Source organism: Myxocyprinus asiaticus, chromosome 18 (assembly GCF_019703515.2).
Source record: "Myxocyprinus asiaticus isolate MX2 ecotype Aquarium Trade chromosome 18, UBuf_Myxa_2, whole genome shotgun sequence".
NCBI lineage: Eukaryota > Metazoa > Chordata > Actinopteri > Cypriniformes > Catostomidae > Myxocyprinus > Myxocyprinus asiaticus.
Genome location: NC_059361.1, coordinates 41,014,657 through 41,086,745, shown reverse-complemented (window position 1 = coordinate 41,086,745; position 72,089 = coordinate 41,014,657). Strand labels below are relative to the sequence as shown.

Here is a 72,089-nt window from a genome sequence, read left to right as displayed (position 1 = left end):
CACCAACCTTTTTCCAGCTTCTTCACCTGTCAACATGGGCTCTGCTTCTGCCAAAATGTGACCAGTCTGTTCAAGGCAATCGGAATCGCCTGTAACCAGAATGAGTGGCGCCTCTTCATTGACAGCTCATCCAGGAGCCTCAAAGCCTTGCTGCTCCATAATGGTAACAAGTACCCATCTTTTCCCCTGGCTCACTTGGTGCACCTCAAAGAGGATTACAACAGCATCAAGACCTCGCTGGACTCCTTGAAGTATGATGAGTATGGCTGGGAGGTCATGGGAGACTTCAAAATGGTGGCATTCCTGATGGGTCTCCAAAGCAGGGAAACTTGATAAACCTGCCATCTTTGCCTTTGGGACAGCAGGGACACCAAGGCGCACTACCACAGTCAGGACTGGCCACAGCAGACGGTTCTCTGTGGGGAGGAACAACATCAAGTGGGAGCCACTGGTGGACCCCTGGAAGGTGCTGATGCCACCACTGCACATCAAATTGGGCCTTATGAAACAATTTGTCAGAGCTCTAGATAAGGAGTCGGCAGCCTTCAAGTACCCTCAAGACTTCTTCCCTAAACTGTCTGAGACATAGGTCAAAGCCGGTGTCTTCATCGGACCACAGATATAGAAGATCCTGGAGTGCAATGAATTCCCCAAGAAGCTCACTAGTAAGGAGAACGGCTTGGAACAGATTTGTCGCAGTGTTTCGGGGGTTCCTGGGCAATCACAAGGCCGAAAACTGTGGAGCTGGTTGAACTCTGAAGAACTACAGCACAATGGGCTGTAGGATGTCCCTCAAAGACCATATCCTTGATGCTCCTCTTGATAAATTCAAGGAGAACATGGGAGCTGTAGGGCTTTACTGGTTGTTTAGATTAGTGTCACTATCAGAAATAATTGATTAATTATTTGTTATTAATTTAATATTTTAATTAATTGAATCTAACTCATTAAAACCTCATATGGAGCTCCAGTAAATGTAGTGCGCTACGTTTGGGAGCGGGTTTGGTTATTAGCAATAATTAATCATCAAAGATAATTATCAAAAATCAATAGAATATTAAGAAGGATTCATATTGTTGGGGCACCGCCCTGGAATCGGGGACTAATAACCAGATAGTATAACAGTCTCAATATTTGTTTTCTTAGGAAAATCGACATCCGAAGAATATTAATTTTCAGGGGGAAAAAAACGATGAATGAAGGCTTGAATCAGAGCACTGACATCCCATCAGCATGACACAGGTGTATGCAAAACAAACCAAAACACTTTTCTTTGTAATAAAACAAAGTTTATTTATGCAGTAATATCAATTAATAATTAATACAATGCAGTCAATAAACTTCCAACTTCCAACTACAAACTAAACGGTGATATGATTCAATATGGAAACCAAAATAATCCTATAACACATGAGGGGGGGGTGTGTGTGTGTGCACAAAATGGCGGACGTGACTCTTGTGGAGAGTATGTCATGCAAGACTTCCGGCCAGAGAATGTGGGCGGAATGAAACCAGTCAATGGTAGCTTAGGGACAAAGCTGAGCTTTATCACGGAGCTATCTACTAGCCAAAAATGTGTCCTTTAACTCCGACCCGGTTCCTTGAGGCTCGGGTAATGACAGGAGGCTGTTTCCTTGCTCTGTCGGCGGGTGGTAAGGCTGCTGATTCTCGGTGGGCTGGTGGAGAAATCAGCGACGTCGACTTGATTGAAGCTGGAAGAGAAATCTCTTCTCTCTTCACTTCTGCAGGCAAACAGATGAAGATGCGGATTGCTCAGTGGTCTCCTTCGGATCCGTTGGAGTGTTCGGTGGAATACAGAGTAATCTCAACTCGTCCAGCGAGATGGAGATTGTATGGTACAGTTTCGAGTTGTGTCTACACATGGCGAGCAAAGTTGCTGGAAGCAAATCCCGGAAGCATTTCAGAGGTATTTCTACTCCTGATGATGTCATGGTTGAGGTGCGTTCTGTCGTGTGCCTCATCCAATAGGTGTTGAGAGTTCGATCCTTTAGTGAGCAAGGCTTCATGGGATTTGTAATCTGTTTTGGACTCCCTATGTTTGATTTTGGCGCGATTTTTTTTTTTTTTTTTTTTTTTTTTATCAGTAAAATTTATGACTTGGTATGTGGGCCTGAGTTAGGTTTTATGACTGTGTTAGGCCTGCCTTTTGTCTTCTATCTGACTACATGAGGCCCAACAGAGCGTACTCTGAGGAGCAAGTCGAGTGCTTCCATCAGGATATACTGGACTTTGAAAGCTGCTACCAAGGACAGTATAACGAGAACATGATGGGAGACTACATTTGGGGGCTGATTCGTGAAAGTGATTTACAGTATAATTGTAAATCTCGAAAAACTACTCCCTTCTAAATCTTTTGTAGTCATTTTTGTATTACTTTAGTATAAATGCATGTTAATTTGGATTCATATGGTTTTTTTTTTCTGACTTTGTGAACGAAAAGACATGTTGGGCCTCATGTATTCAGATAGAAGACAAAGGCAGGCCTAACACAGTCATAAAAACATAACTTAAACCCCCACCTTCTAAGTCGTAAATCTTACTGATAAAAATCGCGCCAAAATCAAACAAAGGGAGTCCAAAACAGACTACAGATCCATGAAGCCTTGCCCTCTAAAGGATCGAGCTCTCAACTCCTATTGGATGAGGCACACAACAGAACGTCCCTCAAACATGACATCATCAGGACTTCAAATAATTCTGAAATGCTTCCAAAGTGGCTTCCGGCTACTTCGTTCACCGAATACGGACGTAGCTTTTTGCTGCTCTCCGGTGTAACCTCGTGGCATAAGGAAGTAATGTCCGACTTGAAACTGTAGCCATACAATCTCCATCTCGCTGGACGAGTTGAGATTACTCTGTGTTCAACCGAACACTCTAACGGATCCGAAGGAGACCGCCGAGCAATTCGCATCTTGATCCATTGGCCTACAGAAGTGAAGAGATTAAAGATTTCTCTTCCATCTTCAATCAAGTCGACATTTCTGAGTTCTCCGCCAGCCCGCCGAGAATCAACAGCCGTACCGCCCTCTGAGAATCAACAGCCGTACCGGCCGCCGACAGCGCGAGGAAACGGCTCTCGTCATCACACGAGCCTCAAGAAACCGGGTCAGAGTTAAAGGACGGAGGAAAACACATTCTACCTGTGACCTCATGTGATTCAAGTAAGAGGTTACGTCTGGGCAGAGATAGAATATTATAGCGTGTTATTCTTGTGTTTCAAGGTTTTTGCTTGTACAGTTTACGGACCGCCATGTCTGCTCATTATTAATACTCAGGGTATTAATTATCACGAATTTGTTTTGCTGTATTGTGGTCCAACCAGACTGGACTGTTGTGCATTTTCGCCATCGCGGGTGAGACAGCAACTGAGTTCATCCATTAAAGAGTCAAATAACAAGGGACTTTTACGAGCCCCGCTCGTAAAACCGCGTCTCTGAGTGATGAACACGGCTGCTTTATCTCCAGCTATCGCGAAATCAGCTTTCGTGCTGTCACTTAATAATCTCTCTCTCTCTCTCACTAACCACACTGACACACACACACACACACACACACCCCTTATGTGTTATAGGATTATTTTATTTCCATATCTAATCATATCACTGTTTAGTTTGTAGTTGTAAGTCGGAAGTTTATTGACTGCATTGTATTAATTATTAATTGATATTACTGCATAAATAAACTTTGTTTATATTACAAAGAGAAGTGTTTTGGTTTGTTTTGCATACGCCTGTGTCATGCTGACGGGATGTCAGTGCTCGGATTCAAACCTTCATTCATTGTTTTTATTCGAAAATCGATATTCTTCGGATGTCGATTTTCCTAAGAAAACAATCTAATATTGAGACTGTTTTAATATTCGGTTATTAGTCCCTGATTTCAGGGTGGTGCCCCGTCAATGTTAATCCTTATTAATATTCTATTGATTTTTGATAATTGATAATTATCTTTGATTGAATTAGAATGATCAATAAGCTAGTGTTAATTTTAATGTTTCATCGATGTTAACAATTGATGTGTTGATTTTAAAGGATTAAAAAAAGCTAACATTGATTCTCATCAATGTTCTATTGATTTTAATAATGAATAATTATCTTTGATAATTATTAATTATTGCTAATAACCAAACTTGCTCCTAAACGTAGCACACTACATTTACTGGAGTCCCATATGAGGTTTTAATGAGTTAGATCCAATTAATTAATTTAAATATTGATTAATAACTACAGAAATAATTACCAATTATTTCTGATAGTAACACTGATCTAAACAACCAGTAAAGCCCTACAGACACACTCACCCGTTTTCTCATGAGAAATAGGTGAATTTCAAAATATCACTGTCCTGGTCGCAAAAGCAAAGTTTGTGGGGAATAATAGCCATTTTCTATACTTTTGAGGCATAAGCAATTGGGAAATAACACTTACTACCCAGGAACAAAAATTGTGTTACATCGTGTAATCTGTTGTGATAAGTACTAAGAGATTTTTAAATTTACCACTTCTGAAAATAGTATCAAAGTGAATAATAATAAAAATAATAAACTGTATATGGGTCAAATGATCCGAACATAAAAGGAGGGTTTAGTGAACCTAAAGTAACAGAATTTTTCTCTGGCTGATTAAAAAGGGTGAAAAATATTGATTCACATTGGAGAAGCCAAAGCCATACCTAGGGATCAAAATATAATTGAGATTTAAGACTGGACTCTTGACTCGGTAATCACTCAGAACACAATAGTAACTGTATAGCAAAGCACAATAAAGACACCCAGATCACATTAGCAAAATGCATAGTAGCACCCTGACAACTACCCACGACTGTATCATGCATCATAACGTTATTCACACTTTCTTCAGAAAATTTGAACATTATTTCTGTAATGCTACAAATTGCTGTGTTCTGTGTAGATTTTTTTTCAGGAAACGTAGATGTTTTTACATATTGATTTACTTTATTAATACATTGATTTTAGTCCATCAATAAAGCTGAAGGTAGTGAATGAGCAGAAGCTGACAAGGTTTTTATAGCTTTCTAGTAATGAGATAAATGACAGTACATTTTTAAAAGCAATATAAGTGCCACATGACAGGTGTTTTGTTTGTGGAAGGCTAACCCATAGCTCTGGAAGACAATTGTAGCTGTCAGAGCTATTTAAATGTTTAGTGTTTCATTATAAAATAATTTTTATGGTCCTTTTATATTCCCAGATTTAAAGATCAAATTCACAAAAAGAAAGCATGTTACACAATAAAGGCAATGTTTATATACTCTTTACTGCCTATTTTTTTTGGTGGTGCTTAAAGGAATATTTCACTCAAATGAAAATGCTCTCATCATTTACACATTTAAATGACTGACTTTCTTCTGCTGAACACAAATGAAGTTCCCTATCTGTTACTCACTCGATGTTGTGTCGATCTTGTGACACTAGGGGTTACTCTTGGGAGCCCCAAACACCTCTGATGTTTTAAGAAAAGGCCAATGAAAATTGGTGAGTGGAATTTGCATGCCATGCCCCCGGACATACGGGTATAAAACGAGCTGGTGTGCAACCACTCATTGAGATTTTTTTCTTCGAAGCCGAGCGGTGTTATTTTTTTTTCCACTGCCAATCCATTCGCCTCTGTAGAAAGCAAGCGATCTATGCGGCTGTTGGATTTCAGGGCGCATCACAGTGGTTTCTCCCCCTCTTGCACAGATAAGTGCGGAGAATGCCCCTGGGCACTTCAACAGTGTGCGTTGAGCGCTAAAATGGTATATCTCTCCCTGAAAGAGTGGGCACTGACAGGAAGCGTCTTTTTAAAGATGCCTTTCCGGTTATGTGCAGTTCCTGGTTGCAGTCGTTATCTCTCCGTTTCTGATGGTCACAATCGCTGTCTTACGTGTCTGGGCTCCAGACACGCTGAGGCAGCATTCGTGGATGGTTCATGTCCGCACTGCAAGAGCATGACCATGGCCACGTTGCAATCGCGACTTCCCTTTCTCAGAGGGAAAGCCACTCCAGCTGCTCCACGCCCTGGTCCTTCTGCCCGCGGGCACATGACCGCAACGGTTAGCGCTGTGGGCGATTTGGGGACTTTAGTCAGTCAGTTGGCCAAAGTGCTGTACAAAAGCAATAATTACAAAATTCATAGCAAAACACAAGGACAACATGACAGACACAATGACAATAAAAGAGAACCACTAAAGCTGCATATTTCCATAAGCTACAGAAAACAAATGAGTTTTAAGAGATTTAAAACCACCAAAAGTTGGGGAAGACCTTTATGTGGAGGTAAATTTATTCCAAAGTCGTGGGACTGCAATCGAGAAGGCACGGTCACCCTTCAGTTTTAGGCGTGACCTGGGAACATTCAGTTGCATAATATTTGATGACCGGAGAGGTATGATGGTAAGAGAGGAGATCTGCAATATAATGAGGAGCCAAACCATACAGACACTTATAGACAAACAATAGGATTTTAAATTTGGATTCTGTATTTCACAGGAAGCCAGTGGAATGAAGTCAACACTGGAGATATACTATCCCTCTTTTTAGTCCCAGTTAAAAGTCTAGCAGCAGCATTCTGGACTAACTGAAGGCGTGACAGTGAAGACTGAGAAATTCCCAGATAGTGCATTACAGTAATCAAGCCTGGATGAAATAAAGGCATGAACTACAGTCTCCATGTCTTTTAATGACAGAAATGCCTTTAGTTTGGCAATACTCCTGAGCTGAAAGAAACTGCTTTTGACTACAGAATTAATTTGTTTGTTAAAGTTTAGGTCAGAGTCAAAAATAACACCTAAATTTCTAACATGTGTCTGCAAATTTCTAGATAAATGTCCCAGATTACAGGATATTTTTTTATAGAGTTAGGAGGGCTGAAAACTATGACTTCTGTCTTAGATTAATTGAGCTGGAGAAAGTTGGCTGCCATCCAATTTTTTACATCATTCAAGCAGTCAAACAAAGATTGTAATGCAGAGGTATCATCAGAGTGCAAAGGCAAATAAAGCTGTGTGTCATTGCTTAACAATGATATGAAATGTTTTACTTTTGAAAAATGCTAGACAGAGGCAGCATATATAAAGAAAACAGAACAGGGCCCAGAATGGTACTCCACAGGAGATTGGTGCAGAAGATGAGGAGTAACTTTAATGGGAGTAACTCCGCCGGGTGAATCCCCACGGACCTCCCATTCCTCAGCACGCTCGTGCGCCCCGGTTGAGTTCTGGGATGAGTCATGCGGGTTCGACCTCTCGTTCAGCACTCGGGAGGAGGATGAGATCTCGATAGCAGCATCGGAGAGCAGGCTGCTTCAGTCTGATACGGAGGACTCTGCTGGGCTTCTGCCTTCGTGTGTGGTCGCCCAGTCTGAGGCTGACACAGAGCTGACAGCCATGCTTGGCCGGGCTGCCACAAGCATCAGGCTAGACTGGAACCCTCCACGCTGCCCTGAACCCTCGCGGCTTGATGATTGGTTCCTGGGGTTGGAGCGCAGCTCACGGCTGCACTCCGCCCCCATGCCTTTCTTCCCAGAGGTGTATGAAGAACTTGCGAAGTCGTGGCGGGCACCTTTCACTGCCCAGGCCGGGCTTTCAAGTTCTTCTGCTCTCACCACACTCGACGGCGGGGCGGCCAGGGGCTACACGGACGTTCCCCAGGTAGAGCAGGTGATTGCGGCGCACTTGTGCCCGCAGAGCGTCGCCACCTGGCGGAACCATCCTAGGCTCCCATCCAAGGCCTGTAAGACTACATTGTCTCTGACGGCGAAGGCTTACAGTGCCAAGGGGCAGGCCACCTTCACTCTGCATGTCATGGCCTTCCTGCAGGTCCTGACCTGGGAGTAATGCAGGAGCAGTGCTCGGCGACCGACCTCACCCTATAGGCGACAAAGGTAACAGCGCGGGCTCTCGGGAAGGCGATGTCCACGTTGGTGGTACAGGAGTGCCACCTTTGGCTCAACCTGGTTGAGATGAGGGATGCCGACAAGATTCACTTCCTTGATGCCCCCATTTCCCAGGCTGGTCCTTTCGGCAACACCGTCGAAGACTTTGCGCAGCAGTTTTCGACGGTAAAGCAGCAGATCGAGGCAATTCAGCACATCTTGCCCTGGCGTGGTTCAAGAGCACGCACTCCATCTTCCCGTCAATGCGGCAACCTTACTGCAGTGGCAACATCGGCTCCACCGCAGCCTGAGCCAATGGCTCGGCCCCAGCATAGAGCTCCCTGCAGGAAGTTGATACCCCCGTCTCTCAGTCCATGACCAAGAACCCTAGGAAGGCTTCTAAGTGCCCTTGAGACAGGCTACCCAGAGGTGAGGAGACTTGTGTCACATTTGGAGGTGGTAGACAGACCCCATCCATTCCCCGGTGGAGGGCCGGAGGGAGAATCCTTTGTTTCCTTTTTTGTTGAGTTGCCACACACCTGAGGGGCTGCGGTATCCACATTTTCAAAAAAAAAAAAAGAGCGCTTTCCTCACTCTCTGGGTCATACACTCGATGCCTTCAGCCATCATTGTTATGACAGCCGTGCACCGACCATTCGCCAGGGCATTGCAGGTGTGGGTTTCTCACCTCCACGCACCCGGCCGTGACACACACCCATGCACAGGTGATTGTGGCTGGCAACAAGGATGCTTAGCTTCCTCCCCATCACTGACCGGTCCTTTGTTGGGTATGTGGAGCAAGGTAAGTGCCTTTACATCTCTCCCTATACAGCGAGATCGGGACACGAGGCCCCCCGGCGTAGCACTTCCCACCCCGCTCTGCCACGAGACCCATTCTGCAGGTATGTCAACAGCGGTCATCACCTTGGTGCCCTTCACCCGGAGTCTCCAACCCGTCGCAATGGCTGGCCAGGACGATCCGACTGGGCTATGCGATTTCAGGTGCCCACCCAAGTTCACGGGTGTCCATTTCACCCTGGTAGGTGGCGAGGACACCGCTGCCCTACGTGCGGAAGTCGCGGCCCTTCTGAGAAGGACGTAATAGAGCCTGTCCCACCAGCCAAGATGAAGGGCAGCTTCTACAGCCCCTACTTTATCATGCCCAAGAAAGGCGGTGGGTTGCGACTGATCTTGGACCTGCGGGCACTGAGTCAGGCCCTGTACAGGCTTCCATTCAGGATGCTCACGCAGAAGCACATTCTATCATGCGTCCGGCACCAAGATTGGTTTGTGGTGGTAGACCTGAAAGATGCGTACTTTCATGTCTCGATCCTGCCTCATCACAGACCGTTCCTTCGGTTTGCTTTTGAGGGTCGGGCATACCAGTACAAGGTCCTCCCCCTTTGGTCTGTCCCTGTCGCCTTGCATCTTCAGGAAGGTCGCAGAGGCAGCCCTTGCCCTGCTAAGGGAAGTGGGCATCTGCATCCTCAACTATCTCGACGACTGGCTGATCCTAGCTCACTCTTGTGATCCTTTTGTGTGGACACAGGGACCTGGTGCTCACCACATCAGCCGATTGGGGTTTCAGGTCAACTGGGAAAAGAGCAAGCTCACCCCGATGCAAAGCATCTCTTTTCTCGGGATGGAGTTGGACTCAGTCGCTATGACCACGTGTCTCATGAACGAGTGCGCTCAGTCGGTGCTTAATTGCCTGAAGGCATTCGGGGGGAGAACAGCGGTCCCACTGAAATAATTTCAGAGGCTCCTGGGGCATATGGAATTCTCGGTGCCAATCACACCCCTTGGGTTGATGCATATGAGACCGTTTCAGCACTGGCTTTAGACTCGAGTCCCGAGATAGGCATGGTGCCGTGGCACGCATTGCATGGCTATCATGCCGATCTGCCACCACTTGTTAAGCCCTGGGACGGATCTGGCATTTCTATGGGCAGGGGTTCCCCTAGAGCAGGTCTCCAGGTGAGTCGTCATCATGACAGACGCCTCCAAGTCAGGCTGGGGCGCCATTTGCAATGGGCACACAGCTGCAGGTTCCTGGACAGGCCCTCGTCTGCATTGGCACATCAACTGCCTCGAGTTGCTCGCAGTACTGCTAGCCCTGCGGAGGCTTCAGCCGTTGATCCAGGGCAAGCATGTGTTGGTCGGGATGGACAACATGGCAACGGTAGCGTACATTAACTGCCAAAGCGGTTTGCGCTCCCCCCTCATGTCGCAACTCACCCGCCATCTCCTCCTCTGGAGCCAGCAGCGGATCAAGTTGCTGCGGGCCACTCATATCCCCAGTGAACTCAATCACACAGCAGACACGCTGTTGTGGCAGGTGACACTCAGGGGAGAGTGGAGGCTCCACCCCCAGGTGGTCTGGCTGATTTGGAGTCAATTCGGCGAGGCACAGGTAGACCTGTTTGCCTCCTGGGAATCCTCCCACTGCCCGCTGTGATATTCACTGGTGCACAGCTGGCCCCGGGGTCTGCAAAGTATGCGTTTCCAGGGGGCCTGGGTAGCTCAATGGTAAAGACACTGGCTACCACTCCTGGAGTTCGCTAGTTCAAATCCCAGGGCGTGCTGAGTGACTCCTGCCAGGTCTCCTAAGCAACCAAATTGGACCGGTTGCTAGGGAGGGTAGAGTCACATGGGGTAACCTCCTCATGATCGCTCTTGGTGGGGCGTGTGGTGAGTCGAGTGTGGATGCCGCAGTGGATGGCATGAAGCCTCCACACGCGCTATGTCTCCGTGGCAACGCGCAAAACAAGCCATGTGATAAGATGCGCAGGTTGATAGTCTCCGATGCGGAGGCAGCTGGGATTCATCCTCTGCCACCCGGATTGAGGCGAATCACTACATGACCATGAGGATTTAAAAGCACATAGGGAATTGGGCATTCCAAATTTGGAGAAAGTATGTGTCCCCAGTGAGCCTACTTGCACATACGTTGTGCAAGGTCAGGGAGGATGAGGAACAGGTCTTGTTGGTAGCACGCTACTGGCCCACCCAGACTTGGTTCTCGGAACTCGCACTCCTCGCAACAGCCCCTCCCTGGCAAAATTCCCCTGAGGAAGGACCTTCTTTCTCAGGGATGAGGCACTATCTGGCACCCACGACCAGACCTCTGGAACCTACACCTACACGGAAGATCTGAGTGGCCTACCACCCAGGCCAGGGCCCCTTCTCCATCAGCACCTGCGGCAAGCAAATTCAGTGGAGGAGTTTGACACCAGGCCCAGTACTTGTGTCAGTATTCCCCGTTCAGTTCAGCCCCTGTACTGGGATAGGTGCTCCATATGCGTTGGTTCCCTGTTGGTAGCCCCATATGACGTAATCTTCCACGGTACGGTCTCCTTGATGGTAGACCCCTTTCTCCCCTTGGGCAGAGTCCCCTCTGCCACTGGTCACCGTGTTTGTAGAGCTCTGTCCCCTCTGGGTAGGACCTACCACGGGGACTTCCTCCACATGCGATACTGCTGATAAAGAATCGGTAAGCCCGTGTGATGTATTTCCACACAATTACCTCCCCTTCGGGCAGGGTGTGGCCTCCGGTGTATTCTTCCAAGGACACCTACCCTGAAGTGAATATGTTTTGGCCCCAGCTGGAATCAAGCGAGTTCTTTCTCCGAGAGAAGAAAGAAGAGAAAAGGCCGAACCAGCTGGTGTGGTCTGTTCCAATTGTGGGCATGTCTGACCCCCCCTTTTATGCTTTTAGGGGCTGACGGTCCATATGACGTGCACGGGGCATTGGGAAGGTTACACTGGGGCTGATGCACTTGTTACTTGGCACGCAGTGGCCTGCCTGCACCTGCACCGCCGATCCACCTAACACAGTTCTGCTGGTTGTGGCATTTCGTATAGGGACCCCTAGTGTCACTACATTGACACAACATCGAGTGAGTGACAGATAGGGAACATCTAGGTTACTGATGTAACCCCCGTTCCCTGATGGAGGGAACGAGATGTTGTGTCCCTCCTGCCTCAACACTGAACTACCCGCTGTGATCGCCGAGACTGTCTCAGCTCCTCAGCATAAACCTAGATGAGTGGTTGCACACCAGCTCCTTTTATACCCGTACGTCTGGGGGAGTGGCATGCAAATTCCAATCGCCAATTTTCATTGGCCTTTTCTTAAAACATCAGAGGTGTTTGGGGCTCCCAAGAGTGACCTCTAGTGTCACTACATCGACACATCTCGTTCCCTCCATCACAGAAAGTGGGTTACAACAGTAACCTAGACGATTTTTAGAATAATATTTCGGTAACACTTTATTTTGATGGTCCCAAGTAGATATTTATGGCATTAAAGGTGCAAAATGTAAAATTTTTCATGTAATATTCACCTTTTTTGCCAATATGTGAACGGCTTGTAATGCAACATAAAAAAATTAGCCCTTCCCGGACTTCCTAGGTTGCCTATTAAAGCCTGTAGACTGATTTTCTTGCAAAGGGAGCGGGTCGCTTTTGCTTAGAAAATCCAAAGGATGTGATGTTTAGGCGCGCTCCCTAGAGCCTTGCCTCAGTGCTTCTCTTCTGCTATTCAACAGCGACAACAAACTGCAATACTAGGTAACGTTATCTTAGAGATGGAATCCAGCAAACATCCGGCTCCCAGCACAACACCGACTCCTACACAATCTCAGAGTAAGCCAAAAAAAAAAAAAAAAATGTTTGTTTATATACTGAATCCCATCTGGATAAGCGGGAACGTGATCGTGGTCGAGCCAAAACTAGAGTGAACATCGGCAGGGCATTTGATTCCTGGAGAGAACTGCGTTCGGTTTTAGGGATCAAAACCGTCCCTGAATTGGCATTCTTATTATTGGACAGGTAAGCTTACATAACTGCAAAGCATGTGAAATATAGTGCCATAAGGATCTGTATAATTTTAGCTAACTTGATCTTGCCTGCTAACGCTGACGAATTGCAAGCTACCTTGCTTCGTAACTTTCAAATAATTTCAACGATCTTCTCTTTATACTAAAAGTCAGGTTAATGTCGATGTTAATCTGTAATTATTCAGTAAGGTAAACTACAATAATACATGAAATGAATGCTAGACAATGTTCAAGATAATGAATGGAGCTTTTTGCATTAGTGTAACGTAACTTGGTTATACAGAAAATATATACATCCTATTATTATAAATCAATAGCGCATTGATATATCAAAATGACAGTTGTGATGGAATCGCATCAATACTGAATTGTCAACATATTTATAATGAACAGTCTATTTTATAAACAGCTACTGTTATCATCCACCAAATTTATCTAACAGCTATTGATAAAGCTGGCTAGCTAGCTAACGCCGACATAGGCTATCGTATAAATGCAGTCAATGTATCATGCAAAGAAAAATGATTACTTCAAACTACAGTCTTGCATAGTCAGACCTATATCCACACTTTGTTTTAGCCCTGTTCCAGCACTGGAGAGTCAAATATAATATAAAGTCTCAAAGTTTGTAGTAAAACAATCATAACTGTGTAATTTTAATTATTCTACCATCTGTCAGCAAGATGCCGGTGAATCACATTCAGCCTCCTGAAAGTTATGTCATTGTTTTGGTCGATGCTCGCTCACATCCCTATGGAGTGTGTGTGCACGAGCAACAGGTGGCTGCAGTTCACTTAACAGCCACAGGTGTCATTAATAACAAGGGTTTCTGAATCTTACATAATGCACCTTTAAGGCAAATGATGAGAGAATTTTCACTTTTGAGTAAACTGTCCCTTTAAGATAAACGTAACACCAAGCTTAGGCTGCGCTGACTGCCCCGGATTCACAAAAACATTAAGGTGGTATATCACGCTTGCTCCGATGGTAGGAGAATTCCTTATAACAGACTTTATGTACTGGCCATGGTCATGATTAATTGTGTTAATTTTTTAACACGTTATTTTTTTTATATAATTGATCACACTAAATTAACACATTAAATTGACTGCCCTAGTACGATTGCTCGCGTAGAGACATTTTCAAAGACCATGTCATGTGATTATTATAACTGGTGCATATTACAGCCACACATATTGTGTTAGTGTTAGCATTGGCACCTTGAATGCAGAAAGTAAACATGACAAATTACACATTATTTACCGATTATATATTACTTATTTCGTCATCAAGTTAATACAGCTTCTTTCACTGATCACATGGATAGGGTTGCCAACCGTCCCGTATAAAATGGAATCATTTTGTATTTGAGGGAACAAAATTGCATTCCATATGAAATCCATATGGGACACTGCTTGTCCTGTATTTTAGGGTGCTTTCACACTAGTACTTTTGGTGCGCACTCAGGTTCGAATGACATTTGAAGTTTAGTTCGTTCGTAAACCGCCTGAGATGACGTATATCTGCGTTCACAATTATTAAGTAATTAAATAAATCCCATTCAGTGAGCAGCTCACATTCTTTGCATCTCTTGAAACACATTTGCTAATATTCATCACATTATGACAAAATCAATGCATCCACAGGAGACAAATGCAAGTGTCGTTCTGTGCATGTAAAGTTTTGGTGGTAAATCCAAATAAACAAACTTTAAAACTTCACTTAACGCAGTGAAGAGGAGTTGTTACCAAGTTACAGTGATAAAACTGTTGCTGCTTGTACTCACGTTGATGACGTAATCGGACCGCGGTTCAGACCCAGATAATATGATGTGAACAGAGACCAGCGGGGCAGAGTTCGGTCCAAGCAATCGAACCAAGTGTGAAAGTACACCTTTTGTGTGGGTTGAGTGAGATATCGGATCTTAAACAGTACATGGACAGAACATTTGACTGAAGTGGCCAAGGGAAAGATTAATGACAATCAGCGCATGTTTTCTGTCATATTTTCAGTCAACAGCAGGAGTATTTTGTCAAACACATTAATGTTAATGAATGGAACTTTACTGTGAAGTTCAATGTAATGTCATGTCATGAATTACTGGTGTTTTTGAAATTGCAATGGTAAAATACTATTATCATTCACTCGAATGATATACTGTATGTTTGAAAAAATTCTCCTGCTGTTGACTGAAAATATGACAGAAAAAGCGTGCTGATTGTCATTGTCAAATGTTCTGTCAGTGTACTGTTTAAGAGCCGATATCTCACTCAACTCACACAAAAGGTGTTTGTTTTAGGTAAATTTCTCTCAGTTTGTGAAACATTCTCAGCAGTTTGGATGTGAGACTCTAAGGGTGCTTTCACACTTGGTTCGATTGCTTGGACCGAACTCGAGTTCGTTTCCTCCCTTCTCCCCCTGCCCTGCCGGTCTCTGTTCACATCATATTATCTGGGTCTGAACTGCGGTCCAATTACATCATCAACATGAGTACAAGCGGCAACAGTTTTATCACTGTAACTTGGTAACAACTCAGCTTTGTGCATTACTATATGTTGAAATGAACATTAAGCCGTTTTAATTAATGCTGCAAAAGTGTTGTCCATTGTTAGTTCATGTAAACTAATGTTGTTAACTACAGTTAACAAATGGAACCTTATTGTAAAGTGTTATCAAGTGCTTGTTCTGGAAGAGATACTCTATGATGGTAAGTAGCACTTTAAGTACAAAAGGACAATACAGTACAGGTTTAGTTAAAAAGCTTAATGTGATTTTCTTACATTTTGCTTGTAATAAACACTATTTACTACCAAAAAAATGACACTGTAATCCAAGGAGAAATATGCTATTTCATGTTGTGTTTTCTCATAAAAATCCATTATAATGCATGGTTAATTAAAACTTCGACAGTGGCCCTGTCTTATGGGGAAGAAAGCACTTGACAGAAATATGCTGTCTTTCTCCATTGATTGCAGCTTCGTTCTTTTAGCAAAAAGTAGTGTTTATTAAAAGTGAAGATTGATAGCAATATGGTTCTTCCTGGTCGTTGTATTAAACCGGTTTTCCTTTTAAGCATATTTTATAATTATATACAGTATAATATTAGGAGGCGTTGACACGATTACTTTTGCGTTCACACCGATTGCTTTTTTGCATCCGTCCGTGCTGTTTTTCCATTGTTTTCCTATGTACACGAGCTCTAGGTGGACCACTTTTAAGGTGGAATAAATCATTTTAATCCAATACACTTTTTGTCAAATTCTGCAAATATCTCTTCACGGCCCACTAGCTGTCAGTTCTGTGTGTGCGCTGAAAAAAAATCCAGTGTTTGTACATAGCCCTGGCTCTATAAATGGGAAAATAAACAAAGTGGATCAGACCAATCCACACAACGCTATTGCGTGTGCATTACTTTTGGGGACGGAGCTTCTGAAGGAGCACTGAATGGATGGTTGTGTTCTTTTGGCTGTTGAGTTCAAATATCAACAGTCTTTTTCATGAATCGCTTACTCCACCTTTAACCGTTGTGCAGAATCTCATGCCGGAGTCTCATTGGGTTTTTTTTTTTTTTTTCATATTTAAAACTGGAATGTCCTGTATTTGGATGGCAGAAAGTTGGCAACCCTACACATGGATGCTATTCATTGGAAGAGGCATGGAGTCAGTGATAGTGCATTTTAATGTCACACTGGTTAAAGTTTTACATGCACACTGTCTTGAAAACAGACTACATCTAATTTTTAAATGCTCCTCTAAATGCCTCCTCCAGCGGTGTCGCTGGTGTCCGAATGTTCGCAAACTATACTGCTGCTTGACTATTTCCACCTTCTTTCTAGCTCAGAGCAAAGAACGAAGTCTAGTTTTCAGATGCTGCATATTTGCTGCATGTTTACAACAGGATTTTTAAAGGGTATTCATGCTGGCTGGATTCTTTGTCTTGAGATTTGTGATGATGATGGATCTCTTAAAGCACACGTGGATGAAAGCAGGTCCAGGAAGCCTTCTTTTAGTCATCCATGTTCCTGGTCTCGAAACCATTGCCCTCTTTTAAGCAGATTTAAATGTCTCTCTTATCCGAGTGTAACAGTGTAGTTTTTCTCCTTGGTGTGGCAGGTTATGTGCTGATGAAAGTACGGCATTGCCTTCTTGTGGTTCACCATATTAAAATCTCCAGCCACAGTAACTGCTGCATCTTATTGGTCCCTTTGGCAGCTGTTCAGCACCTCATAATGTTCAGAGAGTGATTTAGGTATTCACTTGGGATGGGGTAAACATTACAATGACCGACATGGACTTCAGGGAAAGATAAAATGGGCAACATTTGATCTTAAACTCTAGATTTGGTGAAAAATGATTTAAAAGATGTAACATTCATTGTGCTGCACCAGTCACTGATGATCATGAAACATACACCTTCTCCCTTAGATTTGCTGGATTTAGTTCTGTCTTTTTGATAAATAGAGAAGCATTCAGAAGGCTGGAACACATGATTCTCCACAAAAGTAAGCTATGTTTCAGTAAAACAGTAAACAGTAAAACATATACACGGATGAGATGAAACATTATGACCACTCACAGGTGAAGTGAATAATGTTGATCATCTCCTAACAAGGAGTTTTTCTGTTTTTCTCTCACAAGTAAGTTTGGGCCTTAAGTGTGTGCGTTACGCATATAATGTCTGTGTGTGTGTGAGAGTGAGAGAGAAAGAGAGGAGTGTGAGGGTTTTTCACACAGATATCTCAGATAATATAGAAACTGTTGAATTGATGAAGTGTATCTTGCTTTGATACAGCCTGATCAAGCCTTCATTGCCAATTCGAAAACATCACGTTAGAACTAGCAACGGAGGATTTCCTTTTCGCCCCCTCCTCGTCAGGCTAAGCTCAATGTCAAACTAGACTTTGCGAACCAGCCCAGTTGCTGTGTCTGGTAACAGATATGGAGAGTTTCGAATGTGCTCTATTTCAGCAGTGGAGATTGGAGAATGATGAGAACTGACGTCTTTCCCAGCCTTGCAAAAAATTGAGGATGGCCTTGAATACATCATTAGATGATCTGAATTCCGTTTGCCCAATTATGTTATATTTCTAAATATAACGGTTCAGTCAAGCTCTTAGAGAAAACTTGACACTGAATACTCTGTGCCCGATGCGCTTCTGACTGTGGCATAGAAAGCTCGCACCTGGGTATTTAGAGTGTTTGCCCCCTCTCTCTCTACCTCTTCCACAGAAGTATTTTTGGCTTTAAGCCAATCGTTAAAAACATTTACTGCCCAAGCTGTTGTTTTTTTTTTTTTTTTGGTGTTTACTTCGTGTTTTTCACCCTTAAGCCTGTCTAGCTGTTCATCGCTGATTGTTTTGTCATTTGCTGTTGCCGGTTCCGTTTGATGTTCTCTTTCATTTGTAATGTGTTTCATCTGGACTGTCCAATTCAGCTGCCGCCCAGTTGTTGAAATTCTCATGCTTTCCATAAATATTAAAAGTTATTTCTGGAAAATCAAAATTGTCTGTAATTTTGTTTGTTGTTTGATCTGTATGCTATGGTGGACTGTAGGCTAGCCTATAACTTTTCTTTTGTTTCAGTTAACTTGGCGGAGTGATATGGAACTGTTGTGGTCAAGACCTGGAACTACTTCCTAGCCATTTCAACCAATCAGAATCAAGCATTCAACACACCTGTGGTATAACAGTTTATAATTAGACTTATCATTTTTTTTTTTTTTACAAAGTACAGAAATTGAATACAAACAATTTAATCTGTTCAATTAAAAATATTTCTTTGTACAGTACAGTAGTAAAACAAAATTAAGAAGTTAATAAAATACAAAAAAATAAAGCAATAAAGACCAAGAACTAAACTAACATAATCCAAAATTACAAAATTTCTGTTGTTAAAAAAAAATTATCTGCCATGTCCATAAAAAACAAAAAAAAAAACTACAATATGCAAACTTTAGGAATCATATATACCTAAATTTCAACCATTGTGCACAGTGGTATTATTACTAATACCTTCTCTTTTGTCTGGCTTAAAGGAATAGTTCACCCAAAAATACTCTCATTCACTTACCCTGATGCCATCCCAGATGTGTATGACTCTTTCTTCAGCAGAACACAAATGAAGATTTTTAGAAGATAGAGCTCTGTCAGGTCCTTATAATGGAAGTACATGGCTTCCAGCACTTTGATGGTCCCAAAGTCATATTTAGGAAATATAAAAGTAATCCATGCGACTCTAGTCGATCAATGAATGTCTTCTGAAGCTAATCAATAGGTTTATGTAAGAAAAAAGTCGATAATTAAAACGTTTTTAACTTTAAATTTAGTGCTTCCATTAAATTAGCACTCTGATGCGGCTTGAAATGGCCGAACTCTCACATGACGTTCGTTCTTCTGTGGAAGAAGGCAGCCTGGTCCGATGAGTCCTATTTTCTTTTGCATCATGTAGATGACCGTGTACGTATTCGCTGCTTACCTGGGGAAGTGATGGCACCAGGATGCACTGTGGGAAGACAACAAGCCGGTGGAGGGAGTGTGATACTCTGGGCAATGTTCTGCTGGGAAACCCTGGGTCCAGCCATTCATGTGGATGTCAATTTGACACGTGCCAACTTCCTAAACATCGTTGCAGACCAGGTACACCCCTTCATGGCAATGGTATTCCCTGATGGCAGTGGCCTCTTTCAGCAGGATAATGAGCCCTACCACACTGCACACATTGTATGGGAATGTTGAGGAACATGACAAAGAGTTTAAGGTGTTGCCCTGACTTCCAAATTCCAGATCTCATATCTGATTGAGCATCTGTGGGATGTGCTGGACCAACAAGTCCGATCCATGGCGTCTCCACGTCGCAATTTACAGTCCTTGAAGGATCTGCTGCTTATGTCTTGGTGCCAGATACCACAGGACACCTTCAGGGGTCTTTCAGAATTCATGCCTTGGTGGGTCGGCGCTGTTTTGGTGGAACGCGGAGAACCAACGGCATATTAGGCAAATGGTCATAATGTTTTGGCTCATCAGTGTAATGTTACTGACTCTGATGTACTCTTTGTTATTTGATTCTGGCTCTGAAGTCATCCAGTTTATTTTCCAAAGACTGAACATTGGCTAGCAATATGCTTTGCAAATGTGGAAGATGAGATTGCGTTCTCAGTCTGCCTCAAATACTGGAGCATCTCCCCCAATGTTTCCTACAGTTTGCAATGTTTCATTGTTGTTGCTGTTCTGGAGGATCACTCTTGGCAAGTGTAGGCCAGAAAGATTTGGAAAGCTGAAGGTGAGGGGTATCACAAATTCAGAAGAAAAACAGACTTTCAGTACAATATGGAGTTGTTCTGTTTGCATATGTACAGTTTACAGTATATGGCCAGGGTGGAGTTCCTAACACGACAGATGGAACGAGGACTAGAGGCAAAGAGCTATTAGACAAGAAGTGGAGCTGGGGATGGAGGGTGTTAAATGCATTGCAGTCATTCAATAGAAAGGATGAAATGAATGGAGGACTTTAAAAGAAACACTCTTAACAGGTGTCTATTTTATTGGTAGACATCATGAATCAGCCGATAGCCAGCTTGACTGATGTGACTGACCTGAATTAACGTGATGCTTGATTTATTGGAAATATGTTTCTCTCCAGTCTCTGCTGATTGAGATTAATTTCATACTAGGTGCTTAAAGGGGTCATGAAATGCTCCTTTTTTTAAAAAATTTTTTTTATAGATATATAGTCTTCCCTGAGGTCCACAAATAATGTTAGTGAAGTTTTTTTTTTTTTTTTTTTTTGTTTTTTTGCATTCAAACTTAACAATTTAGTACTAAATGATCATTTTCTTCTAAAATGATCAGTTTTTGGCCCTCTGTCTGAAATGCTTAGTTTTGGCCTAAGCACAACTTAAAACCTCAATGTAAACGGCCACTGTTATGATTGGCTAACATCATGCAGCCCCTTGAATGGAGCCATTTTTAAAATCAATCGGAAGAGAATGAACCAGCTCAACAACATTATAAACGAAATTTCAGGGTTTACACATAACGTACATCCAACACGTTACATCCGAATATATTGAACTGCTTCTCAAGTACAACAGTTAACACACACCCCTGTCTACACCGGACGTGAGGGTCGTGTCGCTTCAAAAGAAAAAGAACCCATTATAATCGATGCTGTCTACCATCGAAGTGTCGCATTGCGCCGACAGTAAACAGGCGTCCTATTCCATTTTGCGCTGAACGCGCTGGCGCTACTACTGCCAACAACACAAATAAACGGTTTAGAAAGTTTGTGTTGATGTGCCTGGTGTAGACAGCCTCAAGCGTCAACTAATGTGCCCGATGTAAACAGGATGTCAGCACCATAAACTACCACACAGTCATGACATATGAAATATTCATGAATGAAACTGTTTACTCACGGTTTTTGTGATCATGTCCAAGTGTTTTTAACGGCCCTATACTTCAATAACAGTTCCTTTGCAAAGCTTGAATCGTATTATGACTGGTATGATATGAGCCGAACAAACAATCCACTCCGAAATATGCTGAAGTTACATCCACATACAGTTTCCAGTGTCATTCCTTCATGTTTTCATACACTAACAACTAAAAATAGCGCAGATGTCAGCTGAACGATAGAGAACAGCTTCTCTTCTTTAGAGTTATAGCTTGACACTGCATCTTTTAAAAGCGGCCCGAGATATGTATCAAGCGGTCAAAGACGTCTGTCTGAGTATGTTTATGTGGAAAAGCATTTAAATCCAGACAGTCACATGAAGGTGTCCTGTGTAAGTCCACTTTAGAAGAATCTCCCACAACAAGCCCCATCTCTCTCCACTTCAACTGTGTGACTAACTGAGCACCAGTGGGTGGGGCCAAGGCTGGAATGACAGAAAAATAGCCGTTGCGTATGCAACATCACAAAACCACAAATTCCAAACGAGCCATTTTTGCAGCTTTGTTTAAATAAATGCCTTTTTTCTATTAAGAAGAAAATTTTCAGTTCTGAAACTTACAGTATGTTTTTATAGTACAATGATATGTCAAAAGAAAAAGGAAAATTTGATTCCTCATGTCATGACCCCTTTAATATTTCTGTACTGCACTATCAAAAATGCTGCATTTTAAACTGATGCACATACATATGAAAACTGAATGCATATTTTTTTTTTTGTCCCTGTATACATTTATATATACATATATACATACATCCATGTACTGTATATTTGTACCTCTTTATATGTATATCCATACAGCATTTGACAAGTACAGTATTTTCTGCCAAATGCAGCGATTATGGTTATTGCAGTTTTGTATAATGACATAAGAGTTAACATAAGATCATTGTAAATGCCTGTTATTTTTTCACTGCATAAAATTAAAGAATTTGTCAAATCTGATTAAGGATTGCAGAGATTCACTCAGTAGTGCTCTTAATAGAGAGGCAAGCTTCAGAAAGACAGAGGATGTCGACTTTAACATGACTAAACTAGACAAACTAGACTGTTGGCCACAGATAGATTTATGAAAACACATAAAAATACATTTCTCATCGTGTGTCTGAGTTTTTTTTTTTTTTTTTTTTTTTTGTCCATTGTGTTTTACGTTTTAACTTTGGTCATGGTGAATCTTTAGCCCATGTTTATCTCAGAATGTTTTATTCTGTTTTGTCCAAGGACTGATAATCATATAAAAAAATTAACTTTTTCAGTACCCCATCAGTACACACTTTTTTCCCTTTACCGTTATCTGTAGAAATGTTGAATTATTAAAAGCGCTCTGACAAACAAATGTGCATTCAATAACTGTTTTTACTGTGGTAAATGTTTTACTTTTAATGTGCTTTATATAACAAGCGAGTCACACTTTACAGACACACCTATTTTGCACACGTCACACAAATAAATGTGCATTCAGTAAACATTTTTACTGTTGTGAATTGGTAAATTTTTTGTGTGATATTAACAGTGCTGTTGTTTAAACTGTGAATGTGCATTATATAACAGTCAAGTTGCACTTTAAAGACACACCTATTTTACACAAGTCATTCAAACAAAGAACCAGGAAACTATTTCAGTGATTCATTTCAGAGAAAACGAAACTTAAGTGTGGTGTTGCTGTTGTATGTCTTTCTATCTGCTTACATGCAGTGAAATGGCAGAAGCCAATATTTCTTCAGATCAATTGAGCTGTCCAGTGTGTTTGGATCTACTGAAGGATCCAGTGACTATTCCCTGTGGACACAGTTACTGTATGAGCTGTATTACAGACTGCTGGAATCAGGATGATCAGAAGGGAGTCTACCAATGCCCTCAGTGCAGACAGACCTTCACTACAAGACCTGCTTTAAATAAAAACACCATGCTGGCTGAAGTGGTGGAGAAACTGAAGAAGACTAAACTTCAAGCTGATGTTCCTGATGATGCTGGAGTTGGAGATGTGGAGTGTGATGTCTGTAATGGAAGAAAATGCAAAGCTGTCAAGTCCTGTGTGGTGTGTCTGAACTCTTACTGTCAAAATCACCTTGATCAACATGAGAATCTCTTTAAAGGTAAGAGACACTTTTTGATGGATGCCACTGGACGACTCCAGGAGATGATCTGCTCTCAACATGATCGACTGCTGGAGGTTTTCTGTCGCTCTGACCAAAAGTGTATTTGTCTGCTGTGTACGATGGATGAACATAAAAACCATGACACTGTATCAGCTGCAGCAGAGAGGACAGAGAAACAGGTATGAACTAAAATTATACATTGATGTAGTAATCATGATTTATGCATGAAACTGACCACCTGTGTGTACTAGTCCAGAACCATTCCACTATGTCACACCAACCTTTCCAACATCTGATTCATTAAATCGTTTATATGATAATTTTGTGATATGTAGTTTTATGAATCATTTCTGATGTTTACTGTTATATCTGTGTTCAACAGAAATACTTGAAAGAGACCCAGAGAAAATACAAGCAGAGAATCCAGGAGAGAGAGAAAGATCTTCAGCGGCTGAGAGAGTCTGTGGCATCTCATCAGGTGAGTTTTGAGCAGAAGAGAAGTTTGAGACTCTCTTCCAGTGCTGGAGCTCTTTCACTGTGTGATTGTAATGTGTGTAACAGCGCTCTGCACAGACAGCAGTGGAGGACAGTGAGAGGATCTTTACTGAGCTGATGCACTCCATAGAGAGAAGCCGCTCTGAGATGACACAGCTGATCAGAGATCAGGAAAAGGCTGCAGTGAGTCAAGCTGAAGGACTCTTGGAGCGAATGGAGCAGGAGATCGCTGATCTGAGGAGGAGAGACGCTGAGCTGGAGCAGCTTTCACACACAGATGATCACATCCATTTCCTGCAGGTAACAGAGATCTAGAAAAACACCACAGTGCTCTCTAGCAAGAACATGCTGTTGAAAACTACATCTACTGGCTCTTGAGTCACTAAAGATAAGTCAACAAGACCAGCATCATTTGACTGTAGTGCAGGTTTGAGGCAGAAGTGTGCAGGTGATGAGGTGTTTTTATTTGTGTGTGTTTTGTAGTGTTTCCAGTCTCTCTCTGCACCTCCAGAATCTACAGGCAGAATTACTGTCAGTTCCACTCTCTCTGTTGAAGATATAAAACAATCTGTCTGTCAGCTGAGAGACAAACTGGAGGATTTCTGCAAAGAGGAGATTAAAAAGATTTCTGGTAGATGAAACACTGAACATTCATTTACTCTCTTACAAATGAGTCATGCATCATGTAATATCTTGTAGAAAACATCTTAGAACAATTTTTTTTTCTTTACATGAGAATGACACTGTTTATGTTTGATGATTCCTTTAGTCAGACACGTCAACATTGTTCTGATCAGAGAGGAGTTCCTACAATGTAAGTCACAAAGAAAACAAGCACAAAATACTGCTAAAATACTTACAAAAGGTTTCATATTTGATAAGGTAATGGTCATCAGCGTTCTTATACAGTAACTGAAAAAAGAAATGTCATAAGTCTTTTTCAGAATATGAAGTAAATTGCAGTGTTGTGCAGTCAGCCCCTTCAAACCCTTCAGAGAAGGAGTGACATAAAAAGTAAAGGAAAAGTTATTTACATTTTGAAATGTTCCACGTTTATTAAAAAAATGGTATAATATATAATTTATATTATTATAAAAATAAAAAAATAATAATAATTACAGCACGGCATTGTTAAAATGGATTCTGTAGGAAACATAATCATGCCACTAACAAATGAAAGAACCCCTATTACTTCTGCTATCTTTATACCTTTTAGTGTTTTTTCATCTTTAAAATGAACAGCATTTCACATATACCTTAAAGAACATGAGACTCATTTATGCAGACACAAATGAGGGGAAAATTAAAAATGAATAATTCACATACAAATGACAATTCTTCCAGCCTTTCCAACATTGTTCTAAACCCGTATGATTTTCTTTATTCTGTGGAATACAAAATGAAATGTTTAGCAGAATGTCCAAGCTGTTCTTTTCCATAAAATAAAGTGATCTATTCTTAAAATAGATTAATCTAAAATAGTTAATATTATAAGATTGTACTCAGCATTTATCAGACTCTGTAGCAACACACCTTTACTGAGAAATAAACCCATGATGATTGAATACATTACAGGAAAGATCCAACTTGTGATTTGAACCCATGTTGTTGTGTTAAGAGTACTGTAACTAATACACTACTGGATTATCAGAACAGAGGCTTGAACACTCACTAGTTCACTTGAAGTACACTCAAACTGATCAATGTCCAGAAATACACATTTTAAACACACATGATAACAATACACAGGATGCTAGTATCTCAGAAGTTAATAAACGTAATAAACATACTCTTATTTGAACCCTACTAAATCTAATCTCAAAATCTTAATATAGACGACAGACTGATAGACAGCATTAATCATAATTGATCATGTAAATTAACATCTGTATAAAGGATCTAGGGTTGCGAGTAATGATTATTTTGATAATCTTCGATTATTTATTTGATTAATCAGATACAAAATTGATTCCCTGTGTTTTATTAAAACAAAACAAACAAACAAAAAAATAAATAAATTAAAAAAAAAAAAAAAACAGAAATGATAAAGGGTATACAGATTTGGTTACATTTACATTACTGAATTCATGATTCTATACTACAAAACTTTGAACAAAGCCTAAATCATGAAAAGTTTTAATTCATTATTATTATTATTATTATTATTATTATTACTTTCAGGACATATACAAAACAGTTCCTTTCCTTTACTTGTAAAACTTTAAAAGTACTGTTTATTAGAGAGTAAAAGGGATGGAGTGGGACAAAAAATCAGTCCAGCAGAGGGCAATGGTGACACCAGAACAGAAATATTGATAATTCTGCCCAGCTGAAAAATACATCATTATGTAGATACATATGCTTGTACACAGTCTAAGATTACATACATTTTAAGTATTTTAAATTAATTCTGTAAGTTTTAAAATGGTATTGTCACTGATTGCATGTTTCTAAAGTATTCTTCTCAAAAATAAATTAAGGGTAGTGCATGCTTATCCAGTAAAATAATATTTGCCATAGTATAACTTTACTGGTGAAATCAGACATCAAATTTGGCACTATCAGGACTATCACATATCAGGACCCTTAGGATTATTATACATTATATTCAGTATTATATACAGTTTAACACAGTACAATCATATGCAAACTCAGTGCAGATTCACTTTTGTGCTGAAAAGTCTCATCCTGGTGCTCATTGTATTACATGCGGTTACATGATGAGAAAAGATCTAAAACACTTCAAAAAACCAGCACACATGACCATGACATCCATGAAAGCTGCACGATTGATTACATTGAAACTGAAAGTGCGGTGGTATGATGTTGCACGAGTTTAATCAAAATGATTACACTTCCTTTCTCCATTACGATCGGTTTGATTGACGTGGATGCACGTAACTCGCGTGTGGTAAAAACAAACAGTTTTGCGAAATACCCGGAAATACGTGCCTGATTTTGAATTCATAAAATGTATACATTATAAATACATTATAAAACATAGAAAATAGCAGTAAAATGTAAGTTATGTGCTGGAGGGAAACAACTCCTAAGCACACACGCCCTCTTTCAACGCACCTGATGCAGCAACCGCTCCACATTAAACTGTATGCTTACTATGATTTTCTTTGAAGTTTTATAAAGTGCTCTTGTGTGCTGGGCATCTTGGGTTGTGTTTTTCCACTTAATTTTGTCTCCGTACATTTTCATGCAACACATTTTACACTGGGCTGTAAAGTGACGTCACTGACGGAGCTTCTCCGTGCTGGCTGCATATATCCAACTAATCGATAATGAAATTAGTTGTCTCTGTTTCCCTTTCTGTCACTCTTGGGAGCCCCAAACACCTCTGATCTTTGAGAAAAGGCCAATGAGAATTGGCGAGTGGAATTTGCATGCTACTCCCCCAGACATACGGGTATAAAATGAGCTGGCTGCAACCACTCATTCAGATTTTTTCTTTGGAGCCGAGCGGTTGTATGTCAGCGAGCTGAATTCCACTGCCGATCCATTCACCTTGAAATAAGAAGCGTATGCTGTTGGATATATGGTGCATTCCAGCGGTTTTCTCTCCTTCTGCACGATCGGGCGCTTCGACAGCGTTAAGAGAGTATATTTTCCTGCAAAAGAGTATATTTTCTCTATTAGAGCAACACATTGACGTGAACATCTTTTTAAAGATGCCGTTCTGTCTTTGTGTAAATCCTGGATGCGGTTGCTATCTCTCCGCCTCCGACGGCCACGGGTGCTGCCTCGCATGTCTGGGCCGTAATCACACTGAGGCAGCGTTCGTGGATGGTTCATGTTCTCATTGTGAGAACATGACCATGGCAACGTTGCGGTTGCGGCTTTCCTTCTTCCGGGGGATAGCAGCTCCAGCTGCCCCCTGCGCCGGGCCTTCTACCTACGGGTACGAGGCCTGCCCGGCTGGCGCTGGAGGCTGCTTGGGGACCCACCGGGTAAATCCCCACGGACCTCCCATTCCCCAGCATGCTCGATTGCCCCCGTTGAGTTCCGAGATGAGACCAGCTCACCTCACGGCCAGCTTAACGTCTCTTTCGGAGCTTGCGAGCAGGATGAGTTCTCGATCGCTCTGCCACCTTCGGTTCTGCCCGCCCAGTCTGAGGCCAACGCAGAACTGACCTCCATGCTTGCCTGGGCCGCTGTGAGTGTCTGGCTCGAGTGGAGCTCTCCACCCTCCCCTGAGCCCTCGCAGCTAGATGATTGGTTCCTGGGTTCGGGGCGGCACTCACAGCCGAGCCCCCCGGTCCCTTTCTTCCCGGAAGTGTGCGACGAAATGACGAGGTCGAGGAGGGCACATTTTTCTGCACGAACACAACTTCCTAGTTCGTCCACTCTCACTACCCTTGATGGCGTGGCGGCCCACGGGTATACGGAGATCCCTCAGGTGGATAAGGCGGTTGCAGTGCACCTGTGCCCACAAAACACCGACACCTGGCGGGATCACCCTCCAGGTACTGTAGGACTACGTCGTCTCTCGCGACCAAAGCCTACAGTGCCACTGGACAGGCTGCCTCCGCTGTGCATGCCATGGCCCTCCTGCAAGTCCACCAGGCCAAGGCACTGAAAGAACTGCACGTGGGTAGTCCTGATCCTGATGTGATGCAGGAGCTGCACTCTGTGACCGACCTCGCCCTCTGGGCGATGAAGGTCAAGGTGCGAACACTCAGGCAGGCGATGTCCACCTTTGTGGTCCAGGAGCACCACCTATGGCTAAATCTGGTCGAGATGAGGGACGCAGACAAGGTTCGCTTTCTCAACGCAGCCAAATCCCAGAGCGGCCTATTCGGCGACACCGTCAAGGACTTTGCCCAGCAGTTCTCGGTGGTGAAGAAGCAGGAGGCGGCAATACTACACATCTTGCCCCGGCGTGGCTCAAGATCCCCTACCCCGTCTGCTCGCTGAGGGCGTCCCCCTGCAGCGACGAAAGCCCAGCCCTCTGCCCCAGCACAGAGGCCCCCGCAGGAAGCTGACGCCCTCCGCCTCACGGTGGCACGAGGCACCCAGATGGCTTCTAAGTGCCCCTGAGACGGACGACCCAGGGAGGGAGATGTCCGCTGGAACCATGGAGCTGGTATCCAGACCACTCCGTCCCCCGGTGGAGGGCCGGGAGGTAAATCTTATGTTCCCTTTTGTTTTGTGTTCACCCACATTTTCAAAAAAAAAAGAGCGTTTTCCTCACTCCTTGGGTCACACAGTCGGTGTTTACGACCGGCGTTGTCACGGCGACTGGACACTGAGCACCTGCGACTTGGATGCTGCGAATGCGGGCCCCCCAGCCCTGTTGTTGCTGTGTCCGGTGTGTGCTTTGCGCATCTACTTGGTTCACACACAGAGCTTTAGACGCTCTGAGCAGCTCTTTGTCTGCTCGAACAGAGGCTTTCCACTGGATATTGGATGCCATTGCTCTGGCATACCAGGCCCAGGCCGTGCCCGCCCCTTTGGGAATATGAGCACACTCTACAAGGCACTGGCCAATGGCACCTCTCTAGCAGACATCTGCAGGGCAGCGGGCTGGGCAACACCCAATATCTTTGCGAGATTTTACAATCTCCGGGTTGAACCGGTTTTATCCCATGTTTTGTCAGGTACAAACAGGTAAGTTTTGGGAATACGGGACAGCTGGCCAGGTGTATCGTTTGCATACCCCTCTGTGAGGCGAAGACGTGCGCTGCTTCTCCCATGCGAGTTCACGAACATGTGAACCCTGGATGTCCTTCCTTCCTAGCCCTGTGGCTCACGAATTCGGCAGAGGAATTCGTAGACAGAACCAGTACGTGTGGTAATATGCCCTGTACTGGGGTAGGTGCTCTACAGGTGCCGGTTACTCCGGTAACCCCCTGTGATGTATTTTCTGCAATACGGTCTCCCTGTCGGCAGACCTGCGTCTCCCTTGGACAGAGCTCTCTCTACCCCCGGTCGCTGTGTTTGTAGAGCTCCTCCCCTTCCAGGCAGGACCTACCACCGCGCTTCTTCCATGTGTGGCTGGTGAGCCCACGTGACGTATTGCCACATGTTACCTCTCCTTCAGGCAGGATGTGGTCTCTGCGGGGTCTTTTCCCCCTGAAAGAAAAGGAAAGGGAAAGAACACCTTCCCTGGCACGTGTAATAGTGTTAGTTGGCCCCAGCCAAATCTAATACTCTGTGGAGAGAAAACATAGAGAGAAAAGGCAGCGACTGGCGCGGCCTGCTCCCATGCTAGTTACATCGCTTCCCCCCCTCAGGGGTGTGGGAAACTACATGACGTCTTATGGGGCATTGGGGGAGGCTACGTGCAGACTGATGCACCTGCTATTACGCACGCAGCAACTTGTTTGCACCTGCATCGGCTAGTTCACATAACACAGTTCAGCTGTTATGGCGTTTTGGCATAGGGACCCCTAGTGTCACTACATTGACACAACGTGTCCCTCTTGCCACAATGCTGTACTACCCGCTGGAATGTCCGGGACCCTGTCTCGGCTCCTCAGCACAAAACCTGAATGAGTGGTTGCAGCCAGCTCAGTTTATACCCGTATGTCCGGGGGAGTGGCATGCAAATTCCACTCGCCAATTCTCATTGGCCTTTTCTCAAAGATCAGAGGTGTTTGGGGCTCTCAAGAGCTACCCCTAGTGTCACTACATCGACACAACGTCTCGTTCCCTCCATCAGGGAACGGAGGTTACGACAGTAACCAAGACGTTTTCATTATAGATAATTATCGGTTTTATCGATTAGTTGTTGCAGCCCTAAAAGGATCATTTAATTTGTTCTCCTAAACACACAACTTGATACATGACAGTTCATGTTACATAAAGTTCAGTTACAAAATGACTTTTATTTTCATGTTTTAAATTCGTATTTGCTGATTCAGATGTGTTTTATCTCCATCAGATTTCCATCAGTTCACTCTGGATCCAAACACAGTGAATAAACACCTCTGTCTGTCTGATAGGAACAGAGTGGCTTCTTACACTGACACAGTCCAGCAGTATCCTGATCATCCAGACAGATTTGATTGATTTCAAGTGTTGTGTAGAGACAATGTGTGTGGACGCTGTTACTGGGAGCTTGAGTGGAGTGGGTGTGTGTACATATCAGTGTCATATAAGAGCATCAGCAGGAAGGGAAGGATAAATGAGTGTGGATTTGGATATAATGATCAGTCCTGGAGTTTGTTCTGTTCTTCCTCCAGTTACTCATTCAGGCACAATAACAAACACACTGAACTCCCTGTACCCTCCAGCCCATGCAAAATAGGAGTATATGTGGATTACAATGCAGGAACTTTGTGCTTCTACAGCGTCTCTGACATAATGACTCTCATTCACAGAGTCCGGACCACCTTCACTCAACCTCTATATCCTGGGTTTAGTGTTTATAAAGGATCTGTGAAACTCTGTGATGTAACGATATAGATTATATAGAGATCATATCAGTAATATTGTCATACAGCTTTAATCAGTAACAGTGAGATGTTGTCGAGTCTTTATTTTCTCATTATTAAATCTATTTTATATACAGTATCTACTGTTGTAATGGTTGAGTTGTTAAAGTGAGATATTAATACTGTAAATCATGTAAAATCCACATATAGACACCATCACACCAACCCAAATTCACATCAGGGCCAGTATTTATTAGTGTTTTTGTAATGGAGTGTTTACACACTCAAAATAATTCACTCAAGCTATTAGAGAGGGTGAAAAACAATAAAGAATGTGAAGTCATATTTATTTTGTCAGAATGTTGTCTCTAATCTGGTCAAATCAGTGTTATTATAGTTAACAAAAACTGAAACTAAAACTAAATAAAAACATTTTCGTTAACTAGAATAAAAATAAAAACTGAAACTATTGGAAAAAAATTTCATAACTCCAAAACTAACTAAAATAAAAATGGTCTCAAATTTATTTTAGTTTTAGTTTTGATATATTAGGGTGAATGTGGGCAAAGTAGGACACTTTTGAAATTTTTTCCATTTGTTGGCACTTTTAATTACAATATGATCCAAACACACATAACCTAACATTATACCTTTGAAAAAAGCTTAGGGTGTCTTCTACTTTTCTAGTCGAAAGTAAAAATGAAGAAATGCTAAATACTGGGAAGTGGAACCTTTGAAGACCCTCTTTTGACCAAATCCCAATTTTTTTAAGCAGTAAAGTGGGAAAGAGGAAAAAGTATTCTCTAGAAAATATCTACAAAGTATTTGGAATTAATTTGTATATCTTCTTATACACTTTTACATCATAAATCATAATGTAACACTTACAAATATTACACCTCAACATTTTTTGTCATTTTCTTTACCATTGCTTTTCGCATCGTTGGCCATGAAATGAGCTCTGCCACACATCCCAAAGTAAAATCATCCATTTAAAACCTCAAAAAGTTAGAGATAGTTTACCCAAAAAATGAAAATTCTCTCATTTACTCACCCTCATGACATCCCAGGTGTGCATGAATTTCTTTCTTCTGATGATCACAAACAAAGATATTAGAAGAATATTTCAGCTCTGTAGGTCCATACAATACAAGTCAACAGGGTCCAAAGCTTTGAAACTCCAAAAAGAGCATAAAGACAGCATACAAGTAGTCCATAAATGGTTTAATTCATGTCTTCTGAAGTAATCTAATCAGTTTTTGGATGAGAACAGACCAAAATGTAACTCCTTTTACACTGTACATCTTGCAATTGCAGTCTACAGGAACGATCATGATTTCAAGCTCAGTTACACATAGAGTTCGCAGAGCACTAGATGGCACTAGAAAGTGTAATAGAGCTTGAAATCATGATCGCCAAGGAGACTGCTGATGTCAAGATTTACATTAAAAAAAGACTTAAATATTGATCTGTTTCTCAACCACACCAATCATATCACTTCTGAGGACATAGATTAACTTTTATGCTGCCTTTATGTGCTTTTTGGTGCTAACAACCATTCAATTGCATTGTTTGGACTTACAGAGATGAAATATTATTCTAAAAATCTTCATTTGTGTTCAACAGAAGAAAGAAAGTCAAACACATCTGGGATGGCATGAGGGTGAGTAAATGATGAGAATTTTCATTTTTGGGTGAAATATCCCTTTAATTGTTTACTTACCAAAGATTAAGTTAGTAATGATTTAAGGAAATTCATATGGATACAATGGGGATCAAGTTTAAACATCCTTTGTCACTTTACCCATATTCACCCTGTGTTATAAAATGTGCAACATTTACAATCCAGATTAAACATGACAATACAACTAGATAGCAGTAACAACAAGACTGCCCTGAGAAATGTAACGATGTTAAACATTTTAAATGATACCAGTAAATGCTTCTGCTTTGGCAGCAAAGAAAAATACTAAAACTAAAATAACTAAACCTAAAATAAAAACTAACTAATCTGAAACTGAGAAAACAAAAATTAAACTAAAACTAATTTGGAATGACAAATTGAATATAAAATAGAAATAAAAACTAAATTAAAAATCCAAAACTATAATAACACTGGGTCAAACCAGAAAATCTCATCTACATCACAAATGATGTTACTGTACAGCACAGTCGCTATGTTCAGGCAGCAGGAGGGAAAAAACTTTTGATCAAAAATGTTACAGTACTGTAAAATCACAATAGGAAATACACTTACATTGCCTAACCAAACTGACATTTCTGTAACTGTATAATGCCTGTAATATCAACCCAAACTGTAATAAAAAGAGATTTGAGACTGGACTCTTTTGACTCAGTAATCACTCAGAACACAATAGCAACTGCATAGCAAAGCACAATAAAGACACCCAGAACACATTAGCAAAATGCATAGTAGCACCCTGACAACTACCCACGACTGTATCATGCATCATACCGGTGACCTCTGAATGTGTAAACACTATTCACACTTTCTTCAGAAAATGTGAAAATTATATCTGTAATGCATTAGATTACTGTGTTTTGTGTAGATATTGTTGTCTAAAAACTTAGATTTATTTGCGTTTTGATATACTTTATATATTTTAATATATTTACTTTAGTCTGGCAGAAGCTGACATGGTTTTATAGCTTTCTTATCAAATGAATGACAGTACATTTTTAATATCAATATAATGTATACATTTCACAAGACAGGTGTTTCTGATGTAGTTTGTTTGTGGAAGGCTAATCAATAGCTCTGAGAGAGCTATTTAAATGTTTAGTGTTTCATTATAAAATCATTTTATATAGTCCTTTGATTTATATTTCCAAATTTAAAATGAACAATAAATAAATGAATAAACACTATCACACATGTTACATAATTAAAGAAAGGCAATGTTTTAATAGATTTTTGGAAAGATCATAATATTTACATTTAAAAAATACTTGATTGTTGTCAATCTATAGCATGTGAAATATACAGATTCAAAAAGTGGAGAAACAGATCCCAGAAAACCAAACTTAAGAAAGAGAAGGGAGATATAAAGACTGCCCCCTACTGACTGGGAGACACAACAACAACAACAGAAGAGGAAAGCAATTTACTGACAATAAAAGCTAATTTTTTGGTTTATTTAGAAACAATACTGGTTAATTTTCTTCAAATAAGACCAAATAAAGAGAAAATGCTATATACCATACATAAAGGAAAATGACATACAGATAAATATGTATATGATGCTGTAAAATCTATTGCAAAAGAAGGACAAGTGCAAAAGCTTCTATTTTACGCTGATTTGTAAGTCATACCACCAAATTCACTGAATTTCAGACTTCTAGTTAGCAAATGCTGTTATTCGGTCCTACTGAGTAAGAACATTTACATCTCAGATGTGATGTGTGGATCGTCTAGCATTAGATTGTGTTCTATTGCTGACTGCACTGAGACGATATTGCCTTCAGGATAGTAATATTCTGCTCAGATACTGTCTGAGTTGCAGACTATATCATGTTTATTAGGAGTTAAATTATTAGACCTGTGTTAGTATGCCCAGTTGAAGTATTTAGTCAGTTATACTGTCACATGAAAAGCTATGTAGATTAGTGGCTCCTACAGGCTCCCGTAGATTCTCTTGATGACATCACCTTCGTCTTTGGCGATGATGCCCTTATCGATGTACGCATCCACCTGTTGGTCCATGAAGTCCCTCAGCTTGGAGAGATCGTAATCTTACATGCACAAACAGAGAGAACATCACATGAGAACTAATGAATATAAGACCTTTTCCCACCTACATTCCCAGTACTTTTCCTTTAATAATTTTCTAGATGAGAACTCTTATGAGGAACGGTGGAGACTTATCCTCTTTTGCATTCCGACTCACAGAAGTACTCTCGAAGTGACCATTTTTCTTGTAACATTATCTGCACATGTGATACAATAGCAACAACACCGAAATCAACAACACGATGGAGGATGGGCTCGGAAATGACATCAGTGGTCGTGGGCATGAAAAGAGTCTCTGGAGCAACCTCTGTAGTCGTGGGCATGGACAGAGTCTCAGGAGTGACCTCTGTGGTCGTGGGCATGGACTGAGTCTCGGGAGCGACCTCTGTGGTCGTGGGCATGGACTGAGACTCGGGAATGACCTCTGTGATCGTGGGCATAGACAGAGACTCGGGAACGACCTCTGTGGTTGTGGCCATAAGTATGGACATAGTCTCAGGAACGACCTCTGTAGTCGTGAACACTGGCAGAGACTGGGAAATTACCTCTGTGGTCGAGAACACTTGTAGAGACTGGGAAACATCCTCTGTGGTCGTGAACACTGGCAGAGACTAGGAAACGACCTCTGTGGTCGAGAACACTGGCAGAGACTGGGAAACAACCTCTGTGGTCGAGAACACTGGCAGAGACTGGGAAACGACCTCTGTGGTCAGGAGCATGGGCAGGGACTTGGAAATGGAAGCCTTTCTTCTCCTCCTCCTCCTCCAGATGGCCAATGTAGGCAATGTCAGCTCTGGGAAGGATAAGGCTGGCAACGCTGGCTCTGGGACAGACGAGAATGGTAATGCTGGCTCTGGGACGGACGAGACTGGTAACGCAGGCTCTGGGATGGAACAAGACTGGTAACGTTGGCTATGGGATGGACAAGACTTATGGCTCTTGGCTCGTTGGCTGTGGCAGGTGTGGACGTTGGCTCGTTGGCCGTGGCAGGTGTGGGCATTGGCTCGTTGGCCGTGGCAGGTGTGGACGTTGGCTCGTTGGCCGTGGCAGGCGTGGACGTTGGCTCGTTGGCCATGGGCGTTGGCTTGTTGTCTGTGGCAGGTGTGGGTGCTGATAATTTGTGAGGAAGGTTTCTTGTGGCCCAACGCATTGATCTCAATGGTGGATCATTCAACTTGGAGACAGGGGCCGTGGGAGGCTTGGCTGTGACCTGGCATGGAGTAGATTCAGGATTGACTATGAAGTGACATGGAGCAGACTCAGGCGTAGCTGTGACGTGGCATGGAGCCGACTGTGGCGTGACTGTGACAGGGTAAGGAACAGGCTGAGGCATGGCTGTGACATGCCATGAAGCAGACTCAGGCATGGGTGTGACATGGTATGGAGCAGACTCAGGTGTTGCTGTGACATGGAGTGGAGCGGACTCAGGCGTGGAAAACTCGGAAACTGGAACCGGGATTGAGAGAGGAGGATCCTCTGAAGCGAGTGTCTCTAAGATTAACATTACATATTCCTCCAACATGTAGTCTCCGGTCTCTGGCAGTTCCCTCCAACGGCGTGTGGGGAGTCCGATTCTGTAAATGGATTTCAGGTTTTCATCATCAAATCCTGTGTGGATGGCAACGGTGGAGAAGAAATGAGAGTATTCCCATATAGATAAGTCCGCCCACCTGGCTCAGTTGTGTGAAGTATGTTGCTAGATCCATTTTATATTTATTTATTTTTTTACGGTCAGTTGTTCTTGATGAGGCCGGGTGTGGTGCTGGGTTTGATGAAGGAGCTGAGAGCTTGGTAGTTAGTTGAAGATAGCCACTGAATCGGTTTGAGGCGAAGTCTTCTGTAATGCTGAGTCGTCGGAGTATCTACTGCATACATAATACTTTACAAAGTTTAACTTTGTAAACCCTGATGAAGGCTTGTGTGTCCCGAAACGCATCGGTATTTTATCTAATAAATCTCTCCCTTCAACAAGTTTTGCTGGATTTATCCTCTTCGATTGTACTTTGTCTTCTCCATGCACCTTGTCTGTAGTTGCACCAGACTCATTACTCTACATATTAATTTAAATAATCATCGAGTGGTTAAAATAGCTTCTTTTATTGATCACATGTGGATTCTATTCATAGAAAGAGGCATGTAGTAATTAATAACACATTTTAATGTAACATTGGTTAATGTTTTACCTGTAGTCTGTAGTCAGGACAGTGTGTGCCTCACATTTAAAAGCTACTTTAAAAGCAGGCCTCAACAGCGTGGCTGGTGTCTGTATGTTTGCAAACAGTATACTGCTGCTCGACTATTTCCACTGTCTCTCTAGCTCAGAGCAAATGACGAAGAAGACCTTCACAGGGAGTGTTTTGGAGCCTTAAGTATTAAACTTTGGAATTGTTGGCACAGCATTACTTTGTGTGGGTTGCAAAAGTTGCTAGGTATCAGCAGAGCATTTGTGTTTGGCATGTTTGTGTGCGTGGGATCTGGCAAAATGAATACAGTAGCTGCTAAGAGACCAACAGCCTCTTCCTACACTACTGACCATTAAATATGAAAAAGAATGATGACAGTCCTCACACATAAACACAAGTGCTTCTGTCTTAATGACTCTCACTATGTTTGTATCATTGACCATAATGACCACTGTGACTCAAAGAGGAGAGTTTATTTAATGAGATGAATATGGCTGAAAGACAGATCTCTAATTTGACTTATAACACAGAACACATAGAATGCAAATTTGAAAAACACCAAAAACCAGATCTGGTGCTCCTAATTTTATTAAAGTCTTAAGTCATGGTCACTGATGTTCAGTGACACTTCCGTACACGTTGTTCTGCTTACAGCTATATTTAGGGGCCAAGCACTGAACGTGTATTGTATAGAACAATACATAGGAAAGTTATTAAATTTGGCACACTGATTGAGGACATTCTAAACTATAACTAACACAAATTTGGGGTCTCTAACTCACCAACTACCACCAACTGTTCAAAGTTTTGCTTATGTTTATTCTCATAACTTTTGAACAGTAAGGAATATTCTTAATAATAAATATTCCAGGTTTAATACAACTTGAGCTCTGTCAACAGCATAAAATAATTTCTACCCATCCCTCATTTATTTTTAAAGTCACATTTACAGTAATGCATTTACTGTATAATGGAAGTCTGTAGGTCAAGGCATTGCACCGGGATAAATGAAAATTCTGTCATCATTTACTCAACATCATGTTGTATCAAACTCGTTTAACTTTCTTTCTGTCATGGAAAATGTTAACCTCACTATTCACTTTCATTGCATCTTTTTCCCATAATGAAAGTGAATGGTGACAAAGACTGAATACTCTGCTTAATATCTCCTTTTTGTATTCCATGTAATAAAGGAAGTCATATGGGTTTGCAACAATGAGTAAATGGAGAATTTTAATTTTTGGGTTAACTGTTCATTTAAGTGTGCAAATATCATTGGGGCAACTGTATTTGTCATGTTGCATTTACTCACAAAGTTAAAAAAAAGGCACAGTAAATACAACTATGAAAGCAAATCTAGCTTCAAATTGTTTTCAAATTGATATTAATTCCTATGCTAATTGCTTTGCCATTATACACTCACTGAGCACTTTATTAGGAACACTATGGTCCTAATAAAGTGCCAGACATGGTCTTCTGCTGTTGTAGCCCATCCGCCTCAAGGTTTGACATGTTGTGCATTCTGAGATTCTATTCTGCTTACTACAATTGTCCAGAGTTGTAATTTGAGTTACCATAGCCTTTCTGTCAGCTCCAACTAGTCTGGCCATTCTCTGTTGACCTCTCTCATCAATAAGACATTTCTATCTGCAGAACTGCCACTCACTGGATGTTTTATATTTTTGGCACCATTCAGAATAAACTCTAGAGGCTGTTGTGTGTGAAAATCCCAGGAGATCAGCAGTTACAGAAATACTCAAACCAGCCCATCCGGCACCAACAATCATGCCATGGTCCAAATCACTGAGATCACATTTTTTCCCCATTCTGATGGTTGATGTGAACATTAACTGAAGCTCCTGACCCGTATCTGCATGATTTTATGCATTGTACTGCTGCCACACAATTGGCTGATTAGATAATCGCATGATTAAGTAGGTGTACAGGGCTTCCTAATAAAGTGTTCAGTGAGTGTATGTCTATACTATAACAGACTGCTGCTAGTGAATCTGTTTGGAATATGAACAATAGATCAATAGTTCTCAACAAAAAATATGCTCTAATTTGAAGAGCTGTGCACATATTGGCTGAATAACACATACAGTTGCCCAGTGTCATGCTGGCAGGTATGAAGAGAGAAAAACACAGATCTTTTGTCTGAAACACAGTACTTGTATCACTGTAATGAAGCCAAGCTCATCAAACCAATGCATATTCATGAGCTCTCTCACCCACGCTTATTTTAATTGCAAATTAAGGAACAGAAAAGAGTCTTTAATTTGACTGTTCTTCTCCATCTTTCCACTGAATTGAGTTTAACCTTTCTTTAAAAACACCCTCAGACAGGGCTAGGAGAAAGAGAGAGACAGTTTAGCAGTTTAACATGAAGTACTGGATAGTCCCTGAGAAATGTAGTCAGTAGTATTAGTGACAGATTGATACTTTGTCAATGGATAAATATATTAGTCAAAGTAAATATTGTGTAAAATTGGTGTTTATTTAATTTCAGCAACTGGTGTATGTATCCTTTGCCATCTTTAAATTGTATTATGTGTATATTAGCATTATATCTGCAGTTGGACACTATGCTCAGCAATGGATAACAGCAATGATATCGATCATTGGACAATCCATAACGGCCGAGCACTAAACACAGAAAATGTTTTAAGTTCTCTTTCAATCCTTTTCAGGTCTCTAAGCGGCTGTAAAGTGACAGACCTGTGGCTGAGATGTAACAGATGGTCCAGTGTTGTTATGTCTGATGAATATTTACCTTCTTTGTTGCCTTCCTTGTGTTTTTTCAGCCATTCAATGTTCTTCCTTATTGCATCCAGATAACTCTCTGACTTCCCTGGACGACCTGATAGATAGATAAATAGATAGATAGATTGATTGATTGATTGATTGATTGATTCAACTGGGTTATTCCATGTCAAATCAACCAAATTTCAGAAATTTCCGTAGCTGAAATTTTAGATTTTGTTGATTCTTTTTCCCGAAGAAAAATATACATAAATGATGATGAAAGTCAAAATGACAAAGTTGACTATGTCAAAAAAGGACCTTAGAATGGTGGCACATCATTATTTTATTTCCACATGGTCATAGATATGATCAAAGTGTAATGATAAAATCAGATGACTTCAGCTCCTCATGTTTCTTCATATGCCAGTGGTGTGAGGCCAAAAAAACAACTTGTTTTTCCAAAGTTGGAGTGCCTATAACTCCAGAACTATTAAAGGTATCTTAATATCCTTTTAGATTCTGGTTCAAAACAAATTGTCCTTTTTGTTTTATTTTTAAGGTCCTATATGATTAAAACCCAGAGATATGGAGCTCTCAATATGGCTCCATCCGAAAAAAGTAGGGCTGTCAGAATTAACGTGTTAACGCATGTGATTAATTAAAAAAGTTTAATGCATTAATTTCTCTTAATCGCAATTAACATATTTACCGTAAATACAACATAAACACAAATGTGAAAGGTGAAACCTTTGTACTGTGTCCGCCCGTTTTCCTGTCAGTGATAAAATGATGGAGAAAGGAGCTCTTAGCGCTATTTATTGTACAAAACAAGCCCAGATGGGACTTTTGACAGAAATCAGTTATTTTCCAGCTTATGTAAGGTGCATTTTAATTACCACAGAACCACGTCAAGACTTAACTATCACTAAAATACAAAATGAGACATGTTTGTTTGCAAGCACTTTTCATGGTGAGTTCAAAGCGGCGTTGACGCCCTGATGCAAATCATGAACGTGGCTTTACGACCGCTGTAGGAAAGCAGATAGCCACAGTCTGCCGGCAGATTAATATTGTGGAGGATGAGAGTTTAAGATATTTAATGCCCATTACAATGAATATGCAACCTATGTGGGGACTAGTTCTTTCAGTTAGTCAAACTCCAACTTAGAATTTGGGAAACCGTTTAATGTTACTTGAATTGGTGCTATTTTAGTGCATTTCCATCTTTATACTGCAGAAGGTTTTGTTTGGAAAATATTAATAAAGCATTATATTGCAATATATTGTTTTGTTTTCTTTAATAAAATGGAAAAAATGCATTTTGACAAGAAAAAAAAATATATATGTATAGTGTTAAATTTCAGCACTTTCAAAATCTGTGATTATTCACGATTAAAAAAAAAATGTGATTAATCACGATAAAAAATTTTTGTCAACTGACAGCACTAGAAAAATTTAAAATAAATACATTTTGCACCAGGAACCTCTGGTTGAGTTGACACAAAATGACCCAACTACTCTCACTTGAACGTTGTGACAAACAATGGCAATGACTTCAACAGTTAACTGTAGTTACAAATAGCAACATGTGTCCAATATGCCATTTCGTTGCACAATTCTCTAGTATACTTGATTCTGATTGGTCAGTTGGGGCATTCTGCATGCAGTCAAATGAATTTATCTCATAACTAAACTGTATAATTCAACGTTGTCCCTGGTTTTTTGTCTTTCATATCACTCCACACTCTTTTCTTCTCATAAAATAGAATCATTTAAACTCAAATCAATATTTAATATCCATTTATTTATTTATTTGCTTAATAGCTGTGTAATAAGCAGGATAATGTACAGACAGCCCAATTACAGCCAGTGTTACCTGGAGCGCTTTCTTTGTTCCTCAATATTTTGCTAAAACATAAAGAGGTGAATTCATGAATTTGTTGTCACCATCAACAAAGCCACACATGGTTCCATTTTGGTTATGAGATCAATCTCCTAGTTATCATCTTGTAATTCTGACATGACATAAACACAGCATTAAATGGGTGTGTTTTAAATGGTTGGTTGCTTCCTGTTTCTTTGGTAATAAAAGAAGGTAATTATCATAATGTAAATGTCAAAGAATCAATAAAACTCTCCCTGAACTGGGACTCTCATTCACTGCTGTTAGTACACTATAAGTATGTTATAGAGATGCCCAGAATCTGCTTGTATGCTGCAGAGACTCCCAATGAGGCTCATGCTCTCTCACTCTTTTTCAATAAAAACACACACACTGCAGTCTGGGCATGTGTTTATCATGGATATTAAGGTTATTGCAGAAGTTGCAGAAGGAGACATTGGTTACAGAAGTGAAAGGATACACATAACCACAATTCAGAGTTGAATACTGAATTTCATAAAGACATATCAATGTACAGTATGTAGTAACCCTGCAATAACTCTCACGTCAGCACAGAACCCCATTAAACTCCGCTTAATAACACCAGCAGAATATCTGGAAGAGGCTTTTTAAAGTTATTCCAAACCATAATGAGGTGAATCTCACGAAAACATGTACAGGTCACATTTCATCCTCATCTGACTCATATTGCACTAAACAGATTTTTGTCCAAACAAATGCTCTCTCGAATGCAACCGACAAGCAACTAGGAAATCACGCTTCATGGCTGTGACGTAATTAAATCCTGTGCTGGCTGTTTTAACAACAAAGGGACTTGTCCAGTTAATTCCTTTAATGAACGAGACTCCGGTACGCTAACTAGTTACGCGGCCCCGTGCGGTCAGCATCCAACTTCTTAGAGGTAAAAATGGCATTCAGCCACGCGAGATGGAGCAATAACAGGTCTGTGATGCCCTTAGATGTCCAGGGCTGCGTGCGCCACAATGGGTGGATCTGCGTGTGTTTAAACCGCTGAACCCCACTTGCGATCGGGACCATGGATTGCAATTTCCAATCAATGATAAATTCCCAGTAAGCGTGCATCATAAGCTTGCATTGATTAACTCCCTGCGCTTTGTAAACACCGTCTGTCACTTCTACCGATTGGATGGTTTAGTGAGGTCCTCTGATTGGCCCCACCTTGGCAGTGCGCTGAGAAAGCGATCAAATTTGACTATCTACAGGAAGTAAATGTTGTAATAATGTGCTTAAATTTCATGAAAATAGTGCAAATGCAAGACAATCTGAATGCTTCTAAACATAGGCTTCATTTTCTTTATACAAAATATAATTTCTTATTTATTCATTTTGATTTGGGGGTGAAATTTGACTTGGACATGCTCTTTACAAGTTTGATGAGATTCACCTAAACATCATGTGGAAGATGTGAAGAGACGATACAGGATGACTGTTTATACTCACCGATCTCTGCTGCAGTCTGGACGTCCTTGGTTGAGTCTTTTAGAGACTCATACTCCTGCATTTTGGCAGCCTCTGTTTTAGTGTTGTCATCATCATCCGCTGCTTTTCCTGGAAATTGGGAACAATGAAAAAACAACATTAAAGTGAGTCTTCAGTGAATGACTTGCAGTTTACACTGTTGTGATCTGTGCTGTTTAATGGGTGTGGTGGGGCCACACAGGGCGATGCTTTACCTGTAGGGGGTGTAATGCTGAGGGGACCCAGAGATTTGCCCAGCTTGTTCTTGGTCTGCAAGGCAATCATTGCATCCAGGTTTTCTGTGAGGAAAACAAAACAAAAATTTAATATACTGTATAATTCTCCTATTTACAGAATTAAATGACTTATTTGTTCACTCCTGTTTTATTCTTAGTCATTAAAGTGATCATATAATGAGAAATAAAATTTGATCTTTGAAGTTAAAGAGTCATTGACTAATAAGGTTGTCCGAGGTGATAAAAATGAGAAATCTTTTAAAAACCAAGTTTAAAACACGTGTCAAGTTCGTAGAAATTTAATCTTTGTGTCCATGTTGGTTTCATACACTCACTTAGCACTTTAATGGGAACACTACGGTCCTAAAAAAAAATGCCCCACATGGTCTTCTGCTGTTGTAGCCCATCCGCCTCAAGGTTTCACATGTTGTGCATTCTGAGATGCTGTTCTGCTCACCATAATGTGAGTGGTTATCTGAGTTACCGTAGCCTTTCTGTCAGCTCCAACCAGTCTGGCCATTCTCTGTTGATCTCTCTCATCAACAAGGCGTTTCTGTCCACAGAACTGCCACTCACTGGATGTTTTTTGTTTTTCGCACCATTCTGAGTAAATTCTAGAGACTGTTGTGTGTGAAAATCCCAGGAGATCAGCAGTTACAGAAATACTCAAACCAGCCCGTCTGGCACCAACAATCATGCCACAGTCCAAATCACTGAGATCACCTTTTTTCCCAATTCTGATGGTTGATGTGAACATTAACTGAAGCTCCTGACCGTATCTGCTGATTTTATGCACTGCACTGCTGCAACACGATTGGCTGATTAGATAATCGCATGAATAAGTAGATGTACAGATGATCCTAATAAAGTGCTGAGTGAGTGTACATTAAAAAAAAAAACAAAAAAAAAAACATTTATAGCATTTTCTACAAATAAAACGATCAAATGACTTTAAAAATGTCAAAGGTATTAAAATACCTAAAAGGTATTAAAATACTTTCCTTGCTCCTTAAAATTTTTCCGCTCTATTACTCACACACTGCTCTGTTATGATATCGAAACACTCTAACGCATCATTTGAAAAACGATCAATTTTAATACATTTACACACTTCTTTCAACGTGATTAATTTGCATGGTAGCTCACCTTATAGAGTGTTCGACTTTTAATTTGGGAGACTAAAACCCCCGTTTCCACCTAGTATTACGATGCGTCTCGGGTGATCCGATCACATGTGGTCAGGTGAGACACATCGCTGTTTACACCTGGTCACTTACATATGTCTCCTGTGACCACTTGTGTTCGGATTTGGAGGGGAGGGTCTTTATTTCATGATGACATACAACAAACACTAGTGTGTTACTGCATGATATTGAAGCACAACAAAGTCAGGAAAAAACAAAGAAAGCGCAAAAACGGTGCCCTGTTTCTTCTAGATGCAGTTGAAATTTATTCTAAGCACAAACGCAATGTCAAGCAGAATTATATGTTATTTTAATGTATTACATGTATTAAAGGAGCTTCAGATGTTCGTGCTTCTCATCTGTGTTTTTATCAGGCACACTGAAGAAGATCCGTGAAGCTCTCGTAACTGTGTATCTGCTTTTTAAAATTTTCTGATCGAATGGTTATTTCCTTTTAAAGCCGCTTGTAAATGGTAAAGTTTAAACTCTTGTTTTAGTGCAGTGGTTGATTGACAGGTGAGTGGTGCCATTTCACTGCTGCCGGGACACATACAGGACAGATTAGCGTTTACACTTCAAATGTGATGTGATCAAATGCGTTTTTGACGACATTCGTATGTGGTTTTTGTGATCTGATCACAAAACGTTTTAGACCTCATTTAGACCTTTATTTAGGGCTGACCACATGTGATCGGATCACCCGAAATGCATCTTAATACCAGGTGGAAATGGGGTCTAAGATTCAAGCCCAGCCATGAATATTAGACACTTGAGATCAAAGTGGTTGCTTCAGAAAATGTGCTTTTCATGTCACATTTGATTTAAGGACACTATTGGTTAGGTTTATGTTTAGGGTAATGAATGTCTGTTTTGATCACCTCTCATTTGCTTTAAGAACACTATTGTTTAGATTTAGGTTAAAGGTTTAGGTAAGGGAGGTATGCTTTACTCATTAAACCTCCATCTAACATTCACCTTAAAAACCTTGTGTGATAACGACACCATTTTCTCACTTTTGCGCCCCTTTTGGCACAGTTTCACTGGGAACCGTGTAAAGCATGTAAATTAGTTTTGCATAAATGTTGTCATGGTCATGAGATTATGAGATCAGGCAAATGTCAAAATATCTGATTTTTTTTTTTTTTTTATAAAACATCACACAGTCATGAGGATCTATAGGGGTCCTCTATGTTTGTTTGTTTTTGTTTTTGTTTTTTTTAGTTGTTTTTTTTTTGTTTTGTTTTTTTTCACATGACAACAAAATTGGTTACACCACCTGACTTTGATTTGGTAGAAAAAAAAAAGTTTGTTTGTTTCACTTCTTTTTATTTTTTTTTTTAAAGAAATAATATGAAAATATTTACTTCTCATGTCAACATTTCTTTTTTCAAGACTTTCAGCTTTTAATGAGACTTTGATTGATTTATTTTTTACTGTCTCGGATGGTTACGACATTTTTTACTTTAAGCTGCAAAGAAAATATCAAAATGATTTTGAACTCAGTAATTGAAAACATGTTCATCATAGAAGAGGTGTATTCAAGTAATTGTTATGTGTGTATTAAATTATGTTTGTTAGTAAAAAAAAACAAAACAAAAAAAAAACAGCTTGACAAGCATTATTCATGTACATTTTCTCTCAGAAAAAAAAAGGAAATGAGAAGAAAATTTATAATATCACCGCTTTATTTGAATAAAAATAATAAACTCAGCATGTAGTTGAAATGGCATATTGTGACTTAACCTACAGCTGTGGAAGTAATGTTTATTTTTAATAGCCTCAGAATAAAAGAGGTGTCATTTAGTTTATGATTATAACCTTTGTCATCAGAAAGCTGATTTCAAGAGTACATATCTAGGGTTTGCGTGTACCGTGTACTCATTAGATTTACACATTTGTGTGCCTTGGAGCTGTTTTCCATAGACAAACACTGTCTGACTGTGGAAGATTAATCCAATGCAGGAGCCTCATCACATGTATAAACCACAGCAGATCAATAACCACTGTATCCTGGCAACACACCCTTCCATTCCATTTGATCTATACAGCACTGTCATCATGTGGCACAGGTTGCCAGAGTAACCCCAAGGTAATAAAATTATTACGCAATGGAGAATTCCAAATTGTTATCCGTGTTCTATCATAACGACCACGACAGAATTAGTTACACAGAATGAAAGAGAGGGAGAACAAAGGAAAGAAAACTAGATGAGTGAAACAGGATGCTGTTTGCTTGAGCAGATGCCATAAATATACACCAGTCAGCCACAACATTAAAACCACCTGCCTAATATTGTGTAGGTCCCCCTCGTGCCGCCAAAACAGCGCCAACCTGCATCTCAGAACAGAATTCTAGGATTATATTCTTCTTAACACAATTGTACAGAGCGGTTATCTGATTTACCGTAGACTTTGTCAGTTCGAACCAGTCTGGCCATTCTCTGTTGACCTCTCTCATCAACAAGGCATTTCCATCCACAGAACTGCCGCTCACTGGATGTTTTTTGTTTCTGGCACCATTTGGAGTAAATTCTAGAGACTGTTGTGTGTGAAAATCCCAGGAGATCAGCAGTTACAGAAATACTCAAACCAGCCCGTCTGGCACCAACAATCATGCCACAGTCCAAATCACTGAGATCACATTTTCCCCATTCTGATGGTTGATGTGAACATTAACTGAAGCTCCTGACCCATATCTGCATGATTTTATGAACTGCACGATTTTATGCACTGCACTGCTGCCACACGATTGGCTGATTGGATAATCGCATGGATGATTGTTGGTGCCAGATGGGCTGGTTTGAGTACTTCTGTAACTGCTGATCTCCTGGGATTTTCACACACAACAGTCTCTAGAATTTACTCTGAATGGTGCCAAAAACAAAAAACATCTAGTGAGCGGCAGTTCTGTGGATGGAAATGCCTTGTTGATGAGAGAGGTCAACAGAGAATGGCCAGACTGGTTCGAACTGACAAAGTCTACAGTAACTCAGATAACCACTCTGTACAATTGTGGTGAGAAGAACAGCATCTCTGAATGCTTTTCTGAGGGTTGGCGCTGTTTTGGCGGCACGAGGGGGACCTACACAATATTAGGCAGGTGGTTTTTTCTCTCCTCTTTTTCTCTCCAATTTGGAATACCCAGTTCCCAATGCGCTCTTAAGTCCTCGTGGTAGCGTAGTGACTCGCCTCAATCCGGGTGGCGGAGGACGAATCTCAGTTGCCTCTGTGTCTGAGACCGTCAATCCGCGCATCTTATCACGTGGCTTGTTGAGCGTGTTACCACGGAGACATAGCGTGTGAGGAGGCTTCACGCTATTCTCCGTGGCATCCACGCACAACTCACCACACGCCCCACCGAGAGCGAGCCACATTATAGCGACCACGAGGAGGTTACCCCATGTGACTTTACCCTCCCTAGCAACCGGGCCAATTTGGTTGCTTAGTAGATCTGGCTGGAGTCACTCAGCACACCCTGGATTCGAACTCGCGTCTCCAGGGGTGGTAGTCAGCGTCAATACTTGCTGAGCTACCCAGGCCCCCCTCAAACAACAATTGTCTGAAAGTGTGCGAGAACATTGCCGCTGTTGCTTTCTGACAATGATAACTATAACAAGCTATTTTATAAAGTGGTAGGCAGTGTTGGGTAACTTACTCAAAAAAAGTCATTCACAACCAACTACTAATTTCCACTCTAAAATTGTAATTACATTACTGATTACTTTTTTGAAAAAGTAATAACATTACAAATTACTTTTAAGTTACTTTCAAAACACTTTACATAAAAGCTATTGAAATTTGAAAAATAATGTCTATATTTCCTCCTTGTTCGCTGTGTTGTTAAGGGCGCACACTCAGCTGTCACAAAATGCAAATATGTGTACATATTAATGTAATGCATGTTTTAAATGTATTCTACATTTATAGTATTACTTTAGAAATATGTACCCAAGTAAAGTAATTAAAAGTAATTAACTTAATTGAAAGTCAGTAACTGTGATCTGATTACAAGAATTTGAAATGTAATGCGCTAAACTGTTTTTTTGTACTAAAAAAGTAATTAGATTACAGTTAATAATTACTGTGTATTTAGATTGCACCCAACACTGGTGGTAGGGACAAAAGTGGACATGGGGAAAAAGTAAATGACTCCTAAAATCAGAATAGATTCAACACTAGACAAACACACATGCATATTTAACATGTAAGACATTCAGCTGCTGTGTCTCTCTCTGTCTCTTTCAGGTTGGACAGGGCTTTATTTTAGGACACTTGTCTTTTAAATGCAAGCATCTGCTAAATGACGATTAATCAATCTCTCTGTTTAGGTGACAGGACAGGTGATCATTCTTACCAGAGACATTATAACATTGTTTCCTAACCAGTGTTGGGTTTAATCTGATAACAAAGTAATTAGTTACAATAATATAATTACATTTTAGTCAAAAAGTAGTGCAACACATTACATTTTAAATTCTTGTAATCTGATTACAGTTACTGAGTTTTAATTAAGGTAATTTCTTTCAAGTAAATTACTTGGGTTACACATATTTCTAAAAAAATTATGTATAAGTCATTTAAAATAAAATAATGTCCATATATCTGTTTGGTCAGAAAAACAAAAACTTTTTTGTGAGAAGTGTTTAAGAAAGTTACTTAAATGTAATTAGTAATGTGATAACTTTTTTACAGATGTAAAATATCAATTTTATAGAACTAATCAATAATTTGTAGTGGATTACTTTTTTGAGTAACTTACCCAAAACTGGTCCAAACTAGGCACAAATTTCCAGCAATAAGTAACCTGTCTGTTTACCCTAAAAGCAAAAATGCTGCATGGCACAATCACGTCCAATCATAACATATTTAAAGTTTAATTTACAGTTATGTAAAGTTGGATTTTGGACCAATAAGATTTTAATGTAGGCTGCTACACAGCACAACGCTGAGAAATATAAACCTAGCGACCAACATAATGTCCCGTCACTTGTCGCTTTTTTTCAGCAGGTTAGGACAAAATATCAGATTTACATGGGAAAGATATATTACTGGTTCGGACACAGTGTAAGGACAAAAAGACTGACTTGCTTAAACAAGGACTTTGGTCTTACCCAGATAAGAAACTCCTTCTTCTGGTGTAATGGTTCCATATTTAACCATCATCTTCACAAAGTCGATCAACGTCTTCATGATGGTGATCAGGGTCTCTCTCTCCTCTTTATCTTGCTCTGTGAAATGAGATGTAATGAATGTCTTACATCAACCAATGGAGCTAGATTTTTTACCCGAGTTGATGCTCTTGAGCAATCTGTAGAAGTGTGTGTGTTGTGTTGTTTTGTGGTTTTGTTGTATTGGTGTGCGTTTTGTACCTGAGTCAAGGCTCTTGAGCAGTCTGTAGAAGTTTGGGAAGAACTGAAGGTCCTGCAGTCCATCTTCAGGGTTCAGCTCGTTCCTATCATTCCCGTTGCTAACAGCGTCCCATGAGTCATCAGCCCTAACAGTGTCATCTCTGCTCTCCTTCTGCTGCTCTTCAGCACCGTTATCTTCATCACCAGCATCCTCATCCTCTTCATCATATCGACGGCTGGGCCTATCTTCGTCATCCTGAGGAGAACAATATGAGCAAGCAGAGAGAAATATCAGAAAAAAATATATACTCTGCATGAATATACAGAAATATTGTAAATACAAAATTCAAAATTGCTCTGTTCCAAATTCTAGTGAGTTGCCTTGGTGTCTACTGTCTACATAGACAGCTAAATTCTAAAGGCTCTGATACACTCACACCGAAGTTCTTCATTCTTTGCTCTGAGCAGTAGCGGTTCTAGCTTGTATGGCGCCCTGGGTGAAACCCAATTCAACACACCCCCAAAGTTGTTGACAGGGGGGTGGGGGTGGGGTTGTGATTGTATGGCGCCTTGGGCGAAACCCGCTTCAACACGCCCCCAAAGGTGTATCTGTGTGGGTGCCTCATGCCACCCTCCCGCAAGATGCCGCCACCCCCATGCAAGACGCCGCCCTGGGCAACTGCCCATGTTGCCCATGCCTAAATCTGCCACTGGTTCTGAGATAGAAAGAAGGTCAAAACACCTGAGCAACACTACACTGTGTGCAAACGTTCGAACACCAGCCATGCTGCTGAGGCCTGCATTTAAAGGAGCTTTTAAATATGAGGCACACACTGTCCTGACAACAGACTACATGTAAAACATTAACCAATGTTACATTAAAATGTGTTATTAATTACTACATGCCTCTTTCTATAAATAGATTCCACATGAGATCAATAAAAGAAGCTATTTTAACCACTCAACAATGATTTAAAGTAATGCAGTATATGCAGTTGATAATGTCTAATTGTTTACGTTCTGCATTCATGGCGCTAATGCTAATGCTAACACACTATGTGTGGCCATGATATGCACCGGTTACCATCTGTTATTGTATTTTATGATGCATTTTGGGAAAAGAATCCACACCATGAAAAAGGTTTTTTATTCTTTTCTTTTAAAGAATGACATTGACACTATACTGCAAAGATTAATGTATTAAAGGGTGCTACTCTGCACTCCAGTATGTTCATGTTGACTGATCTCAACAGAGCAGAGAAATTAACCGTTAAAAGATGTTGGGATCAAAAGTAGGTGGAGCAGTCGGGTCACACCCGACAGATGACTTGGACCAATGGCAGTAAGGTGTTTGACAGTCGGTACAAAATTATCCTGAACATTTTTACTGCCAAGCTGTTTTGAAACAGCAACAAACTCAAAAACACATTATTTTTGGCCAGATTTTGGCTATGGGCTAGTTATATTTGAAAACTGTGTTTTCATTTTTGAAAAGCTCTCCGTCCACACTGGCATTTTCAAGCATTTTCCAAAAGTTGCTCGTTCACACTGAAACGTTTGAAAACACTTAAATCCCCTCACTGCGCATGCAAAAAATCGCTGTTCCATGTACGGTCTGAAACACAATTGTCCTCGTGGTCCGTTGCTGGACAGCAATTCTGAGAAAACTTCCCGTCACCACTGAAGGAATGTATTGTGAAGGTTGTACAAAATTACATTTATCTTTAACAACACTTTCAAAGTGAATAACAGGAACAACAACGCTGCTACAACATGGACCGCCATCTTGTAAAGTTATGGGTCACATGACAACAAATACATCATCGTTTTAAGATATCGCCATTTCCCCTGTCCACACTACAATGTAAAGATGCCATTTTCAAATTTATCCACGTCAAAAACGTCATCTCAGTGTGGACAGGAGGCCAAAACGTAGAGAAAAAGATGCGATTTCAAACGAAAATGTATTCGTGTGGATGTGACCTTTGTTCGAAATTACCTGCCACCCGTTCTTTCTTTGATTCTTCTAGAAGTATATTGCCGCCTTAAGGCAGCATCCTAACTGAAGTGGTACCTCATTAGTGACTCATTAGTGAATTGTCTGCATAGTCATTCACACACTAAACGGTCACTCGCAAGACCCATCTAATGCTCAGTTTTGACCTTAGCACTTAGCATGTTGCTATGCTAATGACACATACTCTACTGATCACAAATTTTGCACATAAATATTGTGCACATAAATTGGGTGAAATACAGCATTTTTAATTAGATGGAACTATTATTTATCTTCTATCGACACTTCACAGTACTGAATACTAAATGCTTGGTATTCTTTGTGAAGCTTGGCGCAATGCATTCTAGGACTTCCTTATCTGTCTAGGATAAAGATTTGATGCCGAAATCCTAATATATTGAATGACTTGGTTTGTACGAAGAGGCACGACTTTTATTCCCATAGCGACCAACCAATCAACAAACTGAAATTTTAAATTCAGATAAAGGAAACGTCTGTTAACAAATGTGTTTACTCATTACACATTTTTTATGCATTACAAATGACTGATGTATGTCAATAACCTGTAATACACTTCCCTCGTCTTTCCAAACCCGATGTTCTCTTTATTCTGTGGATCAAAAAAGTTCTTTTCCTATTAAAATCATGGTTTAGTTTAGGGTTTACATTTTATGGTTAGGTTTAGCTTTAGGTTAGGGGTTGAACTTAATAGTATATCATCATTTGTTGCTTAATTTGCTTTTCTCTATGGGTTTAAAAGTTGTAAATTTTTATATAAGCCAACTTGTACAATTTCTGACGATTCTGCCATCTTGTACTATTATTACAACTTGTCAGGAAACGGGGTTGCGATTTCGCCTATACGGTTTGAATTAGCTTTTGCATCAAAAGCATACTAGTGACGCCTACAATTTTTGGCTAGATGGGCAGCTCATTAGGTTTTGGATCAGAGAATGGGGCAAAGATATTCACTCACTCGTACCATATTGTTCTGTGTGTCTTTAGCTGCATTTACGGGGTAGTCCATACTCAGGTCTCCAATCATATTTTCTTTGGCGTTTTTGGTTACTAGATCCTGCAGGGCTTCCGCAACTTCATATTCCAGCGTCTCTGCCTGACTATCTGTGATCTGATGAACACAACAAAAGAATATTACTCCTGCAAGAGCAATCAATTCAAATAGGGATTATAGTATAACAGACTATTTTTCATGCCATGTCATTCCGTGACATGCCAATTAAAGTGAAAAGTGTTTCCCTAGAGCAGTTAATACATTATGGATGATGTTTAGTTCACGGCTCATCAATATAGCAGTTATGAGATTCAGCACTGTGTTTGCAGGTTTATATTATGTATGCTGAATCTTAACAGTCAAATCAAAAAAAATTGAATCTCTTACAAGGCCAAGCTTGAGCAGTTTGGACACAATCCTATCAAACACTCCTCTGTCATCCTCCTCGTAGATTTTGTTTGCGATTTTCTGTACGATGTCCTGAGCTGTCAGCGGGGTCCCGTCCAGCTGCCGAAAGCTTTCAGGATCATCTGAAACAAATTACATGAAAATTTTCACTAAACTCAGCAGAATTAAATTAATTATATCACATTAATTCAATGAACTCATCAAAATTGAGTACTGACAAAATCTTTGAACTTTATTTTTTTCTTTCTTTCTTTTGGCATTTTCTGCACAGTTTTGGGGGGAAACTCTGTCTGTGGAAAGGACTTAACAAAATCTTCTAAAACAGACCTAAGAGAACAACATTCTTATTGCTACCTGAAAGCATAATCAAATAAGCCAAGTATTGTGTAGGGCTTTACTGGTTGTTTAGATCAGTGTTACTATCAGAAATAATTAATAATTATTTCTGTAGTTATTAATCAATATTTAAATTAATTAATTGGATCTAACTCAAAACCTCATATGGGACTCCAGTAAATGTAGTGTAGGAGCAAGTTTGGTTATTAGCAATAATTAATAATTATCAAAGATAATTATTAATTACAAAAATCAATAGAACATTGATGAGAATCAATGTTAGCTTCTTTTTAATCCTTTAAAATCACCACTTATCAATTGTTAACATCGATGAAACATTAAAATTAACACTAGCTTATTGATCATTCTAATTCAATCAAAGATAATTATCAATTATCAAAAATCAATAGAATATTTATAAGGATTAACATTGACGGGGCACCACCCTGAAACCAGGGACTAATAACCGAATAGTAAAACAGTCTCAATATTAGATTGTTTTCTTAGGAAAATCGACATCCGAAGAATATCGATTTTCGAATAAAAAAACAATGAATGAAGGTTTGAATCCGAGCACTGACATCCCGTCAGCATGACACAGGCGTATGCAAAACAAACCAAAACACTTCTCTTTGTAATATAAACAAAGTTTATTTATGCAGTAATATCAATTAATAATTAATACAATGCAGTCAATAAACTTCCGACTTACAACTACAAACTAAACAGTGATATGATTAGATATGGAAATAAAAATAATCCTATAACACATAAGGTGTGTGTGTGTGTGTGTGTGTCAGTGTGGTTAGTGAGAGAGAGAGAGAGAGAGAGAGATGATTTAGTGACAGCCCGAAAGCTGATTTCGCGATAGCTGGAGATGAAGCAGCCGTGTTCATCACTCAGAGATGCGGTTTTACGAGCGGGGCTCGTAAAAGTCCCTTGTTATTTGACTCTTTAATGGATGAACTCAGTTGCTGTCTCACCCGCGATGGCGAAAATGCACAACAGTCCAATTTGGTTGGACTACAATATAGCAAAACAAATTCGTGATAATTAATACCCTGAGTATTAATAATGAGCGGACATGGCGGTCCGTAAACTGTACAAGCAAAAACCTTGAAACACAAGAATAACACACTATAATATTCTATCTCTGCCCAGACGTAACCTCTTACTTGAATCGCATGAGGACACAGGTAGAATGTGTTTTCCTCCGTCCTTTAACTTTGACCCGGTTTCTTGAGGCTCGTGTGATGACGAGAGCCGTTTCCTCACGCTGTCGGCGGCCGGTACGGCTGTTGATTCTCAGAGGGCGGTACGGCTGTTGATTCTCGGCGGGCTGGCGGAGAACTCAGAAATGTCGACTTGATTGAAGATGGAAGAGAAATCTTTAATCTCTTCACTTCTGTAGGCCAACGGATGAAGATGCGAATTGCTCGGCGGTCTCCTTCGGATCCGTTAGAGTGTTTGGTTGAACATAGAGTAATCTCAACTCGTCCAGCGAGATGGAGATTGTATGGCTACAGTTTCAAGTTGGACATTACTTCCTTATGCCACGAGGTTACACCGGAGAGCAGCAAAAAGCTACGTCCGTATTCGGTGAACGAAGTCGCCGGAAGCAACTTTGGAAGCATTTTCAGAATTATTTGAAGTCCGGATGATGTCATGTTTGAGGGACGTTCTGTTGTGTGCCTCATCCAATAGGAGTTGAGTGCTCGATCCTTTAGTGGGCAAGGCTTCATGGATCTGTAGTCTGTTTAGGACTCCCTTTGTTTGATTTTGGCGCGATTTTATCAGTAAGATTTATGACTTAGAAGGAGGGGGCTTGAGGAATGTTTTTTATGACTGTTAGGCCTGCCTTTGTCTTCTATCTGAATACATGAGGCCCAACAATTGCAAGTGCAAGATTAATATTTTTGGTTCATTATTCCTAAAAATTGAGAACAGAGAGTGTTCATTTTAAATGTGAATATCTGTTAACATGTTTTTTTTTTGTTGTTTTTTTTTACTTTTAGGACTATACAACCATATACAGTAGAAGGTTTCAAAGCTAACACACATGGACTAAAAGCCATTTATGTTTGAAAATCATGAGGTCTTAAAGAAGTCATGTCATGAGGAATACAATTTTCCTTGATATCTGGACATACTGTATAAGAGGTCATTCTACTATAAAAACATACTGTACATTTCAGAACTCAAAACTTAATCCCCAATGCAATAAAATAATTTATTGAAACAAGCTGCAAAAACTTTCTCGTTCTCTATTTCTGTGACTGCCCTTCGTAACTAGGGGGCCCATTAATTCATGACCGCCTCTACAGTGAAAAAACATCTAAGTCTACTTTACATCATCGCATTATTGGCCCCGCCCACTGATGTTCAGTTTGTTCACAGAGAGAGAGCAGAACAAACAGGCCTAGTGTGGCCTTTCTATTTCTGAACACCAAAGGAGACCCATATGGACTATTTTGAATAATTCTTGTATATAAACATGCATTACACAGACGTCTTTGTCTGCTGTCATGTATCTGGCACTGCTTTTAAAAGCACTGTGTCAAGTTACAACTCTGAAAAGGAGAAGCCATTCAGTTTCATTCAGCTGCTGTTACTCTTGTTGTTTTGAGCACAAACTGCTAAACAAACTGTTGTTCCCTATCTGTCACTCACTCGACGTTGGTGTCGATGTAGTGACACTAGGGGTCACTCTTGGGAGCCCGAGACACCTCTGGTCTTTGATAAAAGGCCAATGAAAATTGGCGAGTGGTATTTGCATGCCACTCCCCTGAACATACGGGTATAAAAGGAGCTGGTATGCAACCACTCATTCAGATTTTCTCTTCGGAGCCGAACGGTCATGCTCGCTGTGCTGAATACTACTGTTCATTCACCTGCTGGATCTGACGGCGCATTTCAGCGGCTTCTCCCTCCTCTGCACTGGTGCACTGCAGAGAATGCCCCTGGGCGCTTCGGCAGAAAAACTAGAGAGTATATTTTCTGAAAGAGCATTTTTCCCCTCTAAAAGAGTATATATTTCTCTAAAAGAGCGCACACACGGAACGTCTTTTTAAAGACGCGTCTTTTTAAAGATGCTTTTCCGATTGTGTGTTATTCCTGGTTGTGCTCGTTATCTCTCGCCTTCTAACGGTCACGATCACTGTCTTTCGTGTCTGGGCACTGCTCACGCGGAGACAGCGTTCGTGGATGGTCACGTTCTCATTGCAAGAATATGTCCATGGCAACGTTGCGGTCGCGGCTCGCCTTCGTAAGAAAGCCACCCCAGAGGCTCCCGCCTCGGTCCTTTTACCCATGGGTTTGAGGCCAGCGCGGCTAGCACTGGGGACGATTTGGGGACCCCAATGGGACCGCCTCCGCTGGGTATCCCCCTGCGGACCTCCCATTCCCCAGCACGCTCGTCTGCCCCGATCAGGCTTCCGGGTGAGTCTGCCGGCTTGTCTCACGGCGAGTTCGACCTCTTATTCGGAGACCGCAAAAGTGATGAGCTCTCGAGCGCAGCATCGGAGAGCAGGCTCGTCCAGTCAGAAGCCTCAGCTGGGCTCCTCCCTTCGGGGTCGATCGCCCAGTCACAGGCTGACGCGGAGATGATGACATGCTTTCCCGGACAGCCACGAGCGTTGGTTAGAGTGGATTTCACCACACTTCCCTGAACCCTCGCTGCTCGGTGATTGGTTCCTGGGCTCGCGGTGCCGCTCAAAGCCACGCCCCGCCCCGTTCCTTTCTTCCCAGAAGTGCATGAAGAGCTGACAAGGTCGTGGGAGGCACTTTTTACTGCCCGGTCCCGATCTTTTCAGCTTCCCCGCTCTCACTACGCTTGATGGTGGGGCGGCCAAGGGTTATTCGGCAATTCCCCGGTGGATAAAGGCGCTCACGGTGCACCTATGCCCGCAGAGCGCTGCCACCTGGTGCAGGTGCCCAAAGCCCCTGTCCAAGGCCTGTAGGTTTACGTCGTCTCTGACGGTCAAAGCCTACGGTGCCGCTGGACAAGTCGTCTCCGCCCTGCACACCATGGCTCTCCTGCAAGTCCGCCAAGGCTCTAAAGGAACTGCACGAGGGTAGTTCTGCCCCGGGATTGATGCAGGAACTGCGCTCGGCAACCGACCTCGCTCTCCGAGCGACGGAGGTCACGGCGCGGTCTCTCGGGCGGACGATGGCCACACTAGTGGTCCAGGAGCACCACCTTTGGCTCAACCTGGTCAAGATGGGTGAGGCCGACAGGACACGATTCCTTGCTGCCCCCATTTCCCAGGCGGGCCTATTCGGTGACACCGTCGAGGACTTTGCCCAGCAGTTCTCGATGGTAGAGCAGTAGATGGCTGCTAGCCAGCTTATCCTGCCCCGGTGCGGCTCAAGATCCCGCACCCCATCTACTCATCGCCGAGGGCGTTCCCCTGCGGTGACTGCACCGGCTCCGCCGCAGCCCGCCCCTCCGGCCCGGCCCCGGCGTGAAGCCCACCGCAGGAAGCCGATGCCACCCGTCTCACAGCCTGAACCGAAGAACCCACGGAGGTCTTCGAAGCGCCCCTGAGACGGGCGACCCAGGGACAACGAAACCCGCTGCTCTGGAGCTGGTAAGCAGATCTTCGTCTTTTTGTACCTTTTGCATTTAATTGCGCTGCATGCCCAAGTGGCTGCAGTACTCAAGAGCTCAGCAAGAGTGGTTTCCTTGTTCCCTGGGTCACATATCCGGTGTGTACGGCTGGCATCACGACCACCGTCCACCACTCCACTTGGCAGGTTGGCGCTCCAGCGGCGGTCTCCCGCCCTGAGCTGTGGCACAAATCCGCCCCCAATGTGACAGTCTCCACGGGTCACGAGGACAGGCCTCTTCCTCCCCCGTCCCAGGCTGTTCCGGGGGTGGTCACAAGGAGCCAGGTAAGTGCTTCGATGTCCTCGGATATGGTGTGGCACCTCGAGCTCCGCCCCACCGCGAGGCCCCACCTGCCGGTACATCCGATGATGTTGTCCCTTTGGTCCCCCTTGTGCGGTACTTGGATGCATGGCTTGCGCTTTCCAGTCTGTCACGAGGGCTGGTCCGGACCGTCCGACTCAGCTGCGTGACTCACTTCGCCGGGCATCCACCCAGGTCCAGTGGTGTCCACTTCACCTTGGTGAAAGACGGAAATGCTGCTACCTTGCGCGGAGATCGCTACCCTCCTATGGAAGGACGCGATAGAACCTGTCCCTCCAGCCGAGATGAAGAAGGGGTTTTACAGCCCCTACTTCATTGTACCGAAAAAAGGCGGTGGGTTGCGGCCAATCTTGGACCTGCGAGTACTGAACCGGGCTTTACACAGACTCCCGTTCAAGATGCTGATGCAAAGACGCATTCTAGCAAGCATCTAGCATCAAGATTGGATGCGTACTTTCACATCTCGATCCTTCCTCGACACAGACCCTTCCTGCGGTTCGCGTTCGAGGATCAGGCGTATCAGTACAAGTCCTCCCTTTCGGCCTGTCCCTGTCTCCTCGCGTCTTTATGAAGATCGCAGAGGCTGCCCTTGCCCCGTTAAGGGAGGTGGGCATTCGCATTCTCAACTATCTTGACGACTGGCTAATCTTAGCTCACTCTCGAGACGTGTTATGCGCACACAGGGACCTGGTGCTCTCACACCTCAGCCGACTAGGGCTTTGGGTCAGCTGGGAAAAGAGCAAGCTCCTCCCGGTTCAGAGCATCTCTTTTCTCGGTTTGGAGTTAGACTCAGTCTCCTTGACGGTGCACCTAACGAATGAGCGCGCCCAGTCGGTGCTGGCCTGTTTGAAGGCATTCAAACAGAAAACAGCGGTTCCACTGAAACTTTTTCAGAGGCTCCTGGGGCATATGGCATCCTCGGCGGTGGCCAGCCCGCTCGGGTTGATGCATATGAGGCCGCTTCAGCACTGGCTCCAGACTCGAGTCCCGAGACGAGCATGGCACCAAGGGACACACCGCGTGGCCATTAAGTCGGTCTGTCACCGTCTTTTCAGCCCTTGGACCGACCTCTCGTTTCCACGAGCAGGTGTTCCGCTAGAACTGGTCTCCAGGCGCGTCGTGGTCACGACAGACGCCTCCAAAACGGGCTGTGGCGCTGTTGGCAACGGGCACGTAGCCGCCGGCCTCTAGACGGGTCCGCAGCTGCGTTGGCACATCAACTGCCTCGAGTTACTGGCAATTCTGCTCGCCCTGCGGAGGTTCCGGCCATTGATCCAGGGCAAGCACGTGCTAGTTCGGACAGACAGCATGGCAGCGGTAGCATATGTCAACCACCAAGGCGGTCTGCGCTCCCGCTGTATGTCACAACTCGCCCGCCGTATCCTCCAATGGAGTTAGCAGCACCAAGTCGCTGCAAGCCACTCACATCCCGGGCAACCTCAACACTTTGGCGGATGTGCCGAAACAGCAGGTTACCCTCCACCTCCAGGTGGTCCAGCTGATTTGGAGTCGATTCGGTCAGGCACAGGTGCACCTGTTCGCCTCCCAAGAATCCTCCCACTGCCCGCTCTGGTACGCCCTCACCGAGGCCTTCCTCGGCATAGATGCGCTGGCACACAGCTGGTCCCCTGGCATTCGCAAATATGCGTTTTCCCCCAGTGAGCCTGCTCGTATAGACCCTGTGCAAGGTCAGGGAGGACGAGGAGAAGGTCGTCCTGGTAAGCACCCTACTGGCCCGCCCAGACGTGGTGCTCGGACCTCACGCTCCTTGTGACAGCTCCCCCCGGGCAAATTCCCCTGAGGAAGGACATTCTTTCTCAGGGAAGGGGCACCATCCGGCACCTGCGCCCAGACCTCTGGAATCTCCATGTCTGGCCCCTGGACGGGACACGGAAGACCTAAGCTGTCTCCCACCTGTGGTGGTAGACACGTTCACTCAGGCTAGGGCTCCCTCTACGAGGCGCCTGTATGCCTTTAAGTGGCGTCTGTTCTCTAAGTGGTGTTCTTCCCATCAGGAAGACCCCCAGAGGTGCGCAGTCAGATCAGTGCTTTCCTTCCTGCAAGAGAGGTTGGTAGGGAGGCTGTCCCCTTCAACCTTGAAGGTGTACGTTGCTGCCATAGCAGCACACCACGACGCAGTCGATGGTAAGTCCTTAGGGAAGCGTGATCTGATCATCAGGTTCCTAAGAGGCGCCTGGAGGCTGAATCCCTCCAGGCCGCGCCTTTTTCCCTCATCGGACCTCTGTAGTTTTTCAGGGTCTACAGAGAGCCCCCTTTGAGCCTTGCAGTCAGCCGGGCTTAAGGCACTCTCCTTGAAGACTGCCCTCCTGACTGCGCTCACTTCCATCAAGAGGGTAGGTGACCTGCAAGCATTCTCTGTCAGCGAAACGTGCCTGGAGTTCGGTCCGGGCTATTCTCACGTGATCCTGAGACCCCCGACCGGGCTATGTGCCCAAGGTTCCCACCACTCCTTTTAGGGACCAGGTGGTGAACCTGCAAGCACTGCCCCAGGAGGAGGCAGACCCAGCCCTGTCGTTGCTGTGTCCGGTGCGCACTTTACGCATCTATTTGGATCGCACGCAGAGCTTTAGCACCTCTGAGCAGCTCTTTGTCTGCTTTGGTGCACAGCGGAAAGGAAGCGCTGTCTCCAAGCAGAGGATCGCCCACTGGCTCATTGACGCCATAACTATGGCATATCTCGCCCAAAACATGCCGCCCCCGGTAGGGCTACGAGCCCATTCTACCCGTGGTGTAGCGGCTTCTTGGGCCCTAGCCAGAGGTGCCTCTCTAACAGACATTTGCAGAGCAGCGGGCTGGGCAACACCCAACACCTTTGCAAGGTTCTACAACCTCCAGGTGGAACCGGTTTCGTCCCAGGTAGTGGCACGCAACACAAGCGGATAAGCCCGGGATAGCCGGCCGGGTGTATCGCTTGCACATAGTGCCTTCCACCTCCTTTTGAGCTGAAGACATGCGCTGTTAATTCCCAGTAGTGTTCACAAAAGTTGTTCCCTGGTTGACTTCCTCCGAGCCCTGTGGCAGTCGAGTTTTCGGAGAGACTCGCTGCCGGCCCAGTACACGTGCTAACTAAGAGCCCGGTTCTGGGGTAGGTGCTCCGCATGTGGCGGTTCCCTGTAAGGCTAACCCCATGCGATCTATATCTTCCGCTAGTTCATTCCCCTACTGGCAAACTGCGTCTTCCTTGGGCAGAGCCCCTCAGTCTCCATGTTGTAGTAACTCCTCCCCCATTGGGCAGGATCTACCTTGAAGGCTCTCCACATGGTTGGAAAGACCATGTGATGTATTCTTCCACTTAAATATCCCCCCCTCTCTTGGGGCGAGGTGTGGTCTCCGCGGTGTCCTCCCCTTGGGAGGGACACCCCCCGACTAGACCTGGCGGCCCAGTCAGATAATTCCCCTTCTTTTTTAGGGAGTGGAAAAAGATAAGGGGAAAGAGGCCACGACTGCGTTAAGCCTGTCTCTATCTCTGGGTAGTCGACTTGTCCCCAAAAAGGGCCGTTCGACACTCATAACTGTGTTGGGGGAGGTTACGTGTCGACCTGGTGCGCTGGCTATGAGGCACACAGTAGTCTGCCCACCACACACCGCCAGTTCACGTAACACAGTTCAGCCTTGTGGCGTTTTGTATAGGGACCCCTAGTGTCACTACATCGACACCAACGTCGAGTGAGTGACAGATAGGGAACGTCATGGTTACTGGTGTAACCTCTGTTCCCTGATGGAGGGAACGAGACATTGGTCCCTCCTGCCACAATGCTGAACTACCCGCTGAAATGGCCAGACCTTATATCGGCTCCTCAGCGTAAAACCTGAATGAGTGGTTGCATACCAGCTCCTTTTATACCCGTATGTTCGGGGGAGTGGCATGCAAATACCACTCGCCAATTTTCATTGGCCTTTTATCAAAGACCAGAGGTGTCTCGGGCTCCCAAGAGTGACCCCTAGTGTCACTACATCGACACCAACGTCTCGTTCCCTCCATCAGGGAACGGAGGTTACACCAGTAACTATGACGTTTCACCCATCTGCGCTATTTTTAATTGTTGATGTTATGTAAACACACACCAGATGGATGTTTTTGACCATCTTGTTGCATTTCCAGCGATGTGCATTTCAGTGCAGGATGATACTGGAAACTGGATGTGTGTGCGTCTAGCTTACACCATGCTTTGGACTATGTATTTGCATCATGTGGTTGTGTCTTCAGCAAATTTCAGCATGCATTGCATGTTTTTTTTTTCGCCTCATATCAGCGTGGATTACATGTGAACCAATCATAATACGATTCAAACTTCAAAAGGAACTGTTACTGAAGGATGGGACAGTTAAAAAAACTTGGACCTGATTGCAAAATCACAAGTAAACAGTTCAGCACTTGTTCTTTCTCTGTCGATTGAGTCTCAAATATGGCTGTATTTGAGGGGCTGCACGATGTTAACCAATCAGACCAGTGGGCATTTACGTTGAAGTTTTAAGGAGTCCCTTATGCCAAAACCAAGCATTTCAGACAGAGGGCCAGAGACAGGGTGAACAATGATCATATAGTACTAAATTATGACTGTTTCAATGCAAAACAAATGTTACTAACATTATTAGTGGACCTCAGGAAAGATAATAAAAACATATTAAAAAAGAGCATTTCATGACCCCTTTAAGCAGGGGGCTGTTCTACTCCAGACCTATCTGTATTTATCCTATAGGTCCTAAATAGATTTTTTTTCTCCAGTGATTAGGATGAACTTACAATTAGAAACCTGTAAATTTTATCTGAAACATACAACCTCAAAACTCTTAACCCTCCTATTGTCTTAGGTTACATCCACATTAATCAGAATTTTCCATTTGAAAATGGCATTTTCTAAATGCTCTACATCCACACTGCCGTTTTAAAACATTTCCAATAGTTGATTGTCCACACTGAAATGTATGAAAACCCTTAAACTCTATGGACCTGCAGGCAGATCCCAAAGGGGGGCACTTTATTGAAAAAAAGTTTAAGTAACAAACATGCAGAAGTGATGGTTATCTATCAAAAGTTCACATTCTAAGCTTTCAAATTATACTTCATGCCATGACATTCACCGATCAGCCACAACATTAAAACCACCTGCCTAATATTGTGTAGGTCCCCTTCGTGCCACCAAAACAGCGCCAACAATTGCATTCTGAGATGCTATTCTTCTCACCTCAATTGTACAGAGTGGTTATCTGAGTTACCGTAGACTCTGTCGGTTCGAACCAGTCTGGCCATTCTCTGTTGACCTCTCTAATCAACAAGGCATATACGTCCACAGAACTGCCGCTCACTGGATGTTTTTTTTTTTTTTTTTTTTTTTGGCACCATCCGGAGTAAATTTTAGAGACTGTTGTGTGTGAAAATCCCAGGAGATCAGCAGTTACAGAAATACTCAAACCAGCCCGTCTGGCACCAACAATCATCCATGCGATTATCGAATCAGCCAATCATGTGACAGCAGTCTCTAAAATTTACTCTGGATGGTGCCAAAAAAAAAAAAAAAAAAACATCCAGTGAGTGGCAGTTCTGTGGACAGAAATTTACTTGTTGATGAGAGGGATCAACAGAGAATGGCCAGACTGGTTCGAACTGACAAAGTCTACGGTAACTCAGATAACCGCTCTGTACAATTGTGGTGAGAAGAACATCATCTCAGAATGCTATTCTGAGATGCAGGTTGGTGCTGTTTTGGTGGCACGAGGGGGACCTACATGATATTAGGCAGGTGGTTTTAATGTTGTAGTTGATCAGTGTATGTCAGGCATATAAGTATAATTTGAAAGCTTAGAATGTGAACTTTTCATAGATAACCATCACTTCTGCATGTATGTTACTTAAAATGACAAAATAAGGCCTCAAAACATTCATGTTGAAAATTAGCACACTTTCGTGGTAATGGGGTAGAAAAGAAACGTCCTTCACAGTACATAAATCGACAAGTCATATATCAAATGAAAGCTCTCATTCTCAGGAATATGACAGTATAGTTCATTTTGTTGCTCTAATACCACAGTTCGAAAAATTTTCAAAAGAATCACAAACTGAAATATGACTTCTATAAGTCATCAAATACAAACGTCTTTTTATGCTCTGATAACTGCTGCGGTAAGCCCCAAATAGCCAAATATTTTATATCTGCATTTACCTTAGGGAGTTTTCTAAAAAAATGAGCAATTTTTTCCTTGTCTGTGAACTTGCTTGGCTGAATAATCCAATGTTATACGAGGGTGGGTCTTGAAATGAAAATTAGACTGAATGCCTATGGACAAGCACATCTGTGAAGGCTAAAATGCGAGTGCACCTACATTTTAGATCTGTATATTGTGATGGAATGGAATAGAGGGGAAAAAAGTGCTTTTCTAGTGCTTACTGCCATCTAGTGGAATAAAATGAGACATCTGTGGTCAATGTTTGCTAAGTTTTTAAACTTTTTTTATTTAAAAAAAAAAAGAATAATTGTGTTACTCCATTAATATTTAGTATATATCATTTTTAGGTTTTTAGTGCTGTTGTATACAAATAAAGAATTTATGCATTTTTAATGGTTTTCAACACGGGTCAAAAATGACCCGAAGGAAAAAAAGGAGGGTGCAGTTTCTTATGACAATAGAGGGTTAAAATGTTGTTGTTTTGCAGGAAAAGCAAATCTCTGTAGGAGTAGAATGTGCGAAACAGAGATATGACTGTTATTTCTGGAACTTGCCAGCAACTCTTGTCTGTCTGTTGTTGTCATTCCTGTAACAGTGAAATCGCACAAAAACACCTCCTGCTCCACAGTATTCACTCGCTCGCCTGTGCCATTATCTACCACAGAGATCCACTTACACTGCTCCAATAGCTTCCTGTAAACTCTCCATCTCACTGAAACATGACACTGATCAAATGTCTGATGCTCACTTTGACAGAGAGGGACAGTCAGAGGCCTTTGCTGGTCAGAGTGCTTTTATTAAAAGTCAGCCCTAAACTGTAAATAAGATTTCAAGTTTGAAAAGCAAAAAGTTTCTTATTCTGAAATCTGTGATTTTGTGACATCACAACACCTGATTAATTGTAAGTTTCAGAGTGAATGTGAAAAATGAAAAACTAAATTAAGATTAATAATTATGGTGCAAAACACCTTGACTAACCTTATGGAAAAATAATATACTAATAAACAATTAAGACATGATCCCTTTAAAGTGACAGTCTTTGTTTCTTTCATGTGTGTTTAAACAAAATGCTGAGCTGTTATTTGGTTAGGTGGATTTTTTAATGTGGGTGTTGATGTTTCGGATGACTGCACTGCTCTAAGAGACATCCCATACAGCAGCCTGTAGAGGAATAATCCCCTCTCTGTCGATCTACAAAATGTCTCCTGTTGACCTATGGTGTCTACCACCTGTTCCTGAATTAAAGATCACATACAGTCATAGGAAAGGAGTAGCACTCTCTCATTGGATTTTGTCATGTTACACATATCACTTTTTCATGAGGTTACCCATTTTACCACTTGGAATCCAAATTTCCTTACACATACATCCATTAAGACTAGAAAACAAAGGTTATGTTCGGAACGGAATACCAACTTAATATTTATATATTGTACCGCATTCATTGTATACTGCCTACAAATTTTTAAAAATATGGTAGTAAGTTAAACAGTAGCCATTGTGCAACAACAAACATTTAAAAAAGTAGTATGCTAAGTTGTTATCTCATTATCACGCCTAATTGCATTGCATGTTTAATTTAGTGAGTGCAACTGTTTTTGAACTAAATAGTTATTTCACATTTTTAATTCATTTTTTGTAAAATGTTGGCAAATTAATTAACTTAGTCTTTTAATTAAGTCTAACGATTAATCATTCTAAACTTTTAGCAATCACAATTTATCACATATTTATAAATATTTACTAAGAAAGGCCCCAAAAGTAAGATAATTTAGTACAAATAATTAAATAAACTATACATTTGTATACTATACATATTGTGCACGGTCCAGCTCTATATTAGTGCAAAAGCACGTCTATAAAAGGCTGTGCTTCCTGCTCTCATTGGTTTGACGAGGTGTGTTGCCTGTACAGCTGGAGTAGCGCTGACTGCCCTCTACTGCCACAGAATCGCAAAAACATCAAGGTGGAACATCAAGCTTGAATTGCTCCGATGATAGGAACATTCCTTATTACAGAATTTATGTATGGGTCGGGGGCATTAATAATTGCGTAAATTTTTTAGTGCGTTATTTTTCAGAAAATTAATTGCACTAAATAAACTCATTAAATCGACAGCCCTAATTATGTTGGTATCCCGTACATAGATGGCATCTTGCTGTATTTTGTCAGGATGGCATTTGTAGCTCTCACCTTGGTATTTGTAGTCCATTCCATTCTTAGTTGAGTCGTAGTCATCAGCTAGTCTTCTGTTCTTGGTCGAGTCGGCCTCATCAGCACCATTTCGCTCATCTGCAGAATCTGAGATGTGAGTCTCGTTGTTCAACTCTTTGGACTTCTCGGCCAGAGACTTGAGGAAAGTGATGTCATCATCTTCTGAGTTTGACTCTGCCTCAGCTGGTGCTGTTGGTTTGGATTCTGGATGGATGGACAGCAAAGTGAGCAAGTGGGCAACTTTCTAATACTTGTAAGGGGAAGCTATTGATTACTTTAAAGCATTTTGACAGCTCTGATTTGATTATATCTCACCTGTCTTCTTGTTGCTGTCGGCTTCTGCAATCTGTTGAAGAAATAAAACGTGAAATCTTAGGTTTTTTTATGTATTATTATTATAATTTTTTTTTTTTAGCTGCATGTTCCTTATATTGTGGAGTTCAAGAATCTACATGTGAAAAGAATTCTGTTTTGCATTTTTCCAATTAAATATCTTATCCATCACAAATTATATAATGAGCATTACAATTTAAATTAAGAATTAAAGGGGCCTTGGTATCTCAGCAAGTAAAGACGCTGACTACCACACCTAGAGTCGCAAGTTCGAATCAAGTGTGTGCTGAGTGACTCCAGTCAGGCTTCCTAAGCAACCAATTGGCCTGGTTGCTAGGGTGGGTAGAGTCACATTGGGGTAACCTCCTCGTGGTCGCTATAATGTGGTTCTCGCTCTCGGTGGGGCACGTGGTGAGTTGTGCATGGATGCCGTAGAGAATAGCGTGAGCCTCCACATGCACTAGGTCACCGCAGTAACGTGCTCAACAAGCCACGTGATAAGATGCATGGATTGACTGTCTCAGATGCGGAGGCAACTGAGATTCATCCTCTGCCACCCAGATTGAGGCGAGTCACTAAACCACCACGAGGACTTAGAGTGCACTGGGAACTGGGCATTCCAAATTGGGGAGAAAAAGGAGAGAAAATCCCCCCAAAATAAAATAAAATAAATACATTTTAAATAATAATGAATATCATAATTTTGCATTAGGGGAGCCTGGAGAGTGTCTTTGTGTGTGTGTGTGTGTGTGTGTATGTGTGTGTGTGTTTATATTTTTTTTGGAGATTTTAAATCCCAGATTTTCTATATTGTTTTTTGGACATTATGTATAATACTTTATACTATAAAACTTTCTATTATATGGACTTTTGAACCCCATTGTATTTTTACTTTCTTGCAAGCAAGCAGTAACTATGATAGATACTACACTGAGTGACAGTGAAAGTATATTCATCTTTAAAATAATATGTTCATGCTAATAACGATCAGTCAACATTTCTGAAATCACACCTGCTGTTCTAATGGCTTCTCCTCTGTCAGCTCTCGGTTGAACATGCTCTTATCTGAAAAGGGAAAGAAAACACTTTCAATTAAAGCAAAGGTCGCTGATCAGTCATTGCTGACCTTAATACACCAGCGTCTCTGGATAACAGAAACACCAATGACCAGAAGGGCAGTTGTACTGAAGAAAAGATATTCAGTTTCATGACAGTACAGTCTTAGTGTTGATTAGAAATTACATTGTAACTACACTGTAAATACATTGTAACAACATAAAAGTTTTTAAAAGTTTTTTCCCCAATACATTTCAGCATTGATTTGAAGTATTTTTGTCACCCTGCATTACAAACGACAACTTTTACCCTATATAAATGTTTGTTTGTTTGTTTGTTTGCTTTATTAAGATAGCCTTCATTTCCTTTACTTTTTGTTAATGTGATTGTTTGGATTTTGATGCATTCAGTTGCAATCCAAACAGTCCAAGTGAAGCTGACTTTCAAATAATCGGATTACAGGGACAAAAGATTAAATGAGAAACACAGCGCTCAGAGCTTCCTATGGAATAATCGGTGAGAAAAACAACAAAATAAAGCAGCTCCAATTCACAAAACAGATTTCAGGCTATTTGGCAAAACATTTTAACAGTGACATGGAGTCATTTCCAGATGAATTCGGTTTTATTTCGCGTCATGCGTCCTCTGTGTGCTTCATTAAATCAGAATAACTGTACATATAGATTATTCTATCAAATATCAGACTCAGGCGCTCTGGTTATGCGGTATAACTCACCATTAGGTCCAGCAGGTGTGGGAAATGCATTGATGTGCGATATTATTACAGCCAAAACCTGAATCACGACCACAAACCCCACGCGTTTCGACACCATCCTTGAACTGTTTTCCGAGATATTATAAAGCTTCGGTTATCCAGGAGATGCGCTCCTGGTTCTGTGTTTTTATCTGTTATTGTTATTTTCTGCTTTGTAGATGGTGCGCGCTCTCCAGCGCCTCTCGGTCTCGCGGATTAACTTCAGCGGGAGCTATTAAATCCCTGCAGTGCTGAAATCAGGTCGCCGGCTATAATTAAAACAACATAAGCTGATGGGAACTCCACGTATGCACCTCTCTCTATAACGGGCCCTGCCTCCAGCAGCAGCTCATGGATGGAGGAGGAAGAGGAGGAGGAGGACGGTTCATCCGCCCATGTGCGTCAGTCCGAACAACCTGCGTCACCTCTTCAGTTCATTCATCTGCAAATGCTGCGGGGCAATAAACGACTGCAGGAGGACTTCGAAGAGAGCAGATGAGAGAAACAAATAGACGGCAATAAAAAAAAAAAAAAAAAAATACAAAACGATCTTTTTGAAACCAGTGCAGATGGAAATGTAATTAAAGATTGGACCTGTTTTGTATAATCATGTACTATCTGCGAGGTGTTTGTTGTAAACTTAAAGGGATAGTTCGCCCAAAAATGAAAAATCTCTCATCATTTACTCACCCTCTTGCCATCCCAGATGTGTTTGACTTTCTTTCTTCTGCAGAACACCAATTAAGATGTTTAGAAGAATATCTCAGCTCTGTTGGTCCTCATAATGCAAGTGAATGGTGACCAGACCTTTGAAGCTCCGAAAGGCACATAAAGGCAGCATAAAATTAATCCATACAACTCCAGTGGTTAAATTAATATCTTCAGAAGCAATATAATAGGTGTGGGTGAGAAACAGATCAATATTTAAGTACTTTTTTACTACAAATCTCCATTTTCACTTTCAAAGTGTGAAAGAATGTGAAAGTGAAAGTGGAGATTTATAGTAAAAAAGTACTTAAATATTGGTCTGTTTCTCACCCACACCTATTATATTGCTTCTGAAGATATGGATTTAACCACTGGAGTTGTATGGATTACTTTAATGCTGCCTTTATGTGCCTTTTGGGGCTTCAAAGGTCTGGTTACAATTCACTTGCATAAGCTGCATTATGAGGACCAACAGAGCTGAGATATTCTTCTAAAAATCTTAATTTGTGTTCTGCAAAAGAAAGAAAGTCATACACATCTGGGATGGCATGAGTGTAAGTAAATTATGAGAGAACTCTCATTTTTGGGTGAAATGTCTACGTGTAATATAGACAATGCTGTATGCTTTATATACAATGCATGCTATAGAAAAGCAAGTTGTAGGCCTAGTACATCTGGTGCTGAGAGGGATAGTTATTTTGGTTCTACTTTTCTGTAATTTCTAGTATGCTTTTCAACTTATAATAACTTATGATCTATTAAGCATTATAGAATCAATGCATGTCTGTTAATGTTATTCATGACAATTATAAGTATCTTCAAACTGACATTGAAAATTTTGCTATTTGCTATTTTGCAATTTTGTGAAATTGTGCTCTTGGTAAGTGAGTGTTATAGAGCTTGTATCACCCTCTGCAGGATGCACTTGTGAGCTGCTCATGTCAGGTGACGTCAAATAGCTTGAACACTGCACATCCTTCCCTTTACCATGCTGAGATCATGACCATTGAACTAGTCTAAACTAAAACTAAGAATGTCAGATTGTCAGGTTATATGAGGTTTGCCTATTACCGAGTTCTACAAAATATCCTTGAAAATACATTATTCAATATATTATGCATTATTAAGTTATCACACATTTTCAACAAGTGAATATTTCCCAGGTTTGTTACAATTATGTTTAAAGTCAGTTTCTGTGTAGGCACATAAAGTCTTGACAACAAAAAGCTTTTTAACATTCCCACCATTATTACCCAGGAAAAAAGAGCCTACAGTTAATTTAACGTGTTGGGCTTTTGTGACAAAATGACACTAAAATGGGGGTAAGTTGTCACCACAGGAACCTGCCATTTAGGCTTTTCAGCTAAATCTAAAACAATTATGAAGCACATAACAATTCATGAAACAGATTCACTTATTTTCCCAAAGCCTCTTTTCACAAAATGTTTGGAGGTTTGGAGGATTCACAAAAACTATTCTAATCTAAAACAGTTTTGAACAATGTTTGAAACCAACTTTATTGATTTTTAGTAATTAATTTCATTCATTCAGTGTAAGTCATTTTTATTTAGCCAACCTAATTTAGTTAAATTAGGTCAAATCAATGTACTGTAGTAGTTTTAACTCAACTTATTAGGTTCATAAAACTCAATTTAATAATGTTTAGTTTGATAAATTTTCTTATGTTGGTCCAGTTTAATTTATTGTATTAATCATTAGTAGATGCCAGGTGAGCAAGTGTAAGGATGGTGAAACTGTTGCACTGTCAATTTGATAGCAACTGCTCATGGAGCTCAAATCAAACATCACTTGACGTGAAAGTCCATCCTCAACCTAAGCACAAGCGCCATTTTTAAAAACAATGGTAACCCCCAAAACTCCAGCATAACAGACATTCTTTTTAAATACCAATTTAACAGACCATTAAACACTGATAAACCTCCTCATATTCTCATCTTGCTCAAAAATGCACAAAATAACACCAAAAGTATTTATGTAGTCTCGACTCAAATGGATTAAGTAAACTTCCATTTTACAAATGTAATTGGATGCAATGCAGTGAAATCCATTTGTGATGAAATGTTCTAGAATTGTGTTGCTTTAGTTCATTTTAATTAAGTAAACTGAACAATCTGAACT

General features: G+C 41.6%; 2 protein-coding genes across 3 annotated transcripts; one reads left to right on the top strand and one right to left on the bottom strand.

The window, feature by feature from the left end:
• The first annotated feature begins 22,799 nt into the window (after positions 1-22,799).
• LOC127456333 (E3 ubiquitin/ISG15 ligase TRIM25-like) lies at positions 22,800-33,740 on the top strand. The gene is made up of 6 exons (XM_051724780.1): positions 22,800-23,463; positions 23,667-23,762; positions 23,846-24,079; positions 24,263-24,410; positions 24,549-24,593; positions 30,675-33,740. Exons 1-6 carry the CDS (start codon positions 22,855-22,857, stop codon positions 30,800-30,802), a joined length of 1,260 nt encoding a protein of 419 aa, XP_051580740.1. The 5' UTR covers positions 22,800-22,854; the 3' UTR covers positions 30,803-33,740.
• A 325-nt stretch (positions 33,741-34,065) lies between these two features.
• LOC127456332 (secretogranin-3-like) lies at positions 34,066-69,594 on the bottom strand. Of its 2 annotated transcripts, none has more exons than XM_051724778.1 (12): positions 69,225-69,594; positions 68,445-68,497; positions 67,415-67,445; positions 67,079-67,303; positions 53,413-53,555; positions 52,990-53,142; positions 50,018-50,252; positions 49,760-49,876; positions 43,444-43,527; positions 43,211-43,318; positions 39,875-39,961; positions 34,066-34,920 (listed from the first exon to the last, which is right to left on the bottom strand). In XM_051724778.1, exons 1-12 carry the CDS (start codon positions 69,319-69,321, stop codon positions 34,802-34,804), a joined length of 1,452 nt encoding a protein of 483 aa, XP_051580738.1. In that variant the 5' UTR covers positions 69,322-69,594; the 3' UTR covers positions 34,066-34,801. The 2 variants fall into 2 exon arrangements, with proteins under 2 accessions (XP_051580738.1, XP_051580739.1); XM_051724779.1 differs by having other exon boundaries at positions 52,996-53,142; positions 69,225-69,592.
• Positions 69,595-72,089: the final 2,495 nt, after the last annotated feature.

Coding starts and splice junctions, on each gene's coding strand:
- LOC127456333 (XM_051724780.1), top strand. CDS start 22,855: ATGTCTTTCTATCTGCTTACATGCAGTGAAATGGCAGAAGCCAATATT. Junction 23,464..23,666: donor CAGAGAGGACAGAGAAACAG/GTATGAACTAAA, acceptor TGTGTTCAACAG/AAATACTTGAAAGAGACCCA. Junction 24,594..30,674: donor CAGAGAGGAGTTCCTACAAT/GTAAGTCACAAA, acceptor TATCTCCATCAG/ATTTCCATCAGTTCACTCTG.
- LOC127456332 (XM_051724778.1), bottom strand. CDS start 69,321: ATGGTGTCGAAACGCGTGGGGTTTGTGGTCGTGATTCAGGTTTTGGCT. Junction 39,962..43,210: donor CCAGACTGCAGCAGAGATCG/GTGAGTATAAAC, acceptor TCTATCTATCAG/GTCGTCCAGGGAAGTCAGAG. Junction 34,921..39,874: donor CAAGGAAGGCAACAAAGAAG/GTAAATATTCAT, acceptor TGTGCATGTAAG/ATTACGATCTCTCCAAGCTG.